At 38.3% G+C, this 72,089-nt stretch overlaps 1 protein-coding gene across 4 annotated transcripts; it reads right to left on the reverse strand.

Moving 5' to 3' along the window:
- MGST1 (microsomal glutathione S-transferase 1) lies at positions 19,768-44,025 on the reverse strand. 4 transcript variants are annotated; one of them, NM_214300.1, is given in 4 exon segments: positions 19,768-20,372; positions 33,579-33,673; positions 36,108-36,255; positions 43,928-43,958. In NM_214300.1, coding segments are annotated over 3 exon segments (468 nt in total). In that variant the 5' UTR covers positions 36,234-36,255; positions 43,928-43,958; the 3' UTR covers positions 19,768-20,125.

The raw sequence follows: 72,089 nt of genomic DNA on the forward strand, positions 1-72,089 counted from the left end.
AACGAAGGCAGACTCTTTCAGAATATTCTCTAGTGGTATAAGAGCTTGATCCTGGGTAGAGTACAAGGAAGTGAGGGAACTGAGCTTGGTTCCTGGCACCATGTGTTGAAAAGTGATGTTTGATCAGAGAGTAACGAAGGTTACAAGCCCAGCCCAGATATAAGCAGTTATATCTGCTAATTCAACAAAAATCCAAGTATTAGCCCTTCCTTATTTGTAATCTTTCTTACTTCACCTTCAGGCATTTTTTCCTTCATTTAGATCTTGTTCTAATTCCCAGAAGTGGCATAGTATGCTGCAAAGAACATGTACCTTGGAACTAAACCATTACTGAGTCTACTATTTAAAAACTGTGTCCTTGGACATAGCATTTAAAATAGCTGCATTTAGTTGACAGTGAAATGAAGACAAAAATCCTTATGACATTAGGTTGTTTTAATGATTAAATGATTCAACCTGTATAAAACTCAGGGCCCGTTGATGACAAAAATTGCAATTTCCCTTTGCCCTACTGTGGCAGGTTTATTTTCCTGATGAAGGGATGCAAATGCAATCAGCCACCAAGTCCTAAAAGTCACTATGGCAAGGAGCAAAGCAGAGCCGCTCAAGCTGGAAATGGAAGATTTCCCATCTCCCATGAGCAGAATCGCTTTAACTGAGTCATTAAGACAGGACCTCAATTACATTTAAATACTCTTCTTGATACTTTAAATACTTGCTTTAGTGCTTTTGTATTTTAAAACCAATACCTTTGATGTTTTAGTACTTGTCTTTGGGGATGTTTCTTAGCTTTAGAATTTGATCCCTATTGCAGGGACTTTAGGGCCCACTACCTCAGATTCTGCAGATTTTTTCTTCTTAAAGAAAGTATTTTATTGAAGTATCATTTATTTACAGTGTTGTGTTAATTTCTTATTGTACAGCAAAGTGACTCAGTTATACACACACATGTATGTATATGTATATATATTCTTTTCCATTGTAGTATATCACAGGATACTGAATATACTTCCCTATGCTATACATAGGACTTGCTGTTTATCCATTCAATGAATAATAGTTTGCATTTGCTAATCCATAGGCTTGTACTTAATAGTTCCAAAATACCTACGACCTTCATAGCCTACCATGAGTTACAGGTATGGATTTGCTCAATCAGTGTGGAGTATTTTCTGCTTTTGGTATTTGTCAAACTTTTTGGGGGAGGCTGTGCCCACGGCATGTGAAAGTTCTGGGGTCTAGACTGTACCACAGCAGCAACCCGGGCCACAGCAATGAAAATGCCAGATCCTTAACCCACTGAGCCACCAGGGAACTCCAGAACTTTAAACTTCAGAGCAAAGCGGCCTTGTAGCAAAAGCACTAAACCAGAAATCCTAACACCTGGATTCTCATCCTGGCTCTGTTCCTCTCCATCAGCAAGATGGCTTTGGACAAAGAGTTCTCTGAGCTCCTCCAGGAGAGCACCATTTCTTATTCATTCTTATACAAGTCCAGCAGAGTACATAGAACAAAGTATAAACTACAAATAAAGGTTTGTTGAATTAAGAAATAATGTAGTCAATCAGACAATCAACATAGGAACTGTAGGCTAAAGAACTTGGTGCATTTTCAGCTGGTTATCTTGTGGTCATGCTTTGGATCTGGACAGATTGTAACAGATGAACTGATGAATGCAGATGTAAAAAATTCATTTTGTAAGGCTATAGTTGCCATAGATAGTGATTCCTTTGTGGGATCTGGGCCAAGTCAATAGAAAATCTTCTGGAAAGGATTCTCCATTCTAGATGACATTAAGAACACTGATGATTCATGGGAAGAGGTCAATATTTACAGGAGCTAGAAGAAGTCATGGATGACTCTGAGGAATTCAAGATTTCAGAAGAGGAAGTAACTGAAGATGTGGTGGAAATAGCCAGAAAAATGGAACTAGAAGTGGAGCCTGAAGGTAGATTGAATTACTGCAATCTCATAATGAAATCTGAACTGATGAGGAATTGCTTCTTATGGATGGGAAAATGGTTTCTTGATATGGAATCTACTCTTGGTGAAGATACAGTGGATATTGTTGAAATGGCAGAAAAGCATCTAGAATATGACATACCCTTAGCTGATAAAGCAGTACCAGGGTTTGAAAGAGTGACTCCATTTTTGAAAGAAGTTCTGCTGTGGGTAAAATACTATCAAATATTATTGCATGCTTCCAAGAAATTGTTCATGAAAGGAAAAGTCAACCAATTCAGTAAACTTTGTTGATGTCTTACTGTAAGAAGTTGCCACAGCCAACCCAACCTTCAGCAACCCTAACTGATCAGTCAGCAGCCATCAACATCAAGGTAAGACCTTCCACCAGCAAAATGATTATGACTCGCTGAAAGTATAGTTAGCACCTTCTTTAGCAATAGAAAGTATAGTTAGCACCTTCTTTAGCAATAGAACAGTTTTTAATTGAGGTATGTAAATTTTTAGACATAACGTTGTGTGGCACATTTCACAGACTACAGTACAGTGTACAGTGTAAACATAATTTTTGTATGCCCTAGGAACTCAAAATCCATATGACTCACTTTATGGTGAGATACACTTTATTGTAGTGGTCTGGAACTAAACCCCCAATATCTCCAAGTCATACTTGTATTCATTAGCTTTGTGTAATGGATGTTTTGTGTTTATTTATTTTCTTATCTAAATAAATATTTTTTTCATACCCAATTTTATATTTTTAAGTTTGATTTTTTTTCTAAAGTATCCACCAATTGCATAAACTTCAGGCTCCATGAAACCTGGATCTGTCTCTGTCTCTATCACGTTTCCCATAAGAAACCCTAAATGTCAGCCCATACTAGAGTCATTGCTCTGATAGGTCATGTTTAGGGTCTCTCCTTCAGAGCCTCTGCCCCATTAATGTGAAATGAAAATGAGGCTTGCCCAGTGGAATATCAGTCCCTTGCTAATATAGCTACATTTATTGTCCTTTAACTCTCTTCTCATGTGAGCTCTTCTTGCCTCCTCCTTTTTCACTTCTGTGCTTCATCCAAGTCTTCTACTTGGTAGCTTTTTTTTAAATTGATCCTCATCTGACTATTTATTTATTTATTTTTAAATTTTTAATTTTTTTATGGCTGCACTTGCGGCATATGGAAGAGACAAAGCTGGGCCCTCAACCCACAAGCCACGATAGAAACTCCTCATGTTGTCATTTATTATTCAGGCCCTCTTTTCCTTGCTTCTCTTCTTTTTTCTTTTTTTCCTTTTTTTTTTTTTTTTTTTTTTTTTGTCTTTTTAGGGCTGTACTCATGGCATATGGAAGTTTCCAGGCAGGCTAGGGGTCAAATCGGAGCTGTAGCTGCTGGTCTACACCACAACCACAGCAATGCCAGATCCTAGCCAAGTCTGTGACCTACACCACAGCTCACGGCAATGCCGGATCCTTAACCTAGTGAGTGAGGCCAGGGATTAAACCTGCATCCTCGTGGATACTAGTCAGATTCGTTTTTGCTAGGCCACAATGGGAACTCCACTTCTTTTCTTTTTATTGTGGGTTTGATTTGCTGCATGATAGAAATACTCAAATCTCTTGTTTTTTATTATGTTTTTGTCATGTCTTCCTTAGATTCCAACAATTTTTACTTTATACATGTTGATGCCATGTTATTTGATACATAAAAGATAACAGCTACTAAATATCAATTATAAATTTTGTGCCTTTTCCCAATTTTACTTTTTATCTTGAATTTTACTTTATTTTTAAATTTAATTTTATTGGAGTATAGTTTAATGGACATATAAATATATCCATTCTTTTTTCCTATGTAGGTTATTACAAACTATTGAGTAGATTTTCCTGTGCTATGTAGGTTCTTGTTAATCATTTCTTTTATACAGTAGTAAGTCAGACAGAGAAAGACAAATATATGATATCACTTATATGTGGAATCTGATAAAAATGATATAAAAAAAACAGAAAGAAACCCACAGATTTCAAAACCAATCTTAAGGTCACCATAGGTGAAACTGAAGTGTGGGAGGGAATTGGGAGGGTGGGAATAACATATCCACTCAGTAATTCTTGACCCAGTGTTTCTGCCTCTCACCACTCAACTTTTCCTTCTCTAAGAGATCTCATGCCTCACCCCCAGCCACTCCTGGGAGCTTTGACCACAAAGGTCCCAACAGTGCTCATCAAACATAGTTTTATACCTCAAACCCTAAAGAAACAGCTAATGGAAACCCTTAACTGGAATCCTGCCTCTCTGCTGGTTACTACTGCAAGGGACTTGGGTCGTCTCATTCATTGTCCCTGCCAGAGCAAGGACGTCCTGAGAAATCCCCCTTCTCCACGGAGCATCCTGAAAAGGAGAGGGGAAACCATTTCTATCAAAATTAGGAAATGGGATCTCAAGAGTTCACATTAGAGAAGCAGTGTTCTCTGCTGCTTGGCCTGACTGAGCCATGGGATCATAAAAAAAAAAAAAAAAAGTGAGAGAGAGAGAAATGGTGTTTATTTTAATTCAATTACAGCCTGGCTGAAATGGTTTTCTGTGAGTGAACAGGAAAATTAGCCGTCATTCTCAACATTGTTTTTAAGGCAAATTGTGCTCTTACATTACAAATAACTAGCTTAATAAATGATTATTGGGACACAGACTGTTGGTGCACTGAGTAAACAAACTATTTCTTTTCAGTTTGTGAGGCTAAAACTCTTTTCTGCTATTTCTCTAATTGGAGCTTGTCGCAGCATAAGCCGTCACATGATTGATCACCCAGGTGTCACTATGGCTAATTATTAAAATGAATCCAAGCACATGGTATTTGCCATCCTCTGCCACCCTTATTTCTCTTCTAAAGTACAGAATGGACCTTTATAAGATTCACTTAATTTCTGTAAGAAGGTTTGCAAGAGGGAAGGACCTTTGTACTCTGTTACAGATTGATCACCGAAGGGATGTTGCCTATAAGCTTAAATTATGCACAGTGGTCCATCCCTGGGAACCCTGCCTTCCAGGTAAGGCACATTAAGCAAAAATACCTTTTGTGCACAGGAAATGTCCTGATGAGGCCTACCTGTCAATGACTGCAGGAAGGAAGAAATAAACGCATCCCCTCCTAAGGCTGACCAGGGCCCTGAAATGTCTTACTTTACTCCCTCCCCTTTTAGTATGCAAGAAGCTGAATTCTAACTCAGGAAAGATGGTTCTTTGGGACATGAGTCCACCATCTCCTTGGGCTTTCTGAATAAAGTTGTGATTTCTTGCCCTAGTAATGCTTCTCTTGATGTATTGGGCTTGCTATGCAGAAAACAGAAGCTTCAAGAACTTTCATTCCCTCTCCACTGCTGTGCTTCCAGGGAATTGCCCACTGTTTTCTATTTAAAGTTGCTTTATTATGAGATTCAGAGCAGTGGCTCAGTTGAAGATCCAGGCTTGACCTGGGGCAGAAGGACAGAGACTTTCTGGAAGGACAGAGACCATAGCCCTCTGCACATTCATGAGTCTCCAGTCAAGTGTCTAAAGCTGCCTTGAGCCACTCCAGTTCCCCATGGTCCATTAGTTTTAATTCAGGGATATAGAAATATGCCTTATGATGATGTCCAAGTGCCACCCAAAGCATGGTCCTGGCCCACAAGCTGTTGCCAGGCCAGTGCTGGTCCACAAGCTGTTGCCAGGCATGGACAAAGGCAATAGGGAAATTGAGTGAACACTTTAAAAAACTTTCTAGTCAGCTGACACCATCATATCCAAGTATATAATCAGGCATTTCATTAACCAGGGAACACCCAGTTTATTTGTTATAAAACTCAGAATGTGAGTTACCTGTGATATCATGTACAGTAAGACCATGAGAGCAGAAGAGAAAAAAAAAAAAAGAGAGAGAGCAGAAGTGAAAAAAAAAATTTTTTTTTTAAACTAGTTCTCCATGATAGTTTTAAAAACTTTGATCTCAGGTACCAACAGGGGGCTGGGAGGCAGGGAAAGTTTAATGAATTCAAGTTGGAAAGAACACTGGGACCTCTGTAGAGATAGCTCTGATTTCTGCACAGTCTCAGGGTATTCTCCAGTTTCGCCATGCCCTTAGATCTGAAATTGGTGTACTAGGGCTAAAGTGTGTCAGGTTCCAGCTTGGATGATATTCCACTGTAAACAGCCTCTTCAGAGACTGCAATGCACTTCCCTCCCATCCAGCAGAGCAGAAATAACTTGTGCACATACAGCACTGGTGTCCAAAAGAAAAGCCACACAGGGACATCTAGTGGCAAAGGGAAATCGCCAATCTGCTCCAAAGGAGTCCAAGAATTTCCAACCACAAGCTGCTTGGAGGCTTTTAATTCATTTCTTGAACTTCACCTCACACCCTAGCAAATTAGTCACTGCATTTGAAGGTAAGCAGAGCTCAGAGTGGTGTGGGGTCCCTGAAATGGAGCTGAACACCCACCTCCAACAAGTCACAGTACAGCTGGATTGAAGCAAAGGATGAAGGCAATAGACATTCTTAAGGCAAGTGTGCTGAAGGGAGAACCCGGAGAAGAGACCCTCATTTGATGGGCAATTATTTCAACAGTCTCTAGTTGGCTGTAAAACTGACCTGACGCTGGAGAAGGAAAAAAGACATGAAGCTCCAAAATAAACTGGGTATGTTAAAAACAGTCCTCCAAACTTGCTCATCTGTAAGTTAGCATCAGCAGAACTCTTAATGGGAGTTACTTGTGAGCTTCCCAACAAGACGACAAAGCCAAATCAAAGTTTACCACCCAGACTGATAAAATAAAGCCCTTAGAAAGAGCAGGTTTCTCCTGACCTTTGATGGAAAGACTGAAGCTAAAATAGATACAGTTGCATCAGATTTTTGTTGTCAAAAGCCAACTCACAAGCTGATGGATGTGCAAATAAATTAAATTTTGTCTAAATTAGCTGATAAAAATCATTGTAGATTTTACTATGAGAAACACATCTAAGTCTATAATCACTGATTTTTCCTCCTCTGTGTGTAACAAGGTCAGATTTTACGTACTACACCTCACGCATACTAATTAGCTTTAAAAGAGTATCTAATTGATGTAATCTCAAAGTCCTACCTTCAACCCACTTACTCCCAGTCATCTAGTGACAAGAAAACTCCCGAACTTGTCTGTTCATGCTCACTAAGCCCCTTGTTGATTACAATCTTCCATTGCAGTTGAACTTGTATTATAGTTCAACTATTAATTCTAACAACTCAAGTTTCTTCCCCTTTCCCAAGTGAAATTTGGGCATAAGAAAATTAAATTGGGGTGGTGGTCTTTAGTCCATGTGTTATATTTCCTTCCTGGCTCCTGCTTCTCTGAGCAGTAACTGGTTTTCCCGGCTCTCTGACCTCAGACTGTGCTTTCTAAATCCACTCTAAGTCCACACTGGTGAAATCCACAATCTGTTCTCTCAGCCCACTTGGTGTCTTGTCTATCTCACCCTTCCCAACCAACCTCTTCTTAGATCCCTACCTCATCTATCTCCACCTACCACCCCTGCTGCAGCCCTCACAACAGGGATCTCTCTCTCTCTCTTTTTTTTTTTTTCCTTTTTATGGCCACGCCCATGGCTTATGGAAGTTCCTGGGCCAGAGGTGGAATTGGTGCTGCAGCTGCGACCTACACCACAGCTTTCAGAAACACTGGATACCTAACCCACTGAGCTAGGCCAGGGATCAAACCCACATCCTCACGGACACTGTATTGATCCTTAACCCACTGAGCTACAACAGGAACTCCAACAACAGGGATCTCTTGATGGGTCCACTGGTTCCTCAGCTTTTCCACCATGAACATGTCAGAACTCCAGGAAACAATCTGTGAAAGTGAGGCAACAGAGACTCAGAGCTCTTATTTCTGGACCTCTCTCTTCCAAAACACATAACACTGATATTTCTACTCTTCCAGCCTGTCATGTTGCATGGGAGCATCCTGTAAGATGCCCTCTTCCCACAGTTTCCTGTGAGAAGCAGGGTGTGTTTTTTTCCTAGGGCTGCAGAAGTAAATGATCATGAATTTGGTGGCTTAAAGCAACAGAGGATTGATCGTCTTCCAGCTCTGGAGGCCAGACTCTAAAATCAAGTGGTCCACAGGGAAAAGCTGGCCTATGCCCTTCTCATGGCTTCTGACAGCTGTGAGCAAGCCTGGGAATTCCTAGGCATGGGCATGGGGCTTCAGCACTCCATGTCCACCTCTGTTTTTTCATTACCTTCTTCTCTGTCTGTGTCTGTTTTCCCTTCTCATCTCTTATAAGGATTTGTCATTGGATTTCGAGACCATCCTAATCCAGCATAATCTCATCTAGAGATCTTTAGTTACCTCTGCAAAAACTCTTTGTCAACATTAGGTCACATTTATTGGTTCCAGGAGTTAGAACTTGCACACATCTTTTTTGGGGGGTGGGAGAGAAGCACTAATAAATCAACTCCATAGAGTGTAGGCTTCACTGGAGCTTCTAGCCTTTCATGATGGGCCCCACAGGGCATCACAGTATCATCCCAATCCTAGATCCATTCTCTCTGAAACCTTTTGCTTTTGTACCAGAAGCATTTCTGCTTCCTGTCCTTCTTCAGTGAGGAATTCGCCTGGCATACCTGCCCTTTTCCTACTTCTAAGTCTTTATTTTTCTAGAAAGCGCTTACTGTCCCTTTCCCTGGCATGATAAATTCTCAAAGCATGCACTAATGGCAAAAAGTGTGGTTTAAGGGAGATATTGTATTATTTGTGAACATATTTCAAAAACATTATCTCCATTATATATGTACAGACAAACACAGAGTCTGTTATATTAAGACATTGGCCCCATATGACTATGTTTTAACAAAAACTTTAAAGGAGAAATCCAGACTTGGAAAATCATCTAAAGTTTTACTATGTATATATAAAAAAAGCTAATCACAAGCATCCACTGATAGAACTCAGCTTATATTTAATCTTCCTCTATAGAGGACAAAATATTGTTGAAGTATTAGTTCAACAGGCAACAGTAATTCATGTAGGTACTGATAAGCAAGAGTTCTTTGTTTTGTTTTAGATAAAACACATCATAACTTCAAACTAATACCTCCAATTCAAATTCAGGAGTACAGGGTTTTTAATGTAACCTAGTGGATTTCATATCTGTTTCTCTTTTCTTCCATGCCCCAAACCCCTGTTTCAATGATACCAATATTATTATTCATTTGCTTTATCCATGCTACATCACAATGGTCTAAGAATAATATAAACACTCGACCAATTAAACAATTATATCATTACCAAAAAGAGGTTTTATTCTTTCTTTTTTTAAACCTATCTTGTCCCATTAAAGATGTACGATAAAAACAGCTATGCTTTATAACCACTTGGGATAATTTCTCTTGAGAAACTGGGCAAGCCTGGTATACATCAACAGGATACTTTGAGGTTTTTTTTTTTTAATTTCAATATTTAGGAATTGCATTTTGTGTTTAATTTTCTTTTTTATTATGTAAAATGTTTATATTTCCAAAGTTGCATCTTGAAATAAGCTATCTAAAGAGACAAAAAAGAATGATTTTCCAGTCTATTGCTACCTTCCCATATAGTTAACTGTGCTTTTAAATTTTATGGTTGTCTTTTAATGAATTTTAAAAATATAATCACACACACACACACACACCTTCTTATATCCTGGAGATATTTCATAGTAACTTAGAAATTTTTCTCATTCTTTTTTATACCTGCAAAATAATCCATTGTGCAAATACATCACAGTTTATTCAACCATTCCATTTTGGTGAGTATTTGAATTATTTGCAATATTTTGCTACTGCAAATGGAGCTTCAATTAACAGCTTTGTTCACAAGTACCTTTATATTTTTGACTGGTATACCTTTGGAATAGACTCCTAAAAATGGAAATCTAGGTAGTTTTTCTATTTCATCTTTTGAAATATATTTTAAAATGCTAATTCAGAATTCTAAACATAATGGTTATTGGTTTTTGTTCTGGTAAAGGGTTTGGGGAGATTTTTGAATTAGTAAAATTAAAATTCATTTGCGAGGCAGAGCAATGAGAAGTCACAATTTTCCTAGTGGAACAGTATACTATTTCTCCATAAAAGGTAATAAATTTAAATCCATCAAAGAAACTAAGAGCAATTCTAAAGCAATAGCTGTGACTCTATCATATATATGCGATATAAAATCACTACCATGAGCATAAATATTCCAGGAAAAAACAAAGATGTTAAATTAGATCTCATCGGATGTTTCTGAGTTTTCCATTCAGTCTCATTTGGCTCCTTGTTAGTGTAAACTTCTTGGCATTTGCTATGAAGTGATTAAACATTAACGGTTTTAACTACCATTTCTGAGAAGTGAGTGATGTAATAGCATTACATTGGAAGTGTCATGATTTCTATATGTCTACTCGAAGCAAAAAGAGACTTTTTCCAGCCAAAAGAGCTTTCAAACTTCAATATCTATTACAGTAAGATCAAGAGGACTGATCTGAGGGAGAAAATTCAGCTACCAGGGAGAAGACACACAGATTCAAAACATGCTGGTAAGAAGTGTGTTTTCATAGAGGTCAAATTAACAATATCTTGGGAGTTCTCCTGTGGCACAATGGGTTAAGGATCTGGTGTTGTCACTGCAGTGGCTCTGGTCACTGCTGTTGTGCAAGTTTGATCCCTGGCCCAGGAAGTTCCATATGCTGTGGGCGTAGCAAAAATGAAACAAAAATGAACAAAAACCCCCTAATATCTCAATCATTTAACAATTGAGCAAATGCTTAAAAGATTATCACATATTCTAGCATATACCATACCACATAAGACATAATATTTTAGAACAAAAAATAGACAATAATTTAAATATAAGAGAATCCATGTTGAAATAAAGTTGTTTTCTCAGTCACTTTGATTAAATTCTGGCACCAGTTATTTAGTGAAAAAGAACTAGAAATATTTCTGTATTCATTCATGTTCTTTGTATTCAATTGTAGAGATCAAGCTTTGGCAAACTTTTTCTGTAAAAAGCCAGACAGTAAATATCGGACTTTGTGAGCTAAGAGGCAAAATTAGGTATGTTATGTGGGAACCTATACAGCAAATGAGAAAACAAATTTCCACGTTTTTAATTTTTTAATTTTTTTTTTAAGGCCACGCATGTGGATATGGAAGTTTCCAGGCTTAGAGCCTATGCCACAGCCAAAGCGACATGAGATCCCAGTGTCATCTGCAACCTATGCTGCAGCTTGTGGCAACTCTGGATTCTTAAGCCACTGAGTGAAGCCAGGGATCGAATACACGGATCGAACCTGCATCCTCACAGACACTATGTTGGGTTTCTAACCTGCTAAGCCACAACAGGAATTCCTCCACATTTTTTTATTGATGAAATTCAAAAAATAATAATGGAGAACAATTTTGTTTTTGTAATTCAGGTATACTAGTGAGAAGAATGGAATTTTATTCAAAGCATAGTGTTTTGCTTAAATGGAGTTAAGACATCAAATTTATTGCAAATGTCCATTAGAAAGAAAACATTTTTTAGCTCGTAGGCCAAACTAAAACAAGTAGGAGGCCAAATTTGGCCCACAGGCAGTAGTGGACTGGCCACTGACATAGAAAATTCTCATGATAGTATAGGTTCAACCAGTTCAACAATTCCTTTTGCTTTCTTTACAACTGCTAAACTAAAGAATCCCCTTTGGGGAAGTTCCCTTTGCAGCTCAGTGGGTTAAGAACATGACTAGTATCCATGAAGATGTGTGTTCGATCCCTGGACTTGCCCAGTGGGTTAAGGATCCAGTGTTGCCCTGAGCTGTGGTGTAGGCTACAGACACAGTTCAGATCCTGCATTGCTGTGGCTGTGGCATAGGCCAGCAGGTGCAGCTCTGATTCAACCCCTAGCCTGGGTACTTCCATATGCCGCAGGTACGGCCCTAAAAAAAAGAGAGAGAGAGAAAAAAAAGGAGGAATCCCCATTGGAAGGCAAAGTCCCCATTTGTCTACTCATTGAAGTATAACCTGGCACATAGGAGGCCCACAGTAAATAGTTCTTTCATGAAACAATAAGTTAAATACACAAGATATCTATCTTAAGTGTAGACATATGGACTAAGTAGAATATAACTAACTCTGAGACTCAAGATTCTGGGTACTCAGGATGAAAAAGACCAAGAAACCCTATTTTACTTGCTCTGGGCATCCTATTTGCTTGTTGCACAATTGCTGCTGCTAGTGACTGATCTTCTGAAGTGATAGCATGCTCAATGTCAAAAGAAAATTTCATAGAAGGAAATCTTAGAGTGGGGATAACTCAATGCATTTGTTTATTTCTGAAAATTAACAAATGATCATTTGGTTTTGATGGCATTACATTGGTGATTCAGAGAAAATTAAAGATTATTATCCTCAGACATGAAATCACAAAATGCTACTTAACATGCACATTTAACTTTGATTTCTTCAATAGAGGCTACAAGTTTTCTACTGTAATTATTTCCACATCTTGCTCTTCATATTTTATCACCAGAAAAAGGAGGAGCCTACAACACCTGCCTCCAAAACAAATAAAATTTTTGGAGTCCGAGAATATTTCAAATATTTTTCTAATTTAACTTTTTAATTTGAAATGTGAAGAGGAGGTGAATTGCCTGTGTGTTTGAGTTAGTGGAAAGCTATCCTTAGGGCCAATTCTTGGTTCTCGACCTTCTATTGTCATGAAAGATGAGTTGTAAAGAAAAAGTAAAGTGCACTCCATTAGCTATCAAATTATAGATGCAGTGGATCAGACAAGGATTTAGCACAGCTCTTATTTTCATGACTAATTCAACCCATAGAAAGATAATATGCAATTATTTTGGCAAATACTAACACAAAAATTTTCCAGTCATACTGTCTGCTCTACCTTCAATACAGTAATAATCAGAACTTGATTAATTTTGGTGAAACACTTGGTTGGGAGCAGGGCGCAGATGAAAATTTCAAGAGAACAGACTGGGCACAATTTGGGAATCAACTTGATTAGAGAGGCGATAAGGCTATCCAAATATTTGTTCCTTGTCCCATCTGTCTCCCTAAAGCAGCACACTGCAAATGAGAGGGAGAAGGCCAAGTTCACATACCCAGTATGGCCTTTTTTATGTAGTTATAACTATTCCCATCATACTGAGTATATAACAGATTACCACTAATCTGATAAAATTATGACATGTCGGAATGAATGCTGTTTTCATTTCATAATGTCTTAGAATTTATAAGATGCTTCATATGTGTCTGAATTGAACCTTATAACAATATCATAAAGTGGGCAGGCGTGGGAGATTGGTTGCAAAAATAGCCTAAATGCTTCCTCTCTTAGGGCATCCAGGCCCCTGCGCCACATGACTTTGCAATTCTTCTTACTAATAAGGTTGAATCCATATCCTAGCACTTGAATTCTGCAGTCATACATATGACTCCCTTTGGCCAGTAGCATGTTAGCCAATGTGATATGTGCAGAATCTTGAAAAGATGCTTATACATTTCTACTTCGTCTATTGCTCTTTCCTATGGCCATGATGACACATCTAGGCTAGCCTACTGGAGAAAGAGTCAGCATACTTTTTCTGTAAAAGACCAGATAGCAAATCTTCTTGGCTTTGTAGGCCATGTGGTCACTATTGCAACTATTCAAATACTCGCCGTGGTCATTGTGACATGGAAGCAGCCATAGAAAATATGAAAATGAATGAACACAATTGTGTCCCAATAAAGCATTATTTCTAGAAACAACACATGAGCTGGATTTGGCCAATGAGCCTTAGTTTGCTGATCCTCATCCTACGGGATAAGACACATGGAACAGAACCGAGTTGCCCCAGTAATCCTAGTTGAGATCTTTTGGAATCAGCCACACTCCAGCCAATTCCCAAGTATATGAGACAGTCAAACACAGATCCAGCTAACCTCCTTTGCCAACCTGTGGTTCACAGCAGACACATGGGCAAACCCAGCCAACTTCAGCCCAACCCTGCAGAATCATTTGCAAAACCTCTGAGTCATGGATGATTTGTTAAAGAGATATTGAGGCAAAAGATTATTCACACAGTAGGTGAAGTTTTCATTTTGCCATTTCAGAATTAAAGATGGGGCTTAAGAAATTTAAATACCTTGGTCATTATCGCAGGTAGCCAGAAAGTGTCAAAACCAAGACTCAGATATAGGTGTACTCGAATCTAATGTTCTAGTCATTGTATAACACTGTTTCCAACCTTTACTTTTCCTCTTTACTTTAGGTGGTTTTGTTTATATAGAGATATAGACATAGATACATGTAACTTAAGGTAAAAGATGAAGAATTTTAGGCAGCTTCTAACCCCCCACTGATGCCTCTCTTAGCCTTTAGCTATTAAAAAAATCACATCACCCAGCCTTCAAATTTGGGTTATTTCCTTTACATTGCTAACACAGATCTCCTCGTGGTGTGTCACAGTCTGTACTGTCCTGGTTCTTATTTTCCAAATCTCCAGTAAGATGAGATAACTTAAACGGCCTACTCTTGCACACAGCTCCGATCGCTCCATTTTACGACTCCCGTTTTATGCGGTGCTGTCAGGGCTTTCTGAATTAAATGTGACTTAGGACCCACACTTGCTGACTGAAGAGGCTCAGAGGTCCTATAGCTCATCCACAATCTTGTACTTGAGCTGTCAAGTATGAGAGATTGGTGCCAAATTCAACCCAACACAGCCCCTTCCCAGTAGTCTGCCTTTGACAACCCCTCCTTGTCAAATCCAACAGTTTACATAGGATATATAGTGAATAAAATACTCTGAAAGATCTGAATGTAGAGGTGCTGCTTCTGCTGATAGCAGGAACACCTATCAGCTTCCCACAGGGCTGACATTTCAGGCTGGCAGGGGGGAGATGATCATAGGATTTTTGTGCTGCTGTTTCTAAATGGATTGTAGACACTTTCAAGGCAAATTGTCTCACTTCTCATCATCTGCCTCCAAGAAGAGTCATTGTGATGCAACTATGCAACTCAAAAAATTAAAAAACGCACCTTTTTTGGGCATTTATAAAGTAGAACCTTCAGGTGAATGGTTTACAGAACTTATATGGGATTCCCTAGGCTTGAGTTAAATGCTACATTAAAGTTCAATGCTTTGGGCACCAGAACCTCCATGCCCTTCTTCTCAATGCTTGGAGAAATGTCCAGCCTTAGAATCACTGAATGATAGAGTGGGAGGATAGCTATTGGCAGTGCTTAGGTGTTTCTCATGGCTCCCCTAATAAATAGGAACCAAAAACTGTAAATTTAGCCTTTGATAATTAACCTCCTAGCTGAACACAGCACAGCATGTTGTTTGCCTCCAGGTCAAGAAGATCCAAGAGGTAGACTCTGTCCTTTAATTTGGTGTAAAGAAGAATGTTTCATTCAGAAAAGGGATTAGAGAGCCAAGGAGTCACAGAGAAAAGGAAGAATACAAAGGTTAGCATGGACTGCACCTATCTAAGCAACCACAATGGGAGGGGTTGTGTCACTAGACTTGGTCTTTCCAGTTCCACATGCAAGGCTGTTCCATATGTGGAGATGAATGTGGGGTACTGCAGCCAATGGACCAGAAGTATTTTTGGTCCCTTTCATGAGATCATCTCTATCTGGAAATGGATGTATCAGATTACCTTCATCATATGCCATTTAACATTTGACTTATCTGACTGTCTTTGGTCTAAACCTTTACTCACCAAGTATGGTTTTTTGGGTTTTTTTTTTTGTTTGTTTGTTTTTGGCCACACAAGCTTTCCTATAGTGTATAGAACACTGGGTCACAGAGGAGTAATTTTGGTACCTTTTGCACTGCTCCCCCAGAGAAAATCAACAGAGGACTTGTGACAATGATTTAGTTTCCAAGGCAGCTTGAACTTGGGTGCAGAATGTTCTGATCCCTGGGATTCAGACCACTAGACTCTGAGACAGTTGCAAGACTGAGTCTCAGTGAATTCCTTGCTATTGTATTTTACACTCAAGTCTCATTTATGAATCTAATTCTTGGTACCCAATCACATCAATATCCTAAAAGAGTACATGTCTGAGCTTTTCAAACAGAGGGACTCATCCATTTGGCATTGATGAGATAAGATCTTCTCAACCCTTTTAAACCACAGAGTCCTTTAATATACATGAAATTCTGATGTCTCACCACCATCTTTCAATATGCCAAACCAAATAAGTACATCTTAGAAAGAGATGTCCCTATCCACTAAGAAGATTCTACTTGGCATATTATTACATGAAATAACAAGAGGGTCTGTCTTAAATAATATAGATTCAGTACATGTGTGTGTATGTGTGTGTAGATTCTTGTCGTAGAGATTTTCATAAAATCTGCCCACCCTCCAACCTCATTTGGGAGTTATGGCACCTTCCCCTCAAAAAACTCCCATCACAGCCCTAGGTGATGCTTCTATAAGAATGACAGATAAATTTCTTCTCATTTCTTCAGAAGGATATTGACATATTTATGGTAGAGTTGGTTTAGGGTGGATAAAGAGAGAACAAGGCATGAGTAAAGGGACTGATGAGGTTTGAAGAAGTAACTTTTTACCTAATTACTAAGTGTATCCATAATGGCTAGTACTGGTGATGGTGGTAGTATACTGACTCTTGTGTGTGTGTGTGTGTGTGTGTGTGCGTGGTGAGTGTGGAGTGTGAGAATAGGGTGTGTGAATGCAGATGTGCAGTTCTGTGTACATGAATGAGAATGCATACACAAAAATAAAGAAAACATAATCCTTGCATTCAAAGAGTTCTAATTAAGTGGTAGAAACATGAACACATCCATCACATCCCTCATAGGTAACATAGGTTGATACAAACTGCAATCTCTTCTCCACCTCTTTGTCCCATCACAGGTCAAAGCCACTTACTGCACAGACTTCCCTCAAAAGCCCAGTGTGTCATGTGCTCAGGTCAGGATTCCTTGATGCAGGAGACACTGGACCAGTAAATATTCTTCCCCTTTATTCACCCTCTTCCATTCAAACAGTTTCATCAACAAATCCCCCAACATCCACAGCTTCTCTTCTGAGTGAAAATATAGGCAGAAATCATTTTAAATTGTCTTTACAACTACTCTTCCAACTCGGAATCAAAGTAGGTAATCCTTAATTTCTTTACGTCTTCTTAAGCATGTTCTCCACATATGCTTAGTTTTTACATTTCTAAGAACATGAAATTTATATTCCTTTCTATTTCCTAATAGTTGTTGAGTAATGGATTTCAAATATTAGTGGCTGAGTGGGTAACCACTACGATAACCACAATGCGTTTTGCTATAACTCTGGGAAGCATTACCAGGGAAGTTAAAATTTTAAGAAAACAATTATAGAAGTGATGATGGTTACACAAGTATCTCCCACAAAGCTAGGAAAAACTCAGCTGCCAGAATCTTTATAATTGATAGATATAATATGTATGATGGATAGATAGATTGATAGATACTCAAATAATTTATGTATGGAAGACACTTTACTTCTACAACATCCTTTTTCATATGCCTTACATACATGGATCATTTGACTTTGAAAAAAACTCACAAAAGTTTAAGGAAACTATGGAGCAGACAGTGTAAATAGGTTACCCACATCCAGAGGGTAGGGGTGTGTGTGTGTGTGTGTGTGTGTGTGTGTGTGTGTGTGTGTGTGTGTGTGTGTGTGTGTGTGTGTGTGTGTTTATGCAGGCAGATCTAATTCTTAAATTTTGGACTTTTAACTTCTGAACTGATGATCTTTCCCTTTAACTATGCTACAAATCTTTCCTCATATGCAAAGCTGCCTTTAACATTAGGAAAATAAGTGAAAAGAAACTTGTATATAATTCCCATAGTCTACTGTCTGGTAGGTTTTGTGTACAGATTTAAGATTTGCTCAATTTATGAAACTTAAAATATGACACAGTGACTTTTGTGTAGTAAACCTAAGCAAACAATTATGAGAGCCATTAAAAGCCCTATTTAAGAAATATGGGAGGAGGAGTTCCCGTTGTGGCTCAGTGGTTAACGAATCCGACTGGGAACCATGAGGTTGCAGGTTCGGTCCCTGGCCTTGCTCAGTGGGTTGAGGATCCAGCCTTGCTGTGAGCTGTGGTGTAGGTTGGCTCGGATCCTGCGTTGCTGTGGCTCTGGAGTAGGCTGGTGGCTACAGCTCAGATTCAACCCCCTAGCCTGGGAACCTCCATATGCCGCGGGAGCAGCCCTAGAAAAGGCGAAAAGACAAAAAAAAAAGAAAGAAATATGGGAGTATGGGAATTCCTATTGCAGCTTAGCAGGTTAAGAACCCGACATACTCTCCGTGAGGATATGGATATGATCCAGGGCCTCACTCAGTGGGTTAAGGATTCAGAGTTGCCATGAGATGTGATGTAGGTCACAGATGTGGCTCAGATCCGGTTTTGCTGTGGCTGTGGTGTAGGCTGGAAGCTGCAGCTCTGATTGGACCCCTAGCCTGGGAAATTCCATATGTTACAGGTATAGCAGAAAGGAAAGGAAAGGAAAGGAAGAAAGAAAGAAAGAAAAGAAGAGAAAGAAAAGAAAAAGAAATATGTATATAAAATTAAGCCTAAAGAGATAGAAAGGAAAACTAGTAAGATAAATGGATGGCAAGTATAAAGAATATTGATATTTTAAAACTTCATCCTTGGAGTTTCCATTATGGCTCAGAGGTCAACAAATCTGACGAGCATCCATGAGGATGCAGCTTCCATCTCTGGCCTTGCTGTGAGCTGTGGTGTAGGCCATAGACATGGCTCGGATCCTGTACTGCTGTGGCTGTGGTGTAGGCCAGCGGCTACAGCTCTGATTCGACCCCTAGCCTGGGAATCTCCATATGCCATGGGTGTGGCCCTAAAAAAAAGACCAAAAAAAAGTTCATCCTTTATTATAAAGGTTAAGTACACATAATTCTGTTTAAGACAAGAAATCTGAATGGTATGGATTTATATAGTGTTTGTAGGTTTGTAAACATATGCACTTTGTGAATTTTTATATTTATATATTCATATTTTTATACAGAAACAAAACAGTATTATTTGATGCTAAATCCATTGGCTGATTGATACTAGCTTACTAAATTGATCAATTACCAATAATGGGACAAACTTACATCATATGTCTATTAATGTGTTGCATGTGAAGAACACATCACTGAAAATGTTGAAACTGAATCTAAGAACGGGAAAAATAATAGACAAAACAAAATCAGATTAAGGGTCATGCTGTAAACAACCAGCCTAAACGCCTTTAAAAAAAAAAAGCCATCACAAAAGACTAAAAAAAAAGAGAGAGAGAAAGAGCTCAACCATTTTACTGAAAACTAGATAGAATTGGTAACAAAAGGCAGTGTGTGATCCTTGTTTGATTTCTGGGTCAAAAATAAAGCAGTTTTAAAGGACATTATTGGGAAAAGAGGGGAAACTTTAAATATGAACTATATATATATTAAATAATATTGCTGTATTAGAATTAATTTTTTGTGTGAAATGATGGTGTGCTTATTTGGAGATTCATATGAGATACATGCTGAAGTATTTAGGAGTGAAGTGTCTTAAATGCATGATATCTGCAACTTTCAAATTGTTCAAAAAAAGCATTGAGTGATAGAATTGAAGCAAATATGGTGAAATGTTAAGAACTGGTAAAAATCTGGGTGAAAAATATAAAAAGGTTCATTATATTACTTTTTTGCTTTTCCGTAGGTTTGAAACTTTTGAAACTACTTTGGAAAAAATAACACCAAAGGAAATTCTTCTTTAAATTCTTTATTTCATGTGCCCATTTCGAAAATACTGAAATACAGGTTTAACATACACGTACTTACTATTTTTAAAGATTTAAAAATAGAACATGTTGAATGAATGTTACAAATTATAATCAAAATTTACCACAAAGTACTTTGATAATAAGACAAAATAGTCAAAAATTATGTTAAATTTCTAGTGCACATTTTAAAACAAGAATAAAGGATATGAGTGACATTATTATTCAGATGAGGCTTTCTCTATCTTAATTCCTCGGCTCCCTTCCCACTTAAAATCTTAAAAAATATTCATTATAAATTGGAAGTATAGATTTCTTAGAAAATCACTGGATGATAAGTTGTATGGTTCTCCTTACAGGTACAACCTACTCTTCAGTAACCTGTAAGCCATTGAAAGTGTAACTCCATATCCAAGGAAAAAAGCCAAACCACGATTTGGCTGGGGAAGGGGTGTCAAATACGCAATCGTGTGGTAGATTCGCGCGCCAACAAAGAGTCTGAAGTGCAGGATGGCCGTAGAGAGATCTGGACCACTCAAGGAATACAGAAGGCCAATGCCAAGGAATGGCACAATATTTTCAAGGTCATTCAGGTGGGCTCTGTGGAAAAGATGACTTATAAAACACTAATTTCAAAATAACAGAAATACATCCCTTTCCCCCTCTCTTCTGAAACTAAATATGTGTTAAGGAATCATAAACATGTCAAGTAAGATTGATTTAGGGAGTTCCTGTCGTGACTCAGTGGAAACGAATCCTACTAGTGACCATGAGGATGCGGGTTTGATCCCTGGCCTTGCTCAGTGGGTTGAGGACCCTGCATTGCCATGGGCTATGGTATAGGTTGCAGATGTGGTTTGGATCCAGTGTTGCTGTGGCTGTGGTATAGATGGACCACTGTAGCTCTGATTGGACCCCCAGCCTGAGAACTTCCATATGCCGCAGGTGCAGCTCTTAAAAAAAAAAAAAAAAATTCATTTTCATTCTCTTAAATTCCCTTGCTTCCTTACCCACCTGGCTTTTATTTAAAATGTCTCATTATTTTTGTTTCTTTTATTGTTAGTATAACTTAACATAGAGAAGGCATCTTGCACTTTTAAGAATATCCAGACTGCATCTATCGAACAAAACTCACTTCATTTTTTTTTTTTTTTTTTTTTTGTCTTTTCTGGAGCCACTCCCACTGCATATGGAGGTTCCCAGGCTAGGAGTTGAATCAGAGCTGTAGCCACTGGCCTACACCAGAGCCACAGCAATGCGGGATCTGAGCCTCGTCTGCGACCTACACCACAGCTCATGGCAACGCCGGATCCTTAACCCACTGAGCAAGGCCAGGGATCAAACCCACAACCTCATGGTTCTTAGTCGGATTCTCTGACCACTGCGCCACGGCGGGAACTCCCAAAACTCACTTCATTTTTATAGACATAAAATACCTTTTCTTCTCAGGTTCATACAACAGCAATTCATGATTCTACTTATAAAATCTCTTCTTCCCAAAAGCAGAAAATCCTTTGGTTACAGTCTTTCTTAAGGCTCCACCCTCACTTCTGCTAGTCTGCAAAACGATTACTGACAACAGCCTTGTCCACTCACCCAAACCACTAGGCTGCCAAGAATCAATTTATCAATTTAATATCAAGAATTTCATGCTCTCCACATCCAAATAACAGGATACATAACCAGTCTTTCAAAAAATGAGAAAAATCTGAGCCAACCTATCCTAAAATTACAAAAATGATTAAGTAATAGCTATGGAACACTGTACAGAGTACACACAAAAATGATAGATAATAAGGAGAAAGCCATATTTCCTGCATTTGAATTTTATACCACAGCTAGAAGAAAACAGAAAGCGTGGTTTAGACATGAGTTTTCCTCCAATTCATGGCACCTCTGGCCAGGATCATGACTAGAAGGCACATCTATTCTTGATAGATATCTATGTCAAAAATTTCTTGATATAGACATCTTGATAGATGCCTATATCAAGAATATCAATAATCTAGATCTCTATTCTTGATATATAGACTTGAGTTTTTTTAGAACTTAATTTTCAAATTTGGTATCTTGGTTTAAGTCTCCAATTTGTTTAAGACTCTGGACTAAAAATTGAGATTCTGAAACATATTTCAAAGTGAAAAAATATTTACGTTACTCTCTTTTCTCTTAGCAAAAAAATGTTAATTATTACATATTGCCTGCTCAATGACCACAATTCTCCTCCCCTCCTTTCCTTTCTCCTCTTTTCTATAGATTATCTTGAAAGCTCCTGAAAAATATAACAAAAGCTATGAAGAAGGTAATGGTAACCTAGATAAGCAACAGTTTTGAAAGATTTAAATAAGCAACTATCTGTTCCTGAATAAAAGCCAAGACAAAAAGGTATGAGATTTTTTTGTCCCTTCTCTTTCATGGGACAATCCAAGGGTTACTAAGAGTGAGGTGAGCAAGAATGGACAGGAATATTATTTTCTGCTAAAGAAGAGCCTGCTTCACAAATTGCACAAAGGGTATTTGGTTTATTTGAATTCTCTGCTGGAGTGCAGATAAATCTTCATCTACCACATTGGCCATGTTAGTTTTCGCCTTCAGAACATTTAGAAGGACAGACATTTTAAAGTTGGGAAAGAACCTATAACAGGGAGACCCTTGGAAAACAATGTTTATTTCTAAGCCTACATTAAGCAACTGGCAAATAGAATGTGGTGTTAGGAGTTCCTGTCTGACTAGCATCCATGAGGACGCAGGTTCCATCCCTGGCCTCTCTCAGTGTTGCTGCGGGATGTGGTATAGGTTACAGACGCGGCTCAGATCCCTTGTTGCTATGGCTATGGTGCAGGCCAGTTGGCTACAGTTCCGACTGAACCCCTAGCTTGGGAACTTCCATATGCTGTGGATGCAGCCCTAAAAAGATGGAAAAAAAAAAAAAAGAATGCAGTGTTAAAACAGAGGAGAAAGTCAAGGACAATAAGGAGTAAAGAGCTTCAGGGGAGGTGGGGAGATAGAGGGAAGGAAGTTCAAAGGCAGGGCTTCCTTGTACCTTACTGGCCTCTCTATTTTTTCTGGTTTCCTTCTTTATTTCTTTTTTTCAATTCTCTTTCCTTGTTCTCAGCTCTCAAAATGGTCTCACAAATAACATTCTTCATTGTCCTGGTAAGGCCTGTTTTCAACAGAGCTTTATACACTACATTAATTTATGACACTTTATCTACTTTTCTCTTTTATATTCCACCCCAGGCACATGCTTACCCAGCTCTCCAGTGGGCAGCATCCTTCCACTCCAGCCCTTTCTCTGCTTGAATAATAGGAACTCTTCCTAGAGGGGCTGCTTCCTTCATTTTTGTGTCGCTTCCCACATTGAAAAGCCAGAGTCTGATCACCAGGGGGCATTGTACACACAGTTGCTGCACCTCCTCAAGGATCCTGACTCCTTTCTGAACAAAGGTCAATTGCTCTTCCCAAATTTTATTTGTTGTTCACAACCTTTTGAGATTGCCTTACATGATGGCTTTCTCCTCTAGAAGTACAATCTTGTGGGCATGGAGAGGTAAAAGTGGGGCTTGGAAGGGAGAGTGGGAAGGAATATAAAAGCTTCAAATAAAATACCTTTTCTAAGTTTTCATACATGAGACTTAACTTTGATTTTCCTTTCACACTTACTAATGCTGCCAAAGGTTTAACTGTTGTTCCTCTCAAGTTCTGGGCCATTTTATGACTGTAGGGTCATGATTAGCATCATGTATGCAATTACCTTCCCTAAAAGGGATGCATGAATAGGATGAGACAAAGCTTTAAACTGCTTACTGTCTCTTTAGTAGTTTTGATAATGCCACAAAGCTTTATTCATCTTTTCTAATTTTTATTCTTTTTCATCACGACACTTACAATTTTCCTCTGATACTGTCTGAAATTTTCACATTGATTCTTTGTCCTGAGACTATTTTAGATCCACATTCTCAGCACAATTCATTTTCATATCTGGCCAGTTTGCATAGTAGGGTGGCTGAATTAACAAATATATAACTAAATGAAATCAAAGATAAAATTTTGCACTATATGGCAGAGACTTCCTCTTAGGAAAAAACCATTCTTGCTCGATAAAGAACTTGAGGTTAAACTTCTTTTCATAAACAAAAAATTTAATTTAATTTTAGTATCGGAAGAGCAGAAAAGCATATAGGGCAAAAGAAGAGCCTGCACAATGGCATAATGCTGGCATTTTGTGAGGTGCAGAGGAGACAGTGTAACTTCCCCAAGGAGAGGATGCTGAAGGACACAGTCAAGGCACTAACACATGACCTGAAGTACTTGTGTGCCATAGTGTAAACTCTGCACCTCAGTTTAGTTAAGTCTATTTTTTTGGCCATGTCCACAGCAAATTAAAAATCCAGAAAATAAAAAGTGATCATGCAAGTATGGTTTAGATTCTAAAAGGATTAGATGCTGCAGCTAATACCTGAAGTAAATTTTTTTTCTTTCAGTCTCATTTTTGCTATCTATCTACACCTACCAAATTGAATAAGTGTAGTCAAAAATACTCATGATGTTTCTTAACTATTCATCACAACACTAAGTATCTGTATGTCTAAGTTTGGTTATGAAAACTCTCCACTGATTCTTTAATTTTATATAATTTTACTTATTCCATGAAATGTATCTGGAATTGTACTACAGTTTGGATGTAGCATTAGAAAGTACTACATGAGAAGACAGTACATAAATTTAATGTTCTACGTGTTAGAAAAAGGTAACTAATGGATTGGCAGTGGAATCTCAATATAAAAAATTTTGCAGTGGGGAGATAATTGACCAAGATGGGTTACATAGAAAGCTCCTGAACTCCCCTCTTCTCACAGATACACCAAATGTACAGTTACACATGGAGCAATTATCTATGAAAGAAATCCAGAAACTAGATGAGCAACTTCTATACACTGAGAGAATAAGAAAATATCCACATCGAGATGGGGAGGAAAGGCTGAAACATAATCTTGCCATAAATCCCACCCCCAGCACAGCACCATACAACTGGAAGGGAACTTCTAACTCCCAGGTTATCCTGAGGAGAAAAGGGTTTGGACTCCACATTTAGTGGTCCAACCTTTAGAACATTCACGAAGAAACAACCCTCAACAAAGCACTTAGCTCTGTAAGTGAATGAGGATTGTATCCTGGAGGTCCACAAGACTAAAGTAAACAAAAGAGAGGTTGTTAACAGGTGCATGAGACTTGCTGTAGTTCTCCCCCCAGGGCTCAGCACTGAGGGAGCAGACAAAATGTCAATCTCCCAGTCTTTCCCTAAAAGGAGTTCATCTGTGTCTGTTAATATATATATATATATATATATTTTTTTTTTTTGGCCACACCTATGGCATATGGAAGTTCTTGGACAGGGATTGAATCTAAGCCATAGCTGCAACCTCTGCCACAGCTGCAGTAATACCAGATCCTTAACCTACTGTGCTAGGCTGGGAATCAAACCCACATCTCTCATCAGTGACCTAAGCCACTGCAGAGACAATGCCAGATCCTTAACCCACTGTGCTACAACAGGAACTCCCATCTTTTTATTTAAAGGCTGTTGCAAGGAGCAGGCTTCTAATTCAGTATGCATCTGGAGGCTGGCTACAATTCTCATCAGAGACTAAAGAAGCCAGAAGACATCACCCTGACCTCTTCCTTCTAGCCCACTCAAAGTTGCCAGCATCTCCTCAGAAGGAGCTTGTACACACTTCTGGCATGCCAACCTTTGCAGATACTACTGAAGGGACAGGCTCCTGGACTGCCTGGCTTGGGATAGCCAGTGGGGCTTACATTCATGAGCTCCACAGGACTATAGCAAACAAAGAAGCAGTTTCTTAATGGGTACAGAAGAGCCCTCTCTCCCAACAGCTATACATCTGGACCCAGCAAAAAGAGATCAGACAAAAATGTCCAAATCCAAGTTTCTCTCTGGAAGAGGCTTAACTACATATTTTCCTAAACAGAAGGTCTGGCTTCCAGTGAGCCTGAATCTAGGTGCTGACTCCCCTTTAGGACACTTGAAAAGTCTTGGCATACCCTCAACAATGTGGAGCCAGTAAAAAATAAAGAAGGTAGTTTGGATAATCATGAAGGTTGGAGAGACAACCAGGAGCTCAGGCAGGCTAACTGACATGGTTCATCTCCCACGTGAGACCACTCTACTAAGACTGGGAGAGAAGGTTGTTTTATCTAATGCACTAAAACTAACACAGAGAATAAAGAAAAAGAAACAGGGAAATATGTTCCAAACAAAGAACAAGATAAATCTACAGAAAGAGATCTTCATGAACTAGAGAACTAGAGATAAGTGATTCACTTGATGGAGAGTTCAAAAAAATGGTCAAAAGATGCTCACCAAGGTCAGAACAGTAGTACATGAGCAAAGTGAGAATTTTGATAGAAATGGAAAATATTTTAAAAGTACCAAACAGAAATCACGGAGCTGAAAAATACAATGACTGAATTTAAAAATTCAATAGAGGAGGTCAATGACAGATTAGATAAAACAGAAGAAAGGATCAGCAAACTTGAAGACAGTGCAGTAGAATTCATGCAGTCAGGAAAAAAAAAGAAAAAAAGTAATGAAAAAGAGTGAAAATAGCTTAAGGGACTTACAGAAAACCCACAAAAAAATATCAACATATACACTGTAGAGGAACCAGAATTATGAGCATGAAAAGGGGGCTGAAAGCTTATCCAAAGAAATAATGGCCAAAAATGTTCCTGAGACACATTATTAAATTATTAAAATTAAAGTCAAGTAGAGAATATTAAAAAGAGCAAGAGAAAAATAACTTGTTTTATGCAAGGGAACCCCCATAAAATTATCAATAAAATTATCAGTAGATTTTTTTTATCAGAAACTTTGCAAGTCAGAATGGAGTGGGATAATATATTCAAAGTGCTATAAGTAAAAAGTACTAACCAAGAATACTCTACTCAGAAAAGTTTTCCTTCAGAATTGAAAGAGAGATAAAGTTTCTAGACAAACAAAAACAAATAGAGTTAATCACAGCTAGACTAGCCCTAAAAAAAGTTCAAAGTAGTTTTTCAAGCTGAAACTGAAGGATACTAATTATAAGAAAAAAAGTATGAAAGTATAAAACTCACTTGTAAAAGTAAATATACAGTTAAAGTCAAAATACTCTAATGTAAGAGTGGTGGGTAAATCTCTTAAAACTCTAGTATAAAGATTAAAAGACAAAAGTATTAAAGCAACTGTAAATACAATAATTTGTTGATGGATACATAATGTAACAAGATAGACAATGTGACATTAAAAAACATAAAATGTGGGGGGAAGAATATAAAAATGTAGAGCATTTGAATGCATTCAAAGTTAAGTTGCTATCAGCGTAAAATAGAATGTTATAAATATAAGATGTTTTATGTAAGACTTAGGGTAACCACAAAGTAAAAATTTATAGTAGATACACAATAGATAAAAGAAGAAGCAATCAAAGCTCACCATTAGAGAAAATTGTCAAATCACAAAGGAAGAAAGAAAAAAAGGGAAAAAGGAATTCCAAAACAACCAGGGGAAAAGATTAACAAAAGCAATAAGTACTTACTTGTCAGTAATCACTTTGAATGAAAATGGGCTTAAACCATCCAATCAAAAGATACAGAATGATAAAATAAATTAAGACCTAGCAATATGCTGCCTATAAAGAGATTAACTTCAGCTTTAAGGACACACATGGACTCAAAGTAAAGGGATGGAAAAAAGATATTTCATGCCTGTGGAAGCCAAAAGAAAGCTGTAGAAACTATACTTATATTGGGCAAAAGATATCTTCAGTATAAAACTGTAACAAGAGACAAATAAGGTATTACATAATGATAAGGGGATCAATTCATCAAGAGGACACAACATTGGTAAATATTTATGCACCCAGCATAGGACACCTAAATATATAAAGCAAATATCTGATCTAAAGGAGAATAACAATACATAATTGTAGGGGATTTCAATATCCCACTTTCAGCAATGGAGAGGTCATCCAGAAAGGAAATCAATAAGGAAACATTGGACCTAATCTATATGTTAGATCAGATGGACCTAAAAGACTTTTACATAATTTTTCATCCAACAGCGACAGAATACAATTCTTCCCAAGTTCACACGGAACATTTTACAGGAGAGATCATATATTAGGCCAAAAAGCAAGCCTTAATAAATTTAACAGGTGTGAAATCATCTATTCCAACCACAACAGTATGAAACTAGATATCAATTACAAAAAGAAAACTGGAAAATTCACAAATTTGTGGAGATTACACAATATCTTACTAAATAACCAATGGGTCAAACTAAAAATCAAGAGGAATTTAAAAAAAAGAAATCTTTAGACAAAGATAGAAATAGAACATACCAAAACTCATGGGATTCAGAAAAGGCAGTTCCAAGGGGAAGCTTATAATGATAAATGCCTACATTAATAAAATGAAAGCTCTCAAGTAAACAACCTAACTTTACACTCCAAGAAACTAAAAAACAAATAAAAGCAAATTAAGCCCAAAATTAGTAAAAGGAGGGAAATAACAAAGATCAGTATAGAAATAAATGAAATAGAGATTAAAAAGAGAATAGAAAAGATGAATGAAGCTTAGTTGAATTTTTAAATGATAAAATAGGCAAACCTCTAGCAAGGCTTATCAAGATAAAAAGAAAGAAGACTCATATAAATAAAATTAGAATTAATGAAACATTCCAATTGATACCATAAAAATATGAAAGATCAAGAGAGACTACTATAAACAATTACACACCTAGAAGAAATTATTAAATCCTTAGTAAAATACAACCTACCAAGGCTGAATCATGAAGAAACAGAAAATCTAGACAGACTAATTACTACTAAGATGACTGAATCAGTAATCAAAAACCTCCCAACAAAGAACCAGGACCAGATAGTTTCACTGGTGAATTCTACCAAATACGTAAAGAATTAACGTCAATCCTTTTCAAACTCTTCCAAAACATAAAGGAGGAAGGCATATTTCCAAACTCATTTTACAAGGCTAGCATTACCTAGATATCAAAGAAAAATGAAAATATCCCTGAGAAACATAGAGGCAAAAATCCCCAAGAAAATATTAGCAAACCAAATTCGAGAGTTTAATTAAAAGGATCATATACCATTATCAAGTGAAATTTATTCCAGGGATGCAAGGACAGTCAACAACTGCAAATCAATCGATGTGATACTCCACATTAACAAAATGAAGGATAAAAATGATCTCAGTAGAAGTAGAAAAAGCACTGACAACTCAAAAGCCTTTAATGATAAAAACTCAAAACAGGAGTTCCCGTCGTGGCGCAGTGGTTAACGAATCTGACTAGGAACCATGAGGTTGCGGGTTCGGTCCCTGCCCTTGCTCAGTGGGTTAACGATCCGGCGTTGCCGTGAGCTGTGGTGTAGGTTGCAGATGCGGCTCAGATCCCGTGTTGCTGTGGCTCTGGCATAGGCCGGTGGCTACAGCTCTGATTCAACCCCTAGCCTGGGAACCTCCATATGCCACAGGAGCGGCCCAAGAAATAGCAACAATAACAACAACAACAACAACAAAAAAGACAAAAGACAAAAAAAAAAAAAAAAAAAACTCAAAACAAATGTTATAGAGGGGATGTACTTCAATATAATAAGGACTATTTATGACAAACCCACTGCTAACATTATACTCAATGGTCAAAAGCCAAAATTTTTCCTCTAAAATCAGGAACTAGACAAGGATGCACATTCTCACCACTTTAACTCAATATAGTACTGGAAGTTCTAGCCAGAGCAATTAATTAAGAAAAGAAAAAAGAAAAATGGGCAGAAGATCTAAACAGACAGTTCTCCAAAGAAGATATGCAGATGGCCAAAAAACACATGAAAAGATGTTCAACATCACTCATTATTAGAGAAATGCAAATCAAAACCACTATGAGGTACTACCTTATACCAGCCAGAATAGCCATCATCAAAAAGTCTACAAACAATAAGTGCTAGAGACAGTGTGGAGAAAAAGGAACCCTATCACACTGTTGGTGGGATTGTAAATTGGTACAACCACTGTGGAAAACAATATGGAGATTCCTCAGAAAACTAAAAATAGAACTACTATTCGATCCAGCTCCTGGGCATCTATCCAGAGAAAATCACAACTCGCAGACACATGTACTCCAATGTTCATTTCAGCACTATTTGCAATAGCCAAGACATAGAAACAACCTAAATGTCCATCAACAGAGAAGTGGATCAAGAAGATGTGGCACATATACACAATAGAATATTACTCAGCCATTAAAATGAACGAAATACCAACATTTTTAGCAACATGGATGGACTTAGAAATTATCATACTAAGTTAAATCAGCCATACAATGAGACACCAACATCAAATGCTTTCACTGACAGTGGAATCTGAAAAAAGGACAGACTGAACTTCTTTGCAGAACAGATGCTGACTCACAGACATTGAAGAACTTATGGTCTCTGGAGGGGACAGTTTGGGGGGTAGGGAGGTGCGCTTCGGTTATGGGATGGAAATCCTGTGAAATTGGATTGTTATGATCATTATATAACTACAGATGTAATAAATTCATTTGAGTAATAAAAAAAAACTGTAAAAAAAAAGAAAAGAAAAAAGAAAGAAGGAAGGAAGGAAGGAAGGCAGGTAGGCAGGCAGGAGGGAAGGGAGGAAAAGAGAGAAAGGGAGGAAGGGAGTCATCCCAAAAGAAAGAAGTAAAACTGTCTCTATTTGCAAATGATAATGACATTACAACAAAAACATACACCTAACTCAACAATAACAAAAAAACTGTTGGAACTAATAAATGAATTTAGTGGAGTTTCAGGATACAAAATCAATATGCAATAGCATTATTTTGGAGAGTATTAAAGCAAAATTCTTAGTCAAATTTCAATAAAACTGCTTCCTACCATGCAATGAAAAAAATCAATTGCATTTCTATACACTAACAATGAGCTATGAGAAAGAGAAAGTAAGAAGAAAAAACAATTCCATTTACAACAGCATCAAAAAGAATAAAATACTTAGGAATAAATTTAACCAAGGAGGTGAAAGATGTATACACTGCAAACTATAAGACACTGATGAAAGAGAAGAAGAAACAAATAAATGAAAAGATTTTCTCTACTCATAGACTGGAAGAGTTAATACTGTTAAGATGTCTGCACTACCCAATGCAATCTACAGATTTAATGCATGCACTCCCTCTCAACATCCCAATGGCTTTATTTATTTATGTATGTGTGTGTATGTATGTATGTATGTATGATCTTTTTAGGGCCATACCCATGGCATATGGAAGTTCCCAGGCTAGAAGTCGAATCAAAGCTGCTGTTGCCAGCCTATGCCATAACCACAGAAATGTCAGATCTAAGCTGCAACTGTGACCTACACCACAGCTCACAGCAATGCCAGATCCTTAACCCACTGAGCAAGGTTCTTATGCATACTAGTTGGGTCTGTTACCACTGAGCCACAATAGGAACTCCCTAATGGCATTTTTAGAAAAACGGAAAAACCAATTCTAAAATTTATATAAAACCACACATCCAAAGCAATCCTGAGAAATAAAAACAAAGCTGGAGGCATCATACCTCCTGATTTCAAAATACATTACAAAACTATGGTAATCAAGGTGGTATGGTATTGACCTCAAAGCTGACACAAAGATCAATGGAACAGAACAGAGAGCCCAGAAATAAACACATGCATATACAGCTAATTAAATTTTGACAAAGGAGCCAAAAATACACAATAGGGCAGGATAGTCTCTGTAATAAAATGTGTCAGTAAACCTAGATTTCCAAACACAAAAGAATGAAACTGAACCTTATCTTACATCATACACAAAAATCAAATCAAAATGGATTAAATATTGAACATAAGACCTGAAACATAAAACTCCTAGAAGGAAAACAGCAGGTTCTTTCACAATGGTCTTGGCAATGATTTTTTGGATTTGACATCAAAAACAAAAATAAACAAAATGGAACAATATCAAAACAAAAGGCTTCGGCTCAGCAAAATAAACTATCAGCAATATTAAAGACAACTTACAGAATGGGAGAAAATATCTGCAAACCACATAACTCACAAGGGGTTAGTATTTTAAAAATATAATAAACTCATACAATTCTACAGCTAAAGATAGATAAATAAATAGAAATAACCCAATTGAAAGGGGGGACCAAAATAGCCATTTTTCTAAAGAAGACATGCACATGGCCAAGAGGTACATGAAAAGGTGCTCAACATCACTAACCATCCAGGAAATGTCCGTCAAAACCAAAATAAGTTATCACTTCACGCCTGTTAGGATTATTGAAAAGACAAGCGATAGCAAATGCTTGCCAGGATGTGGAGTACAGGAAACTCTTGTACACTGTTATTGGGAATGTAAACTGGTACAGCCACTATGGAAAACAGCATGGAAGTTCCTCAAAAAAATTAGAAAATAGAACTACCACTATTTCAAAGAGATCTCTGCACTCCCACATTTATTGCCACATTATTCACAAGAGCCAAGACATGGTAACAATCTAAGTGTCCATCAACAGATGAATGGATAAAGAAAACGTGGCATATATGTATATATAATGCAGTGTTATTCAGTCCTAAAAAGAGAAGGAAATTCTGTCATTTGGATGAAATAGTACATCAACTCTGAACTATTTTAAATGAAATAATTAAGACAAAGAAAGACAAATATTCCATGGTATCACTCACGTACAGAGTCTACAAAAAGAAAAAAAGTGTTGAACTTATAAAAACGATGTAGTGGTTGCTAGGTGATGGGGTAAGGGAAATAAGGTGAGGTTGATAAAAGGTACAAACTCAGTTTTCAGATGAACAAGGTCTGAGGATCTAAAGTATAACACAGTGACTATAGTTGACCACACTTCACTGGGTTATTGCATAACTTCATTGTAACACTTTATTGTGTTATTGTATTGAAATTTGCTATGAAAGTAGAACTTAAATGTTCTCACCAAAAAGAGGGGAGAGTAGGTGAAATACGTGTGGTGACAGGTATGTTAATTAATTCAACAGAGGGAATTTGATAATGCATATATGTATGTAAAGTGACGTTGTACATTTTAAACACCTTAATTTTATTTGTCAGTTATACCTTAGTAAAGGTAAAAAAAAATGTTTGCAATTTACATCACTTTATGACAAGGACTATGAAATCTACTTCCAGAACTCAAGTTCAATGTGCTTTTAAAATAAGTATATGAATGGCATTATTAAGAATCTGTGTAGATGGTATCTGGGCTTATTGCTTTTCATTGTTCATTGAATTCTCAGTACGTTAAACATAATATCTACAAAGGAGAGAGGGGGCAGAGAGAAAGGAAAGGGAGAGATTTCTCAAGTTCATATTTTGAATCTTCTGCAAAAATATATAGCTCTTCAACCTTTGGCCCAAGCTAACAGTCTCACCTCTGGAGAAAGATGACAAAACTGCAAGAATCTACTGTCCTCACTTCACCTCCTACCTGTCATTAATTTTGATAAATCCCTACACAGAACAAAGTCGTTAACCCCAGCAAAGTGCATAGAAACGCTAAATTAGAAATATGTGCAATCACAGTGATAGTTGGAGACTATTCTAGGGTGCTAATTTTCTCTAATTACATGGCCTAGGTAAAATGATTGACTTTTCTTCCTTCTTCTTCAAGACCTAACATCCTCAACTTAACTTTGTGACCAAAATTCTTGGGTCAAGTAAGTAATTTCAGGAGACAGTGGGTTCACCTTCGTACACGTTCCACTCTTTCATCTGTCCGAAGATACTTCTTGGCATTTTCTCCCTTGCCAAAGCTTGAGCAGTCTTCTGGGTTGGCAAAAACCTATTCCAAATACCAAGGAGAAAAACTATTTCAAATACAAAATTACATGTGGGTATTCTACCTGAAAAATTATTTGCATTATAATGGAAGAAATACAGGCATTTTATTATGAAAAAAAAAAAAAGGAAGCAACAGATCAAACCCAAGGGTAAGAAAAGGCCTCTATTCTTAAAATCTGAATTTTTATTAACAGTGTAAAAATATTTTTAAAGGGAAGCATAAATAAGAACTTAAATAAAAAAGCACTGTATAGGGAGTTCCCATCGTGGCACAGTGGTTAACGAATCCAACTAGGAACCATGAGGTTGTGGGTTTCGATCCCTGGCCTTGCTCAGTGGGTTAAGGATCCGGCATTGCCGTGAGCAGTGGTGTAGGTTGCAGACAAGGCTCAGATCCCATGTTGTTGTGGCTCTGGTGTAGGCCAGCAGCTACAGCTCCAATTCGACCCCTAGCCTGGGAACCTCCATATGCCACAGGAGTGGTCCAAGAAATTGCAAAAAGACAAAAAAAAAAAAAAAAAAGCACTGTATAAAAATAGTGAAAAGGAAGCAAAAATGGAAAAAAAGAGCACAATTCTAAGTCCTCATTGACTACTATGATGGTGAACTGGCATTTTTATAGTGATGTTGATACATCTTCTCTCAAGAATATTAATATTTCCAACTGAATGGCTCCTGTGAAAGTCGTAAGTTTACTTGCCAGTGATATTAAGAGAACGGATACGAAGCATAAAAAAGTGAGGGGCAGGAAAAGCATGTTGTCCTTTGTTAGGATAAGTGTGCCTCTTTTCTCTTCCCGGATTAACTAAAACTTTGGGTTGAAAAATCCTGTGACATAAAAGAAGTTGAATTGCTTTACTATAAATGCCAACTATATGTTCTAGGGGATAAGTTCATATTTCCTTCCTGCGATTATTATTCTGTTTGAAATGATTTCCCCATTTCCTGAAACTTGAAATATGCATTTAAAAATATTTAAGTATGTTCTACTATTTAATAATTTATAATAAAGAAAAACATGAACTATAAAATTAGCCTTAATTTAAGCTGAGATACCTCATAAGTATTATAATATTTTTCTTTATATGACATGAGTATTTATTTCAGATAAAGATGTTCAGGAGAACAGAGAGACAGGGATGTGATACTGTATCAACTCTTAAGGTCAGATCTGTCTGTCTGGTTCCTAACTAAATGCCTGGCACACACTGGATGGTCAATAAATATATTTTAAATAAGTAAACACATGCATTACAATGGAAAGTGCATGAGATTTGATTTTAAACCAATCCGAATTTGAATCTCATCCTTGCCCTTTGTTGGTGTGTAACCTTGGGAAAGCTACTGAACCTATCTTTTATTTTCTCACCTATAAAACGGGAAGAGTAATGCTCATCTCACTTGATAATGCTAACAGCTAAAATGCTGCCATGATCTGGCATAAAGGAGACTGAGGTGGCTCCTAGCATATATCACTGGCACACCCTATAGTTGAATTCCCCTCTCTTTTTCTTTTAAAATCAGGTACATTTCTGCTATCTTTAGTGCCGCTACACTTCCAGAGGAGAGTGTGGACCTGGTGGTAACAGATATTTAAACACGTGTGTATGTGTCCCCACTACAATGCAAACATCCTTGGGAAAGAACGATGCCTCAAGACAATAACAAGGAAATACCTTAGGGAGGACAGTGACTTCTAGATAAAAGCAAGTCTCTGGAAGACAAAAACTCAGGATAGGCACTAAGAGAGAAATCATGGTTTCCAGGAAGAAGTTTCTGAATAGTCGATGGGACCACACCAATGAAAATTGTTTAACTTTGCCAAGGTAGCCCTGCTGAACCCCTATCACTGTCATCATAAACCCTGCTTGAATACAAGTTATATGTTTCAAAATCATTTTCCACCTTTCCCAAGCCTCTAGTTAAAAAAATATATATATTATTAGCATACTGGGTAGAAATACTATGCACTTAAGAAGTCAGCCACACAAAATCCAAATGCTTTGTCCCAATCATAAGAGACTCCGCTGATAATAGTCACTTTAATTCTAACCCCAAAAGCATTTCCTTGACCTGTAATAGAGCTGAAAACACCAGTTAACTGTCTAGAAATTAATTATTTTTTAAACTCTGGCAAAATTAACATCAAAATCACAAAAAGTTTCCTTGAAAATGTTGATATTCCAGAAATCTCATATGCTCGACAGCATGACAAAAGGTAAAAGCTACAGTGGAAAAAAAAAAAAAACAAAAAACATTTACTAGTTTCTGGGAGAAAGCACCTATTCTATACATGAGATCCAACTATACCAAATGATTGCATATTTCATTTACAGTATTAAACAATACCCATTGGGCTTTATAAAAAATAAATTAAGAAAATTGCTTTCCAGAATCTCAACTCTTAAAAGAAAATATTGCCTCCAAGGTCTTACCTTTCTTGTCAACCTATAGAATGCAGTTGCAGTACTCATAAACATCATTTTTGAAAGAACGATTGTTGCATAGGAGGCAAAGGCCATGAATACTTCATTTTTCATTAGCTCCGTGAGGTCAGCCATTTTTTCAGTTTTGGTCTGGAATCTTAAAAAGATTTTAGGCAAGACAGGAAAAAGCAGACATAAATACCCTCAAAGAACTCAATGGTCTTTTGGAGTGCTTGCATATATTAACCCTACTGTTCTCAAAAATCTCTTGAGTTATTTTCAGGAGAAGGAGATTTCATTTTTCTTCATTTCAAAATGAATAGCACTATGGTTTTTTTGCCTAGTTCTATATCATTAAGCTCAAAGACATCAAATAAGTACCGATTAGAAAGGAAAATGTAGGGGCTATGCCAAGCAAAAATAAATAGGCAAACTCCTCTAAAGAGAGAATAAAATCATATTTTTGCATTGAATTGAGCCACAAATTGGACACACAAAAAAGAGACTTCATGAGTCTCTTCAGAAACATCAAATTAGGTACATAGTAGTACCATTAATATTTTATTAGAAATGCCTAAATTCTAGACTTGTGGTTGCCAAGGGAGAGAGTGTATGAGGCAGGGATGGATTGGAAGTTTGGGACTAGCAGATGCAAACTATCATACATAGAATGGATAAACAACAAGGTCCTACTCTGTAGCACAGGCAACTGTATTCAATATCCTGTGATAAACCATAATGGAAAAGAATAAGAAAAAAATGTTATATATACATATAATTGAATCACTCTGCTGTACAGCAAAAATTAACACATTATAAATCAACTATACTTGAATAAAATAAAATTTTAAAAAGGAAATGCCTAAATTCTAATATATGTTCTCCTTTGCAAACCCAACTTTCAGCCTTTTGTCATGTCAGTATTCAAGATCTCAGCTTCCAGGATTTGGCTACTAACCTTAATTGAGAGATTTAGCCTCTGTGAGACTAAATTTCTTCATTTATAAGACCAGGAGTAATAATACCTCCTAATACAGTGGGTTGTGGCCAGGATTTAACTGAGATAACATTTGGAATATACAGTGTCTGGCCCATGAAAACCCTCAATAAAGTTTATCATCACTGTCACCACAACCCACTCATCATTTACACCAACACAGGCACAGAGGGTGGAGTAGGATAATGGAAACGTACAGGAACAGGCTTACAAATGCAAGGTAAGAAATTGGCACTTAGAATATTTTCATAGAAGGGACAGGGGAGGAGGATTAGCTTTACAGAAATCATTTGGTTATTTCACATTCCGTATTTACTTCCTTCTAAAAGCTTCCTTCTTCCTTCTGTCAAGAGTAAACTGAATGTAACTCTCTGAGTCCAGAGTTGGAAATATAACTGGAAAAGTGCTCAGAAGAAAGCAGAGGCACCCTGGTGATCCTGAAGTCCAACTGGATAGGAATCTAGGGTAAAGCTGAAACTTCACACTATCGGACAAGCATTCTTTTAAACCTCCTCTGTTCTATTCTCAGCCCCATTATCAGCTTCTTCTATCTCTTCCACATAAGTATGCATTTTTTTCTCATACCCCAGCTTAACAGCAATTTTATCAGCTTAGCATAGAGTGCCATCTCTTATAGACATATCTGTTCCTGCCCTTAGAACACGACCCCCGCAGGCGACCTAGAGTGACATCTATCAAATTCTAATCATTCTATCCATCTACCAATAATCTACAAACCTATATATCTTTCTACACTCTGTACTGGCCATGTAATTACCTCTATGTTACTGTTCAATGTGACATAAATCACATATATAATACATATATATTTCATTTTATAAGATTTGACTATATATCCAATTATACCACATACTTTGTAGGCATTACCTTACATAATTTTTGTAACTATAATATTATAGTCCTCATAAGTTTATCTATTCTACAGATGATGAAAATGGAAATGAGAGATATTAAGCTGCCCTCCTGGGACACAAACCCAGGTCTCTGATCTCACATCTCATACAGTAAGCATACTGCACTGTTTCCTTCAAGAGACTATAAACTGCTTGGTTCTGATTCAGTTAACATTGACTGAATGGCCACCCTGCGGCTGGCAGTGCTGGCACCCTTCCCATCTGTTATCGTCATTCTTCTTATGCTACAAGATAGGTATTACTCCCATTTTGCAGATAAAAAAAAACCCAAGGCTTCCTATGCAACCTCTATTTTAAAATGGGGGTTAGGAGTTCCTGTTCTGGCTCAGGGGAAACAAATCTGACTAGCATCCACGAGGACCCAGGTTTGATATCTGGCCTTGCTCAGTGGGTTAAGGATCTGGTGTGGGTCACAGACATGGATCGGATCCCACATTGCTGTGGCTGCAGCATAGGCCAATGGCTACAGCTCTGATTTGACCCCTGGTCTGGGAACCTCCATATGGCGTGGGAGTCTCCCTAAAAAGACAAAAAGTAAAAAAATTTTAAAAATAAAATAGGAGTTCCCGTCGTGGCTCAGTGGTTAACAAATCTGACTAGGAACCATGAGGTTATGGGTTCAATCCTTGGCCTCACTCAGTGGGTTAAGGATCTGGCATTGCCATGAGGAGTGGTGTAAGTTGAAGACGTGGCTCAGATCTGATGTTGCTGTGGCTGTGGTGTAGGCTAGTGGCTACAGCTCCAATTAGACCCTAGTCTGGGAACCTCCATGTGCCGTGGGTACAGCCCTAGAAAAGACAAAAAAAAAAAAAAAAAAAAAAAAAAAAAAGAAAGAAAGAAAATAAAGATAAAATTGAGGCTAAAAATATATTCCTTGGATTTTGGCAAATTGAAATATACAGTTGGAGAATCGTATGGAGGTACCTTAGAAAACTATACATAGAACTACCATATGACCCAGCAATCCCACTCTTGAGCATATATCCAGACAAAACTTTCCTTAAAAAAGACACATGCACCCGCATGTTCATGTAGCTCTATTCACAACAGCCAAGACATGGAAACAATCCAAATGTCCATCCACAGAGATTGGATTAGGAAGATGTGGTAAATACACAATGGAATACTACTCAGCTGTAAAAAATAATGAAATGCCATTTGCAGCAACATGGATGGAACTAGAGACTCTCACACTGAGTGAAGTAAGTCAGAAAGAGAAAGATAAATACCATGTGATATCACTTATATCTGGAATCTAATATACGGCACAAATGAACCTTTCCACAGAAAAGAAAATCATGGACTTGGAGAACAGACTTGTGGTTGCCAAGGGGGAGGGGGAGGGAGTGGTATGGGTTGGGAGCTTGGGGTTAATAGGTGCAAACTATTGCCTTTGGAATGGATAAGCAATGAGATCCTGCTGTGTAGCACTGGGAACTATGTCTAGTCACTAATGATGGAGCGTGATAATGTGAGAAAATAGAATGTGTACCTATATGTATAACTGGGTCACCATGCTATACAGTAGAAAAAAAACTGTATTGGGAAATAACAATTTTTAAAAAAGAAAAAATATACAGTTGATCCTTGAACAACACAGATTTGGACTGTGTGGGTCCACTTATATTTGGATTTTTTTCCACACTAAATCCCAAAATACTAGACAGTCAACAGTTGAGTGAATCTGTAGAGGCAGAACCACAGATACAGAGGAACTGTGTATAAGGAGGGGTGATTATAAGTTATAAGTGGACTTTGGACTGTGCAGAGAGCTGGCCTTTCAACCCCTTAATTGGTCAAGGGTCAACTACATTTTGGTTTAAACACACACGCAAAGAGTAGGAAATTAACCCACCTCCACAAGTCAGTAAACTTGAAAGCAACTATGTTAGATAGATCTACCAACTAAAGAAGGTCAGTCACTGTCTGATTATATAAGAGTGTAGTTGCTAACCAAGGCAGCTGCTGACTTCTAATACACCCTGACAGGAGTTCAGGGTGGATCAGAACGAGGCACTCTGTGTTTGGGGGACAACTGCCAGGTCTGCAGACAGTTGGGTATTTTCAAGGGAAAGTTTTATGAGTCCAATTTCTTGCGTCTCCTCATAATTAGAGAAGCACTAAAATGATTAAAGAAGACATCTGTTCCTTGTAACCAGCAGCAACCTTCTACCAAGATGTGTTTACCAAAATCATACATATACTGACCTCCCCCACTATCTCTGCAGAGAAGTTCCTCGGGGCTACTGAGAGGCTGTCTCCTGGGCTACAGTCCTTAGAAAGCCCCCAATAATACTGAACTCATCATGAGTCCTTTTCCAGTCAACAATTCTCACTGCAAGATAAAACTTTTAGCAACACTTAATGTGCCTGCTCTTCTTTTAGTATTAGGGCTGGGAGGAGTCAGAAATAAACTGTACTCTCCTCCAGAGTGCATGTAGAATCATTAGCTTAAAAAGGAATCCCTAAGTCCTGTGCCTCTGGACAAGGATCTGAAGAAATGCAGTAGGGATGCTAATTTTTAAAAAAATTAAGAAAAGTTTATCAAGAAGGAAGTGCCGCCATTTCACAATAATTTTAAAGGTAAAACAGTTTCCTGCAGGTCCCCGCTAGTGTCCTCAGAATGAAACGTATTCTGCCATGGAATAAAAGTCCAGAGAATGATTTCCTTTCAGTGAAAATGGGTACTGAAAGAATAGAGAAAAAGTGGAAGACTTCCAGAACTGTTGGTGGGAAAGGAACACAAAGGCATGAGCAGTCGGAGGCAAAGGGCAACAGGAAACTTTTTCTTTGAAGGCGAACAATACACTGAGCGTGCACTTCACACAAAGAGGGTTTCTCAATCACCAAGAATGTGCCTTAGCCCCTCAAGCCTGTAGTTCTGGGAGACAGACCAACACTGGGCTTTTGTTATCACACACCCGATGGGCCAAAGAACTGCCCCTAGGGATCAACATGGTCTATTCCCAGCATCTGAGGGCAAAGTCAAGAAAGTGAAAGGTAAGGCATTAAGAAATAGGAGTCATTTGCAGCACAAAATTAGGCAATACTGATCTAGACTTTCTTTTTCAAGGCTGATTAGTAGATAAGTTACCCTGAACCTGCAACATGGCAGGGCACTGTACTCCAAAAAACATTACTGGAAGCTTTGTACCAGGAAAGGTCTCCAGGAGAGAGGAGAGCAGTATAGGAGTAATAATAGTTCAGAGGGTAACGTGTTTAGTGATTTGAGGAGTCTAGGAAGGCAGTAGAAACAATCTAAGAAAAGTAGGCAGAGCAAAACATGAAACAGTGATGAGTTATAGAAAATGAATTATTTCAATGATGAATTCTATTTTTATGGTGTGTTGTTTCCTTTCTTGCCCATCATGGGTTGGCCCAGTAGACAATTTCTCTAACTATCTCACCAGAGAGTGGGGCTCAGTTCCCTAATGTGGAAGTGAAGTCTTTACAAAGGACAAAGAGTGGCGTGTCAGGCTCACAAAGACTCTGGAATAGCCTACAGTACAAGTAGAACCAACTCTGCCATTTACAGCCATGATTAACTTATCTTACTTTAAAATCAGGTTACTAATACTTCTTGCCTCACAGGAATCCTATGAGCATTAAAAGAATAAAGTATTAAGTGCTTAGAAAAGCACTGAGACCCAGCAAATGCTATGTAAGTATGTGGTAAATAAATAAGCTCTTACCTTGGTACCATTCTAGGCGCCAAGGATACACTTTGAGTTTTCAAGGTTATCCCATTATCTCACTTGAGGATTGGAGAACTCTAAGGTAGTCAGTGCAAATAATATCTGCCACTACCTTTAACATATAAGGAGGGAGTTCCCATTGTGGCTCAGGAGATTATGAACCCGAATTGTAACCATGAGGACGTGGGTTCGATCCCTGGCCTTGCTCGATGGGTTAAGGATTGGGCATTGCCATGAGCTACAGTGTGGGCTGCAAACACCGCTCGGATCTGGCATTGCTATGTGAATAACCCCAATTCAACCCCTAGCCTGGGAACTTCCATATGTTTTGGGTGCAGGCCTAAAAATACAAAAAAACAGCAATCGAAACAAAACAAACAACACATATAAGGAAACTGAGGCCCAGAGAAATAAAAAGAGTAATTTGACCCAACTTCACAGTGGAGGCAGACTGGAACCCAGTTTTCTCAAGTGTTTTACTTGTGGGCTATCTACCATCAAGGCTAAGAGTTCTAGATTGACCTGGCCTTCTAGGAGCCTCTTTCTTCTAAATCCCTTTCCTGTCTTGTCACCTCATCCTCTGGAATCCCACCCCATCCCTATAGTATCCTTCACCATTGAGTAATAGATTCTATTAATTAAGAAATATTCCTCTTCTCTTTACAGGCTCTTGGCCAAAGAGAGCAAAGTTCCCTTGTCTGTAGTGGCCTTTCCACATCAACACTGCAAAACACAGAAAATGTGAGCACGCACTCTCACGGTCATGACTCTGCAATTTTCTTCCCTCTTAAAGCAAAAGAACACTACCCACGAGATAAAGAAGAAAAAATAAGTCAGTGGTCTTGTTGCTGTGTGTGAGCTCTAGAATTTACTGAACAGATGGAGGTGACTGCAGACATGGCTTCAGAGCCCAGGTGCTGGGAGGAAAATGCTGCTTGGTCTGGGGAGAGATGGGGTGAGGCTGTGCTCAGGTGACGGTGCTGACCTCCATTTCTAGTCTCAGCAACTGAGAAACAGCACTCAGAAACAAACAGAAAAACTGTACTTGTCTGCCACAGAGAGTAAGACTCAAATTTGGACTGATTTGCCATTTCTAAAGATGACCAGAGATGGTCAGCACACAGAGGCCTCTTATTTTGGAAACAGCAGAAAAAATCAGAAAAACTCAACACCCAGGGAATGCAAAGGGTGGGTCTAGTTTGGTATTCACAGCAGACTAGGGCTCTGAGAACACCAGGCTAGACTGGCTGAAAGGCTGTTAGCTAGGGGGCCTGGAGAAGTTTCCAGAGCCGTTCAACATGTTTGATTTCAGCCCACTTGGCACTTTCTTGGAGAGAAAACAGGCAGAAGGAAAAAGAGGAGGGGAAAAAAGTGGTGCCCAGATTACCAAGAGGCCTTGGGACAATTTCAAAGGATGCAGGGAGATGGAGGATCTGCATGTACCCTTGTTCCCACCATCCCAGTCCAGCAATAGCAGTAATAACTGAGGCCTTAATTCTCAAGGGAGGTTTCTTTCTCCTTTACTCCTTCCACATGGCTCTCCCCCTCCACACTGCGGGGTGGGGACTAAGAACCCTCCCGGGGAGTTTTATCCTTTGCTTTCCAGTCAGCTGACTCTAACAATGTCTAATTCATCTAACAGGGTCTAATTCATGTCCTCCTGCACTATTATTATTATTACTAATTTAACTTCCCGATGTTTCTCTTGCCTGTGGTTTTGAACCAAGAAGAGCAAGTCCTATTCTTCAGGAGGTACAAAAGCCAGCCTGCCCTGGAACTTAGAGCTGAGGCAGGATTTTATACCCTGAGGATAAACACAAGTTGCTTAAACTGCAGCCACTTCCTCTATCACTGTTACTAGCACTTACTATTTATTCCCCCAATGCTTGGGGGGTTGGGGGCAGGCTTTCAAACCGGATGCTACCTCGGTTTGAGAAAAAAAAAAGTGAGTAAAATCATCACTTAAACATGAAAAGACTCGTTCTCTCAAGTTTTATTCCTGGAGTTTGACGACTTACCTACAAGGGGACAGGAATGAGAAACTCCCTTTTAAAAAGTGATGGACCGAAAAGCAAACGCTTAGCAACAAAGAAGTAGCAGGTCCGCAGAGGCCCTCAAGCCTACACCTGCCACCCAGGTCCCCTTCCCGCCGCCGCCACCCTTCCCTTACCCTCTGCTTACACACCCCTCCCGCGCACGTACTGTGGATCTGAGCAGGAGGAAGACCGCAAAGCTGTCCCAGAGACGAGTAGCAAGGGCGTTGGGTGACTTTCACCCCTCGGGCTTGGGGGCGGGACGCCAGCGCCACGCCCCCTCTGGTTATTTTCCTATGAATTTGCTCTCCGGTGCAGAAAGCAAGACTCCCACCCTCGCCAAGCCCCTCCCATGAGTCGCCTGATTCTTGTGGGAGTAACTACTGCCCATCTGTTTCCTTGTTTGAGCCCTTCTTTTTAGCTGGCGGAAGCGTAGGTCAATGAGAGGACAATTCCTCGCGTTAGCAGCTCCAGGACGGTAGCGATTGTATAGGAACATTTCGAGGGGAAAAGCAGGTCAACTTTTATTTAGCGGGAAACAAAGGTTTAGAGCATATTTAAATCTCAGGGAGGGGGCAGAAGCAGGGTGGGGAAAGGGGAGCCTGATTAGAAATCATTGCTAAAATTACCATGTTTTGAACTTCACTTTCCCTGCCAGGGGACAAGTCTTCCCAGAAAGGCTGGCACTGACACAGTATAACGTTTGGTGAACATCACCTACAGTCTTCCAAATCTGTGATCCCAGACAATTTGCTTCCTCATGCTGACCTGTCCTGTTCAGGGTACAAAATGGAACTGGAAGAGATTAAACTGGGTCAGTTCATTATACAATCGGTTTAGTATAGTTTTTGTTTTGTTTTGTTTGTTTGTTTGTTTTTTGCAGGGATATTTAGGGGAGTGTCTTAGAAAGGCATAGTCATTCTAACACCAGTATCTAGGTTAGGGGTATTTCCAAGCTTCTTAGTGAAACCTGACATGGCCCTGTAGGGCTCCTGGGAGCAAGAGCCTTTCTGTGTCCCCCATTTCTTGTTCCTAGGAAATGAGCCTCACTCAGCCATCATGACCTTCCCTGAGTTTCTAGGGACAGGTTCAGACAGTTGCTGATTAGGGAATGGAGGTACAGTCAAGCAGCAATAGTACATCCTTGGGGCAGGATCCTGGTTCCCTCTCAAGGAGTACACATAATAATACAGGCATCTTATACATGTAAGAGAAAAATTATATTCCTTATGCTTCTTTTAGGAATGAATACTTTAAAATTAAACAGCTTAGAGTTTTTCCTTGTCCTTCTCCCTGACTTAATTGCACCTGAAACACAATCACCCATAAGCTAAAGATTAGGCACCCTGAGCATAATTGCCTGTGGGTTAAAGATTATTAGGACATGAGGTTTTTCAGGAACTTTCCTAGTTTGTTCTCATCTCTGATCAATATGCTCTTTGCACAAGCACAGTCATTCTAAGCAATAACCCAGGAGACCACTATCATGAACAGCTCCTGACTTCAGCTTTGATGACTAAGATCCCCCCAAAGAAAGAAGACTGCATGTTTGTCCCAATCCTGATTCCTATCTGAAAACCTGTTTTTCTCCCTTTACTATAAAACTCCTTGCAATTCTTTCTAAGGAGGGAGGGCGCACAGTCTTAAAGGCACTAGCCTGCTGTGACGCTCCTTTACCTGGCAAAGCAATAAAGATATTTTTTCCTCCTTTACGCAAAACTCTGTCTCTGCGTTTCAATTCAGCACCTGCAGACAGAGGCCGAATTCTGGCAACACTAGTCCCCTCAGTAGTATTTATGAATCTAGCTTCCACGACTTTATCTAAAAATGTGTAAGGATTTATGGTTTCCATCTTTGTTACTTCTCACGCGGTCATCATTCTCACACATTTACCACCTGCTATGTGTAGACTACTTCCTCTTCTTTATTACCTCCTTTAGGCTTTAAGGGGTGCATCCGGGACTAGCTATCTAAGATGTGATAGGCAAATTCTTACTCTACCAAAAAAAGGAAGTGAGACTTATCAGTTTGCTCTCATAAAGACAAATTAATCACAGGCCTGAGAACAATTTCTACATAAGCCTTGCAATAGAAGTATTAGAAAACCCAGCATCAGCAGACATTAGTGCTTCATTTTCTTTGTGTCTGTTGGCAACTATATATATATGTATATACGTATCTTGGTAAAGTACGCTGGAACCTGGCTGTGACACTAACTGGAATGAATAAGACAAAATTTGAGATAATTCTGAGTTTTTGCCAAGGGATTTTAGTACTACAAGTATTTAAAAGACTCTTTTCATTTATTATGAGGTAATACAGCTCTAATCTTATGGATAACATTACAGAAGAGGGTATAGAGACCTATTATTTAAATAATTCAATATGTAGAATTCCAGTTGAGCAGTTCTAATAAGTTTTTGAAAAGAGCAGCTGACTCATCTGAAGCTCTAATTATGAAATGAATTCAAACTATTAATCAATTAATGAATAAATACTGTGCTCCTGCTATCAATAAACTATGTATAATTATTGTCTGTCTGTTACATATGTGGCACTGGCTTTGGCACTATCATCAGGACTAAACTGTATTGAATTTAGTTCTATAGACAGTTATGAAGTGAATACAAGGCATTAGGCTTGATGCTAAAATCTAAAACTGAGATAAATAACATTAAGTAATTGTGCTCAAGGAGTTTACAATCGCATAAACACAAAAGCCAAAAAAAGTAAGAAGCTGCCACTAAATTTAAGGAAGAAAAGATTTAGAAATGAGGATGATTATTGAGGTAAGATCTAGGGCAGTAACAGGAAAAAGATTGTGAAAGCATTTATACTTTCTGTTCATCTTTGTTATGTGCTTCGGGATGAAGTGAGGAAGAGAGTTATTATTCAGCTTGTTTTAGTTTGGGTAAAGGGAAGACTTCACACTTCGAACTCTTCTGCCCGCTGCCACTTTAAGCCAATAATGGAAACCTAATCCAAGGTTTGGCATAAGTAATTCCACAGTAAATATTAAAACAAGTTTAAAAGGTCATCAATTTGGGGTAAAGTGAGCAAAGGTCATTTAGCAAAGAGTAGCTGCTACAACAAAGAAAAAGGAGATCGAATCAGAAAGATCTGGAAGAATAAAGCATTAGAAATCAAAGAGCTAGAAATCTAGCAGTTCTTGCCTTTAAAAAACAGACAAACAAAAAAATATCGGAAAGGATTGCTACTACCACTAGTCTAGGCTTCCTGCAATTCAGAAGGAATCAGGTCCCCATCACTCCTTTTAATTGTCTTAGATCTTTGTTTTTTCTGTAAATCCATAGGATAGGTGCACCCACAATCTGAACCTAAGGCTACATACTCTTCTTGGAGATTTCAGTAAACATATGTGAGAACATGTCTTAAGATTAACACACAATTATAGGAAGGGGTTAGCATACTTAAAAAACAGGGCAACCACAAGCCAAAACCAAACATTGCATTCGCAAAAAATGGAAAAAAAAAACACTCAAGTAGATAATAACCGGAGACCATCTAACCAAAAAAAGAAGGGAAGAATGGAGAACCATAGAATCAACTGGAACATAAGGTTCAAAATGGCAATAAATAGTCATCTATCAATTATCACCTTAAATGTCAATGGACTGAATGCTCCAATCAAAAGATTAAGAAAGCAAAAGATTAAATAAAAATAAGTAACATTCCAAAAACACAAATATTATTTTATAATTATAATGTACTTTTTTTGGCCACACCCATGGCATGTGGAAGTTCCCAGGCCAGGGATCAAACCCAAGGTACAGCAGTGAATCAAGCCACAGCAGTGACAATGTCAGATCCTTAACCACAAGGCTACAAGGGAACTCCTAGAATTATAATACACTTTTAAAAGGTATACTTGATTGTTTATCTCTCCCAAAAACCCTATAAGGGAGTTCTTTTTTTTTTTTCTATGTTATAGACAGTGAGATTCAGAGGAGTTTGGAAGTGACACTAGCTTCTGAAATAAACTGAACCTAATCCATGCTGGAGTTAAAAGTATCCACAATGAGAGAGACTGGAATAAAAAAATGATAAAACTAATGAGACTAATCAAGAGAATATTGTAAAGGTTTAGGATAAACAAATAGGTCAAAGAACAGAATAGAATACAGAAATAGAATCACACATAATTGATTAATTAATTTTCAACAAAGGATCCAAAGAAATTCAGTAGAGAAAGTTTTCAATGAATGGAGCTGGAACAACTGGATAGCCATATGGAAAAAAGAACTTCAACCCCCAGTTCACATAGTACACAAAACATAATTTTAGATGGATCATAGACCTAAAGTTTAACAATATAAAACTTCTAGAATAAAACATAGGTATATGTCTTCATGGCCTTGGAACAGGCAAAGATTTCTTAGAACAGACACAGAAAACATTATCAGTAAGAAGAAAAAAATTGATAAATTGGACTTTATCAAAATTCAGACCTTCTATTCATCAAAAGACATCATTAAGAAAATTTGAGTTCCCTGGTAGCTCAGCAGGTTAAGAATCCATTGTTGTCACTGCTGTGGTTCTGGTTACAGCTGTGGAGCAGTTTTGATCCCAGGCCTGGGAATTTCCACCTGCCATGGGTGTGGCAGAAGAAAGAAAAGAAAAGAAAAGAAAAGAAAAGAAAGAAAGAAAGAAAAAAGAAAGAAAAGAAAGAAAAAAGAAAAAAAGAAAGAAAAAGAAAAGAAAGAAAGAAAGAAAAGAAAGAAAGAAAGAAAGAAAAAAGAAAGAAAGAAAGAAAGAAAAAAGAAAAAAAGAAAGAAAAAGAAAAGAAAAAAGAAAGGAAGGAAGAAAATTAACAGATAAGTCATAGGGAGAAAATATTCTCAATACATTTACCTAAAAAAGAACTTGTATGCAAAAGTTATAAAGAATTATATACATACATATGCAAAGAACTTGTATGCAGATATATAAAAATATATAACAGTAATTAAGAGACAAAATATGCAATTAAAAATAGAAAAATATGCAAAATATTTGGAGAAACAGTCCACAAAAGAAGATATTTGAATAATTAAAAAGCATACACAAAGGTGTCCATTGGCATTAGAGATATGTAGTCAAACCACAATGAGATATTTCTTTCTGAATATTAGAATGACATGAATTGAAAAAGACGAGAGTGTGAAGCAAATAGGATTCTCTCATGTTGCCTGTGAGAGTAAAAATGGAATACCCACACTAGGAAAACTGTCTTGTAGTTTCTTATAAACATAGACCTAGGCTATAAACCAACATTTCCACTCTGAGGCATCACTCAAGAGAAATGAGGACATATGGACACAAAAATGATTGTTTAAAAAATTCTTCACTACTTTATTCATAATTGGCAAAAACTACGAAAAACCAAATCTCCACCAACAGAAAAATGGAAAAATAAATTGTGGTATATTCATATAAAAACACTACATACATCATAATTTAAAAAAAATAATAGACTACTGATACACACAATAACAAGACTGAATGTCAATACTATGAAAGAAATGAAACACAAAAAACTATACACACTATGATTTCACGTCTATGGAGTTCAAAACCAGGCAAACTAATCTATGATAATAGCAATGAGAAACATGGTTGTTTCTTGTGAGATAGGGGTGGTGATTAGCTGAAAAGGAGCAGAAGAAAACTTTCTGGAGTGATAAAGATGTTCAGGATATTTGAACATGAGACTATATATTGGTCAAACCATTGAACTATATACTTAAAATCTATGCATTTCACTGTATACAAATTAAACCTCAATAACAAATTATTTTTTAAAAACTCATGAACTCTGTGAAAGGTGGCAGTGAGCTAAACCTGAAATAATTACATATCCGCCTCTGTCAATTCCATTTTAATACTGGATTGAAAGTGTTGAAGGAAAATGTAGGTAAATATATTATTATAGAGGAGTATGTGAAATCCTGTTTTGTTTCTGTGTTTCTCCCTCTTCTAAGGAAACAATAGATATGTCTATTGTTATTCCCAGAAGTGGGATATTCTTCAGTGCAACTGTTTGCCAAGGGTTAAGAAGGACATCATTGTTTTCACTCAAGCAGTTGAGCGGTAACACCGCATCTTGCCAAGATTCTCTGGCAAATATTTCAGGCAACTTGGAGAGATAACTCTTCACTTCTGAGATTAATGTTGACTTTTCCTGTGTGTACCACTACACTGACCCATGCCTACAATAGGTCTGGGGGAGGCACCCCACCCAACACTCCGGTCACAAAAACTTTGTTATATATACTCTTATGTTAATTTAATCAGTCTCTTCAGTGTAGATTTTATATACATACATATAATTTAGTATGTATTATATATTATATATATATATATTATATATATACATTTAAAACATTGAATTCACAGAAGCAAAACTGAAAACATTAAGTTTAAAAACAAGCTATAGGCACCATGTGCTATCTCCATAATTGCTTTTGTCTCTTTGGCATCATATAAGCTTACTGACAACAATTGACAGGACATACTAATAAAAGGGACTATCGTTCCTATCATGGAGGCTCTTTTAGAACTACCAGAGCCTTCCACATGCTGAGAGAAATCACTTGACAAATCTTGTAGAACCTATTTTTGTTTCCGCCAAGGCTGTTTAAAATTCTTCTTTTTCTCAGTTTTGATTTAGTAACTTTAGATCTCTGCATTATGTTGTGTTTTGCACGGAGCTATTGACTTCAGCTAAGGAACCGTGAACAATAATTATTTTGCATGACTAAGCTCTGGTACACCATTGTCAGACAGGCACTTTACAGTACCACTAGTTTCAAATTTTAGAACAGAACTGTCAAACAAGCAAATGCCTACACCAAAGAATTCTATTTTCAAGCTACAGGCATGAGTTCTATGATGTGCAATAATAGGGTGAATCTTTGTGTTCTCGTGAAAGCTCCTGATTTGACAGTCTTGGAAATGAAAGCCTGTTTCTTTCTAGAAAAGATATATCAGTGGAGCAACAGTACAAATTTTCAAGAAGGGCTTAAGTATGGCATTAGGGCTAGAAAAGGGAGCCTCAGGCACTGAGATTATTAAATGTTATTAAGAAAAACTGGTTTTATGGTGAGCAAAGAACCACTTACCCCAAACTGCTCATCTCGGGTGGACATGTTTCTGATCATTCCAGAAAATTTTTATGGAGTTACTAACTTATACAACTAAAATTAGTCCTAGAAATAATATAAATCTAACAGAAATATTTCTGGACATTTAACAAAGCCCAAGAATGGAGCATATTACAGTAAGCATTCATAGGGCAAAAAATTTATATAAATTAAATGTCTTCTACCCTTTCGGTACAGCCAGATATTGCATGTTAGGAGCATAGGGCCAAACAATTTCTGTTCATAAAGTTAAACTTTAATTCCTTTAAATTTTTATAACACTCAAAATCATTTTTCCCTAGTGTCTCTTCTTCTACTAAAATTTTATTCTTTTTCTTTTTCTTTTTTCTTTTTAAGGTTATACCTGTGGCATATGGAAGTTCCCAGACTAGAGATCAAATCGGAGCTGCACCTGCAGGCCTACGGCACAGCCACAGCAACACCAGATCTGAACCACATCCATGACCTATGCCACAGCTCACAGCAATGCCAGATCCTTAACCCACTGAGTGAGGCCAGGGTTCGAAGCCAAATCCTCATGGATACTAGTCGGGTTCTTAACCTGCTGAGCCACAACAGGAACTTTGATAATTTGATTCTTCCTTGCATAGATTAGAAAACCAAAGAACAGAAATTAATGACCTTGAAATGGCATATGGCAATTAAAAAAATAAAGGGGAGGGTGGGGACATGGCTGAATAAAATGTCACACAGATGCCTCTGTCTTTAACAATTTTACATTTATGTATTTCATTGACTATTATAACATTTTAAATATTTCCTTTTTATTGGACTATGCGAATATTTGGTCTCTCCAAAATGAATTCATACTAGTAGATTTATTATTGCTAATTTATAAATCAGAATTCTAATGTATTAGGTGAAAAAGGAGAGATAGGCCTTTCCCCTTATCAGATTACACAAATCTTCTCTACAAAGTGTTCCTTTCCTAGGTGGAAAACAAATAGGAAATAAATTGTCCAGAACAAAAGAAATAACTTGTCCAGTCTGTCTGACTTATTTCACTTAGCATAGTACCCTCAAATCCATTCATTTAATTGCAAATAGCATTACTTCATTCTTTTTTATGGCTGAGTATTACTCCAAGGTGTGTATGTGTATGTGAGTGTGTGTGTGTGTGTGTATACCACATCTTCCTTATCCATTCATCTGTTGATGGACATTTGGGTTGCTTCCATATCTTGGCAATTGTAAATAATGCTGCTATCTTAACTGTACAGGCATACTCTGGAGATATTGCAAGTTCAGCTTCAGCCTACCATGATAAAGTCAATATCACAGTGAAGCAAGTCACAGGAATTTTTTGGTTTCCCAGTGCATATAAAAGTTATGTTTGCACAATACAGTAGTCCATTAAATGTGCAATAAGTTATGCCTAAAAAAAGTACATACCTTAAGTAAAAAAAAATAGTTTGTTGCTAAAAAAATGCTTACCATGATAGGAGACTTCAGTGAGTTGTAACCTTTTTGCTGGCAGAGGCTTTAAAATATTGTGAGAATTATCAAAATGTGACACGGAGACATGAGGTGAGCAAATGCTGTTGGGAAAATGGTGCTGAGAGGCTTGCTTGATGCCAGGAGGCCACACATCTTCCATTTTTAAAAAGTGCAGTGTCTGTGAAGCGCAATAAAACAAGGTATGCCCGTACAGGAAATCCCAAGCCAGGCAGAGAAAGCAGAGACTAGAGGGAGTGTCCAGATGTACTGTTTACTCTGGGGTTGGTCAACTGGCAATGTTTCCCTGTTTCCCTTGCTGTACCCTCTCCTCTGCTGTCTTAGCTGAGAATAGCTTCTCTCTCTTACCAGTCTATCTAAAATCCATAGAGCCTCTTTTTCCTTAATTCTGAAGCTTTTACCCAGTTAAAAGTGGTTTCATTCCCTGCTGAACTTTTGTAGCAGATTATATCTACCTCCTTTATGGCATATTTACATTATCTTGCAATTTGATTACTTTTGTAATTTTTAAACATTGTTCCTAGACTATTCTCACTCATCTTTAAATGTATAATATATAAAGATAGGATGCACACAAACACAAAAAGACTAGAAGAAAATAAACAAAATGGTGAGAATTATTTTCTCTGGCTTAAAGCCCTCCAAGTGATTTCCATTTTCTTCCTTCTAATTCCTTATACTTTACTGTTGAAAGTGTTCATCATAACATGGTTTACTCTTTAATGTAAAAGACAGTAGTAAATATATTTGATCAGAAATCCAAATATTTGATCATGGCCTTTGCCAAAAGTGCTTTAGGCCATTTTTTTTCCATAAGACACTCTTAAGTGATGTCAATAAAACACAAATCATGATCATTTAGGCTTATTTGTCAGAAGGATAATCTTAGTTCATAATATGAAAAAAGACCCTAGCAGCATCTGATCAAGTGGTTTGAAAATGATTTTTTTCCAGTAGAATTCTATTTTCTCTTTTTATTATTATTATTTTTAGGGCTGCATCTGAGATATGTGGAGGTTCCCAGCTAGGGGTCATATTGGCACTGCAGCTGCAGACCTACACCACAGCCACAGCAATGTGGGATCCAAGTTGCATCTGTGACCTATGCCACAGCTTGTGGCAATGCTGGCTTAACCCACTCGGCAAGGCCAAGGGTCAAACCCACACCCTCGTGGATACTAGCTGGGTTCTTAACCAGCTGAACCACAACTCAAAATTCTATTTTCAAATGAAATCTTATACAAAATTTTAATATTAAGAAAATTCACAGCAAGGTTCAGATTTCTCAGATGGTCTAAAGTCTGACTGGAGCAAATATGCACTTCCTTGGTTAGAAAAATCCCCAATTCACCCCCCTTGGAACCTCATGTAGTCCAGCCCTCTTATTTTACCAGAGAGGAAATTGAGGCACAGAGAGGTTATAATGCCTGTCCAAGATCACTCAGCTAGTAGCTAGAACATACATTTTATAAGTCTAAGGTTCTGGTTATTATATCATACTGTCCTGCTTCTTATTTGGATTATTTTAGAGCATTACATTTCTCTGGCTTAACTCTAGATTGTGATGTACATCCAATTTGAATAGGAGAATATTTATCCTCTGCTTACACCCCAGTCTCAGTGTCTGAAGTCCTGATTTCATTTCAGACCCCAGGAAAGGCTTCCCTGCCAAGAACTTCTGTCACCCCATGGCTATTCCCTGACTTCCCAGGGCTTGTTCTCAATGCTTGATCTGTTATCAGACCTTGTGCTCATCACTACATCGCTGATAGACAGTGCAAATGAGTTGGAACTTGAGGTATTGACATTTTTTCTAATAGTCACATGGGCTGACTTTGCAGTTGAAAACATTCCAGTCTCTGAGTATCTGTCTCTAAATTTACCACCCCAGGCTGAGCAACATATCTAGATCTTCCCCATTCTGTTTTTCCTTTCTTGCCCAATCTTTAGTATGAATCTTTGAGTATGTTCTATCTTGGTCTTCTAAGAATCAACTGGAGTGGTACGTTTCTCTCTCTTTTCCTTTCATGGACACGAGTCTACAAGGTAGTGATGTAAAACAACAAATGACTAAGTGCTTGGATGAGCAGAACAGGAAATAGCATCTTTGATGGTTTAAAAAAGGGAAGATTGATATGGATGAAAATAAACGGGAAAATGCTTTTGAAGAAGATAGCACCTTCCGGTACCATGAGATAGACAGTTGGGGAGCGGGGGACAAAGTGAGAAAAAGAATAATCTGAAATACAGTGAGATTGACTAGGACTGAGAAAAAAAAAAAAGGAAAAATGATTGTAGAGGGTATTGTGAAAGGTTATTTTTGCTGGCGCTTAAGATGAATTATTTTATAGAGTATATTAAAAATAATTTTAGTCACAAATCCTCCAAAATTTCTGGTTTTAATGTGACTGATGTATGGCCACATCCTTCTCCTTATTTAAGTTAGTCTTTAAGAGGGCCTGAGGTGAAACTATGAAGTAGGCAGTAGTTGATCTGGCAGAAAAGATCAGCCAGGCTTTTCTTTGAATGTAGAAATACATGAAAATGTTTTCAGTTCTTTCCTGGATCTGTCTATATAACAGTCAGAGGCCACAGTGTTTTTGTGAAAAATCATGGGTAACTGCCTACAACATGAGGTTGATCTCAGAAAGTTTGGGCTCCTTCCCTCCCTAACTTTTCTTGATATATTTGTTAGAACTTTTTACATTGCATGAGTCAGAATACCCAACTCAAGTTCAATTAAAAGGGATTTATTAACTCACATAGTTGGGGAGTCCACAGGTATATCTAGTTTTCTATAAGGGCTTGGGTCAAGTTTTGTGACATAAAATTTGCTGTCTCTTTATCACTCTGCTCTGCTTTCTTGGTGTTGGCTGCATTCCAGGCAATCTTTCACCTCATTTTTGAAAGGTAGTCCTGTCTCTGGAAACACACTATGTCACAGAGTAAGCTTTCTTCTCTCTAGTTGGTTCTAATCAGGTCAAGTATCCATCTTGGAAATAATGCAGATGAAGTACTTAGTAGCTTACACTGATGTGGTGGTTATGTCAATTTTGAAAATGTTTTAAATTGGTGAATCCTGAATAAGTAGATTGTCCTCCATGTGGGTGGGCCTCATCCAATCAGTTGAAGACCTGAATAGAACAAAAAAACTGGCTTCCCAGACAAAACAAGGACTCCTTCAGCCAACTGCCTTTGGTCTTTATCTGTACCATCAGTTTCCTGGGTCTCCAAGCTGCCAGCCCACACTGAAAATTTTGGACTTCCCAGCCTGTATCATCATATGAGCAGTTCCTTATAATTATCTATCTATCATCTATCTACCTAATTATCTACCTATCTATTTATCTATCTGACTGTATCTCCAGAGAACACTAACTAATACAACTTCTGAGTGGCTCATAATAAGACAATAAACAAATATCCACTAGGGCAGCAATTTTCTACGACTTTTGGACTTATTTCTGATACTATGTGACCGGCTTTGACTCTCAGTTATCTTTTATTAGATATACTATCAGTAAGTTACTTGACTTCTCTGCCCTCACTTCATCCTTCTCTTTTTCTCATTTAAAGATAATAATAAGTCCTACTTTATAGGGTTGTTGTGGTAATTTTAAAAAGTAAAGAAACACAGGTAAAATGATTTAAACAGGACCGAGAACATAGAAAATATTCTATTGTGTTGTTGTTGTTATTATTATTATTATTATTATTATTATTATTATTATTATTATTTATCACCTTCCTCCTCCTTCTCATCATCATATCCTTTGACCCCTACTTCTTCCTCTCCATTTATTGACTTCCCAGTTTCTTCACATAATATTGCCCAGGGTTCTCAACTGAACTTTACTGAACTAGTTTCTTTAGGTTCCTTCTGGCTCTTCTATCATAATTTACTCTCACCAAGATTTTTACCAATGCATTCTTTCTGTAATTTACAAAGCTGAACAGGGAGCCAAGAATCATAGTTTTTGAACTTGTAGAGATCACCTAGTCCCATAGTTTACAAAGTGGGGTGCACAGAAATCTTGATATTTTGATTCGGTCCTGAGGGGAAAATATCAGTATTTCTATTTTTATGTAAAACTTAAGAAAGAAAAAAGATTATTATTTAATAAATGTATTCATAGTGTATATATATATATATATATATATACACACACACACACACATAATAAATATGTATTATAGGGTAATTGATCAATTTTTTTTTTACTAATAGAATAGTATAATCAAAAAAGTTGATAGACCAGTAATCTTGTTTATTCTTCTTACTTCACACAGGAGGTAAGTGAAACCAAAGAAGGGATAACTTACCCAAGATCTTAAATGGGAGTAGAGGAATCTGATTATCAATGGGAAAGAGTGTGGAATGCCCAGAGTTAAGTTATTTAAGCCCATTGGTTCTCAGTTTTCTCATCTTTGAAGGGGGAATCATGAGCCCCATCAAAGAAAATTTTTATGCATATTAAGTTAAATGATCCTCTTACATTGCTGGTGGAAATGTAAATTTTGCATACAGCGTCCTCAGAAAACAAAAAATTGAACTACCATATGATCCAACAATCCCACTCCTGAGCATCTCTCCAGAGAAAACTATAATTCAAAAAGATGCATGCACCCCAATGTTCATTATAGCACTATTTACAGTAGCTAAGACATGGAAGCAGTCTAAATGTCCACTGACTGAGGAATTGATTAAAAAAAAAAAAGATGTGGTACGTATACACAATGGAATATTATTCAGCCATAAAAAGAACAAAATAATGCCATTTGGCAGCAGCATAGGTGGACCTAGAGATTATCATACTAAGTGAAGTAAGTCAGACAGAGAAAGAAAAACATCATATGATATTACTTACATGTGGAATCTAAAAAAGGATACAAATGAACTTATTTGCAGAACAGAAACAGTCACAGACTTTGAAAAGAAACTTATGGTTACCAAAGAGGACTGGTAGTGGGGAGGGATGGACAGTGGTTTGGGATTGACACATGCACACTGTGGTACGTGAAATGACTGGCCAGTGCGAACTTGCTGTATAGCACAAGGAACTCTACCCAACAGACTGTGATGATCTATATGGGAAAAGAATCTGAAAAAGAATGTATGTGTGTATACATACAAATGAATCACTTTGTCGTACAGCAGAAATTATCACAATGTTGTAAATCAACTATATGTCAACAAAACTTTTTAAAATACACAAAAAAATAAAGTGATAAATGATAGCATACTTAAAGAGGGTAACACAGTGCAATTCAAGGGCTCGATTAACTTTAGTTCTCTGCCTTTAGTGTCTCAGAGAGGGAGGTCTTTCTATTGAACAATAGTGCCTTCCAAAAACTGGAATAAAAGCAGTGCATAATTTGGTCCTAATAAAGATGCACGTCACTAAGACAGATCATTCCAATTCAAAATACTTTTAAAGGATGTGAAGACAGTAATAATAATAAGCCCAAGTACCACAGTAGACAGGTAGCTCAGGAATGTAGGGGTAACAGGCTCCTTTGCTACCCTCCTTGCAAATTGACCATATGGGTCAACATTGTTGTTAGTACCAGGACTCTCTATTGAGTTTTGGAGCAATAATCTGTTTGGAAAGGGAAACCAGGGACTTGTCTTAAAGCTGGTTATATGGAAAGCGCACTGTTTACCTAATGAGTATTTATTTGATGTAGTATTAGTAAGGGGGTTGTTCTATTGCTTCCCCCTCACCCCAACTATCGCTGGTTGTTGTCACTTGTTGTCACACACGCCTGTATTCTTAGCCTAGCCGTCCTTCCACCTCTTCTCAAAATCCTATGCAAACAACAGTAAATCTCCTTCATATTCCTATGAGCTCTAAATAGCTGCTATACTATGCGGACTATCCACTTTCCACTTAATAAGTCTTCCCATCCCTAAATCAAAACTAATTAGCTTTGTTTTTCAAATTGCTGACACTGGGGGTCTTCGCTATAACTAACCTGTGTGTGATTAGTGATATAACCGCTGGTGCTGAGCTTGGGCAAATATTTATAGAGTAATCATATTGGATAGGGTTGAATAACCTCTCGGATTAAGTGTGAGCTTCTGCCAGGCGGTGCTGCAAAATTGTGCTAATTTAATGGTACAGTCCATTGTTCTGTCTGCTGATACAACCTCAACGACACGGATCCAAATATAATCAGGGATATCAGGGCACAGTATGATGCCTTTATTGGCACTCTTGGCAATAATGTGCCAGAAGAATCCAAATACCACTCTGCAAATATAAATTGTGTGGTAGGTCAGTGGAAGCTCATCAGGGAAAAGATTAAGTATCTACCCACCTAGCACGGTGATGAGTCTCAGGTAACTAGTCACTGGATAAAGAGGTATTATATTATTAGTATATTAGATACCAGAGGAACAATTTTGCTTTTATTTACTTTTAGGAAGAGTAAGCAGATCCTAATTAAGCAAGACACCTTTAGTACTAAAGCAGGATTTCTTCTATAACAACCTGTATTGATATTAACTCCAGTGCCTCACAGAGACACAGCAAATAAATCTGAAAATATACGGTTAATTCTTAATATGTAGTCCTTAACCTGAAGTCTAAAAGGAGACACAGATCTTGGAAAGGAAGAGATGAAGGACGTAGTTTCTTAAAGGTCATGCAGTTAAGCAGTGGCGAAACAGAAACTGAAATCCTGTCTTCACGCACCCTAACCAATGCTTTCCCAATGTGGGCATAGGCACCTAGTAAAACAAAATACTGTGGATATTGACATACAGATGACTTTAGGAAACTGGGTCATTGTCTTACACTTATCCCTTACTCATATTGTTATATAATTTTTAGTTTAATAAAGATTTTATATTTGCCATGTATAGGCAATAAGACATTGAGCTTTTTACTTGTATAGATTAATTGCAATTGCACCATTTTTAAGACATAGCTCTGCACTATCTGCCTTAGACACTCAAACCAGTTGGCTATATTTAGATGTGAGGAGGAGGCAGAGTAATTCTTAAAGAGTTCTATGTTTCTTACAACTGACTTGACTGACAGTCCTTAAGTGCTATTTCTTTCAAAGCAAATATGATTCACAGCCCTTAGGTAGAGTGTGTGCACAGGCTGGAAATATTGATCTGTCCACATCCCAGAAACATTAAGACACAATAAAAAAGAATTTTTAACTTAATTCTGAATAATGCAATAGGAAAAACATAGGAACAGTACAGAATCGACAATGGTAATGTATCTGTAATGCTTTATATCATGTCAAGGATTTAATTTAAACTTGAGAAACAGAAGCTGTCTTTCCAGCCTGAACTCACCCCCTTCAGCTTAACTGTGACAGTTCTTAGAACAGTGGGTGCCTAAAGAAACTTATTTAAAGATATAAATAATTATGCATTATTTAAGTCATTGAGGACAAGGTACCCACCTTGTAAGTCACTCTAGTCATCAGCTCAAAATTTAGAAATGAGAGCAACCAAGAGGCGGTTTGGTAAGCCTTCTCTTTAGAGTTTGCTAATAATGCAAGAAAAAAATGTTCCCAATTGCACCATGCCAACACTGGCCAGAGGTAAACATAGGGAGGAAGAGGCAGTTGCTTGCAAAAGGCAACCAGGGGTTGCGAGGTCTCTGTGGGTAGGTGCTCCCCTTCCTGGTGCTTCCTGAACTACTTGGAAACTCCTTTTTCTATTTGCCCCTGGCCAGCCTCCTTGCTACAATCATTTCTGGTCCCCACAGAAGGCAGCAGAAAATAATCAATACTGCTGTGGGTTGTGAAACATGAGGTTTTCTCAATTTTGGCTCCAGTAGCTCTCCCAGCCCCACGGAAGTGCCAACAGCTGGGTTCTTCCTTCCAGCAGCAGTTCAATGACAGGGTTGTAGGCAACACTGCTGTCACTGCCTGAAGAGTACTATTTTCAATGTATTTTTAAAAGTTAAGTTTTCTTCAAATAGCTTTGTTTCCATTTAATAAATGTATTTAATACTTTCCCAGGGCAATGGAGATAGGCTTCCATGATTATATTATTTGGGGAGCAAATGTCAATGGATGAGAGAAAAATGAGCTAAAGACAAAGAGCTGGTGAGTGTGGGAGGAAGAAGACAGACAGGTCTCTGAAGGACATTTTCCTAACCTGCTGAGTTCTCCTCTTTCCTTGGCCCGCCCCTCTGCAAAGCATTGCCATTGTTTCTCACCCACTCCTTTCCCAGTATCACTCTGGAGTTTGTAATAATGTGCTATATCTCTTGATGTGTGGGTCAGAGTGTTGCTTGAAAAATTGGCTGCTGAGCCTTCATCTGCAGGCTAAGACTTGTCCCATCCAGTGAAATCAGCCCAGTCCTTAGGCATAAGGGTTCATATTTAAGAAGTTTTATCTTCAGGAGTTCCTGTCATGGCTCAGTGGTTAACAAATCCAACTAGGAACCAGGAGGTTGCAGGTTCGATCCCTGGCCTTGCTCAGTGGGTTAAGGATCCAGTGTTGCCGTGAGCTGTGGTGTGGGTTGCAGACGTGGCTCAGATCCTGCGTTGCTGTGGCTCTGGCATAGGTCAGCAGCTACAGCTCCGATTAGACCCCTAGCCTGGGACCTTCCATATGCCATAGGAGTGGCCCTAGAAAAGGCAGAAAGACAAAAAAAAAAAAAAAAAAGAAGATGAAGTTTTATCTTCATATTAAATCCACTTGCTTGCTACACTGATCCTGTGACTAGTGCAACCAAATCTCCCCAAAGCTGGGTTCCAGTCCTTGAGCCATCTTTATCACCTAGTCTTTCACCTAATTTTCTCCCTACAAGTAGGTTCTTGACATCTACTGCTGAATATCTGAATACCTGTCTCTTTAGATTTTTTTGCCAGCTCTCTCTACAGGGATGGAGTCTCTGTAGACCCCACAACCATCTGCTCTGTTTCTGCTTAAGATGACACATGAGATTTCCTCTAACTTTGGTTCATATCCACGCCATTTTCCCCTCTTGGAGTCATCTCCCCATTTCAGATTTCTTTTATATATTCACATCCTTGCCCTCCTAAGGCTAGATTAATAATATGGTTATAACACTATCCTAGAAGCCCTAGGAGTGTCTATGGACTCTTTGTCATGACCTTCCCTGGTCTGGCTTGGCCCACAAGTATAATACATGCAATACATAATAAAAAGCATGAATGATAATAGTAACTTCTATTTGTTGAAGAGTTACAAAGTCCTAGGTACTGTGATGTTAAGCATTATTTTCTTTTTTTACTGTTTTATTTTATTTATTTATTTTTGTCTGTTTAGGGCCACACCCACAGCCTATGGAGGTTCCCAGGCTAGGGGTCGAATGCGAGCAGTAGCTGCCAGACTATACCACAGCCACAGCAATGTGGGATCCGAGCTGCATCTGCAACCCACGCCATGGCTCACGGCAATGCCAGATCCTTAACCCACTGAGCAAGGCCTGGGATTGAACCTGAGTCCTCATGGATGCTAGTTGGGTTCATTAACTGCTGAGTCATGACAGGAACTCCCACAACCATCTTTCAAGTTATATAGAGCTGCTGGCCTGCTGATAGCACAAGGACATCACCTTCCCAATTATGGAAGTACTGTCATATTTTCTCACGGGTTAGTAAACAGTCACTGCCTCAGTCTTCCAAGTGCCCCCTACCTAACTCCTCAGCTACCCAGGCGCTCTTGCCATCAATTGCCCTCCCATGAATGGGAATTTAAAAGTTGATGCCTGCTACAATGCTCTGGCCAGTGTTGATTCTGATTGGTGGTCTCCATGCAATTCTGGTTTTCAAATATCTTTAATCAGCCTCTATTAATATTATCTTTGATATACAGTTAGAAAAGCAAGGCTCAGAAGAGTTTACTTGCCAAGGCCACAGAGCTAGGAAATGACAAAGCAGAGACTCAAACTCATGTCTGGCCTATTTTCATAGACATTTTCTCCCCTCTATACCAGTAGCTCATAGACACAGACAGATGTTTCTCAAACCTGTCTAAATAGCAAAAGTAAGCTTTTGTTAAAATTACAAATTCTTGGAACTCTCTTGTGGCGCAGTGGGTTAAGGATCCGGCATTGTCACTGCCGAGGCTCAGGTGCTTGTTGTAGCGCCAGTTCTATCTCTAGCCCAGGAACTTTCTCATGATGCAGGCAGAACCAAAAAAAAAAAAAAAAAAAAAAAAAGGATTTACAAACTCCTGGGCTTCTCCCCCTGGAGATTCTGATCCACATTAATCTAGTTTCAGTTCTAGAATCTACATTTTCAAGAAGGTGATTCTTTTTTTTTTTTTTTTTTTTTGTCTTTTCTGTCTTTAGTTGTTGTTGTTGTTCTTGTTGTTGCTATTTCTTGGGCCGCTCTCGCGGCATATGGAGGTTCCCAGGCTAGGGGTTGAATCGGAGCTGTAGCCACCGGCCTACGCCAGAGCCACAGCAACGCGGGATCCGAGCCGCGTCTGCAACCTACACCACAGCTCAGGGCAACGCCGGATCGTTAACCCGCTGAGCAAGGGCAGGGACCGAACCCGCAACCTCATGGTTCCTAGTCGGATTCGTTAACCACTGCGCCACGACGGGAACTCCTCCTCAAGAAGGTGATTCTTATGGTAATTCAAGACTTGGTAACCATGTCCTAGGGCATTTTTTCCAGAACACAATTTGAGACTGACTAAAATTACTGTGAAATCTGCATGTGTTAAATGAGCACATAAAGACTTTAATACAATACAATTCCTGAGTCATATAAAATGTTTTTGAACAGAACAGCATACATGTTTCAGGCAGTGGGCTAGTCGCTCCTTGTTTTAGGTGAGATGGTATAATTCAAAAGCAGAGTCATTCTTTGTCATCTTTGGATATCATTAGAGATAGTCAATAATTAGAATAAAGAAAGATTACAGTTTACAAACAGGCTCCAAGGACACAGAAGAAGAGTTAAAACAAAAATTCCATGTAACCTAGACAAGGGATACTGAGTTTACTAAGAAAAACATGCTGGCTCTAAAAACTATCAATTTATCCAAATAGCATTCCAGAATCTGCTCTGCAGAACCATCACCTGTGGATAAAATTTAAAGGAACTTAAATGCATGTTATCTGTGGTGGCCACTGTTGGTCCCCACCCCGCAACCTCTTCCCCTTGCCCCTCCCAACACACGCCAGGTTTTGTCACCATTCTGCAGCCATGTTTTTTTCTGGAAATGTTTGACAATATGGTTTGTTACATAAATCCTTTCCAGTAGCTTCTCCCTCCTGACATCCTGGCTCCCATTTCTGCCATTAGCAAAAGCTAATCATGAAACATAAAAAGATGTTCACAAAAAAGGCAAGGATCATATATTAATTGTGCACAACAAATATATGATGCAATTCTCTTTCTCAGGAAAAGGTCTGAAAGAAACAAGAAAAAAAAAAGAGCAAAATAGATGAGCAACTGCCTACAGTCTACTCTTACAATGGGAACAGATTCATTAAATATTTCTGAGGACAGCAGAGTCATCTAACTCAATAGAACTCCTAGATATTCTTCCTGACATGTAAATCATCGATGAGCAGGAGAAACCTACCGTGGAGCTGAAATTTACTACCACAGGACATGGCCCAAGCTGGGCTGGTTCTCTTCCAAGTGACAAACCCTGCCAAGCGCTTAAACACCTGCCGCAGTTATCAGTACACATATTCCCTTAGACAACTGAGAAACAGCTCATTGGATAAACCAATAAGTAAAATAAAGTGCCAAATATACCCTCCGCAGAGGCTGATAAAATAAAACATTTAAATAAATTTAACCGAATACTTCCAAATGGCACACCTGACAACAAGGAGAACGCGCAGTGGTGGAAACCATGGAGAGAAAAACAATATTGGGCAATTTTTCTATAATTCTGGAAAGCCAAATCCATATCTAACTGCACCCTCATCATTTACAAAGAGCGCAACTTTCTACCCCAGAGTGAAGAAAAATGAAATAAAATAAAACGATAGCAACAACAGCAATAACAAACCTTAGAATTACATGGTGCCAAGGAATTGGAATAAGGAATGCTGTCTTCCCTTATGTATTTGGGTGAAGAATAAAGCTTTTCTTCGTTTACTTGTTAAGGTTTTTTTTTCTCCTCCAGTACTTAACACCTGTATGAAAGTCTCTGACTTAAGAGGTAGGGCTTAGCTAATGAGGTGTGTCAACACGATTGGAAGCCCATTTCCAAATGAAAATTGCACTGTGCTGTGAGCACAATTTCTTCAGGTTGAAGAGAGCATTTATAAAGCAGCAGGGGCAGTAGCCGGGGCTTTCTCTGTAAGAAGGGGCCTGGAGGGTTACCCCAGCTGGGGGAGAGAGGGGCTGAACTAGAGCTATGGGCTAAGGTGATAATTCTCCTCCAAATTAGTCGCATTTCTCCAGGTTACTTTCGTAGATAGTGAGCAAAGGCAGATATAATCCCTCTCCTAATTGTAAACCAGCACCAGCCTAATTATATTCCCATTTACCCCAGATACTCTAAAATCATAGGCTTTCTGTTTGCTAATTCCTCTTATTCATGGTTTTATGGCTCCAGAGGAGGCTTTGGGGAGTACGAATTGAAAAACAGTGCAGCAAGTTAGTTCCACATAGACATTAACTATGAAAAAGTAATGGAATGAAGGAGAAAAGAGGGAGGGGAAAAAAGCCTTGTATTTAGTTTAGACTGATTTGAATCAGGACTGGAGAAGGATTGAGGCCTTGCCACATATGCATGGGGGTCAAGGTCATAGCTGCAAGAGTACAAAGTATGTTACAGCCATCAGCCTGTGTTTCTTATGCACTCAACACAGCCCTTCTGTGATAAGTTCCACTCCTTTTGTCTTAGAATGTGTTTTATCTGTATCCTAGTTTATATTTAAGATCTTTGTAATTATGAGTATTTTTTTGTCAACTCCTTAACATTAGTCTCGGGAGGGATCTATGCACCAAAGCTCTTGGGATGATGCTGAAAATCATACAGTGTTGGAAGCTGACAAGTAGGACAAAAGGTGAAGGTCACCGTGGTAAACAAATTCATTTAAGTCTTTCAATAATGTTACCCCATGCTCCTTTCCCCAGTTCTCATCCCATATGACACATGTGGTTCTCATGATAACATTGGAAGATTATGTAATTGCATGTTGGGGGAAGGCAATGTGTGTGTGCATGTGTGTTTGCATGTGTGTGGGCACATGCATGTTTGTCTGAGTATGTATGAGAGAGAGAGAGATACATAATTTCTGACTGAAAACAATCTTAAACCAGGCTTAAATGCTTTATTCATCTATAGGTTTCTGATGGCAATAAACAATAAAAATCTTTCCAACTACAGCCATGATCACACAACCTTTGTCTCTCAAGTTTTCTCCCGGCCACAACCAAGATGAGGATCGTGGCACTAATATAGTGGTGTCACTCTCATGGAAGGGTCAAACATTATCTTGGACATTAGTTGGAGAAATGTTCATTGCTGGTTCACCAGGTCAGTACCAGTTCCCAGGGTAGAGGAGGAGGAGGAATTAAGGTTGAACAGGTCCAAGTGAACGAACTCTCTAATAGGGAAAGCTTATGCCCTCCCTTGAAACAGGGGCATTTAAGATGGGGACATATTAATTACTCCAAGGCAGTTTGGGGCCAATATTTGATCCTCCATGATTACAGGCCAAAGAATTTAATGGTCAGCTCCTCTAGATGCTAAGACCCACATTTATACCAAAAATGAACACCCTCAACAAGTGTTTAAGTTATCTGAGAACAAACTGTTCTAGGCATCTTCATACCACACCCACAGCCTAGAAGAGTTCCTTGCAAAGGTGAAATGCTCAAGCAACATTGTTTGAACTGGTAATCAAGAGAACAATTAATAACTTTCCCTGAAATGCTTTGCTTTAAAGCAGACAGATCCTTTGTGTTTTTGGTTTCTCATACCTTTCTTATCCAGATCAGGAATCACTGAGAAACTGAATTTAAATTTGAAGTTTGCTTGGTAAATACAGTTGGCTCTCCATACCCCCAGGCTCCACATCCGCAGATTCAACCAACTACAGATTAAAAATATTCGGGGAAAAAAGAGTCCAGGAAGTTCCCAAATGCAAAACTTAAATTGGCTGCACCCTGGCAACTATTCACATGGCATTTACATTGTATTTACTACTATTTACACAGCATTTACATTGTATTAGGTTTGGTAAGTAATCTAGAGATGATTTAAAGTATATAGGAGGATGTACATGGGTGATGTGCTAATATTATGCTATTACATATAAGGGACTTGAGCACCTGGGAATTTCTGGTATTGTGGGCAGGAGGCGGGCAGCTGAGGGTATCTGGAACTAATCTCCTGTAGATGCCAAGGAATGACTGTAGAGAATCAGAGAAATGGAAACTGTGTAGCCTCAAGAGATGATATTTTCATCAAGCTATTAAGCCTCGTGGGTCATTCCTCTCCACTGAAGGGTTATGTTTGCCAATTTTATCATATGTTTGTGGTCCCTTATCAAGTTATCCTCTTTCCTTTGAATGTTGTTCTTTTCCTGGAAATACATTCATTCTTATCCTTTTTTTTTTCCGGATTCTATAAAAATCTTATTGTTTGTATTTATTATCATTTTCCTCATTTTTATTTAATTGTCATTTTTTTCCTGCCAATTTCTAGAACATTCTCCCAATGAACTTCTTGATTTTAAGGTTTAAGATCTGTATTTCCTTGCCTACCCTGCTGATATTCTGATTCAATTTGATGCATGGCCAGGAATTAACTGCAGAGTGGATATGACCATCCACGGTCCCTGCTTTTATCCTATAGTGTCAGTGCTACGTTGATGAGCTTTAGAGAGTCACAGTGTGAGATGGCCATGTGCACTAGACTTCTTGGATTCACATCCTGCCCTGACTTTTGCTAACTATGTGATCTTGAGCATCAATTTTCTAAATCCCTTTGTGACTGTTTCCTCATCCATAAAATACAAATGTTAATAACAGCTTCTACTTGGTGGGATTATAGTGAGAGTTAAATGAATCAATATGCTTAAATTTCTTAGAATAGTCCCTGACAAACAAAACACACAAACAAAAACAATGTGTTTGCAATGATTATGCACTATTTTCTCAACCAGTAAAACCTTCATATTTATTTCTTTTCAACTACCTGTAGGCACAGACACATCTTCTATGTTATCATCATGTGGGTAGTCTTCATTGTCACCTCATTTTCTGACTCTGTTAGTCATGGAGATGTGGATGAACAATAATACTTCCTCATGTTCATTTGCTCATTCATTTGCTCACTAAACAGATATTTACTGAGTACATACTCTAAGCCAGGCTTTAAGGTTGGAGATACAACAATAAACAAGATATGGGAATAAGGCATCTGACCTCATAAAGCTCTTATAGAAGAGAGAGGCTTATACAAATGAAGTAATAAAGAAACAAGATAATTACAAGAAATTGTGATACAAGAGCTATAAAGAAAACGAAGGAGATGATCATTTGTGAACACAAATTTGTGACTCATCACGAGCAGGGAGACAGCATTTCAGGCTAATGAGGCCAGTGAAAAGATCCAAAAAGAAAACAACCAAGAAAGAAGCCAAAAGGGCTTGATGGTTTGAGAAATAGAATAAAACCCTATGGCTGTTATTTTATGAGATGCGGGAATGTGCTAGAAATCTACTAATGGAAGACGATGGAAGCCATGCTTAGGAGTTTGGATTTTACCGTAATCAAAGCAGGCATCAACTGAAGGGTTCTCAATATGATCTCTATGTTGAGGGGAGAACAGGTTTTAGGGGAAAAAAGCAAATATTGGAGTCTCATCAGGAGGTTATTACCATAGTCAAGGCATATAGATGATGAGAGACGGACAATTTAAAGCATATTTTGGATGTGAAGCAGACCATCCACCTTCCAAGGAAATGGGTGTGCACCTTAACACTGAGAAGCCACTTTCTCTGGACTCCAAACAGCAAGGCAGGTAGATGACATGTCCACTGGTGTGGGGGCAGGAGTCACTTAGAATCATTCTGTTTATTTAAATTATAAAGTATATGAATTAAGAGAGAAAAAAAACTGGATCCCAAATCTAAATTTACTAACAAATGATTATATGTGATCCAAAAGTCCTTTTCCAGCCAGAATTATAAAGTAGGTAATGTTTGTCTTTGGCTTCACAATGCATACTTTTAAAATATTATTAATAATTTTTGAGCATTTACTATAAACAAAGTGCCCTTCACTCTTTTTTCCATTTAATTCACCACAGATCTTTAGGCATTTACTCTTGCTTATGCCCAATTTTATAGATGTGGTGAAACTGAATCTTAGTGAGGTAACTTTTCTAAGATGACGAACCCGGAGACAACACAGCTAGGATTGAATCCTGGTGACTGACACAGGAGTCTTAATAGAACCACTATTTTATACCATTGATAGCACTCCCTAACTCACTTTCTCTCTCTCTCCCTCTCCATCTCTCTTACACACACATACACACACACAAGATTGCCTCAAAGAGAATCTATTACTCTCAGTCTCTCCAAATCTACTAAAGACCTATCGAGTTTTGATAAATTACATCTTTCATCCCAATAGTAGGAGCACTAATTGTGAAAATCAAGCTTGAACAAGGCAGTAGAATAGATACTTCCTGAAACAGAGCAGCCTTACTGGTACCTCTGAAAGCACATCATAGCCAGCCCTGTGGATAAATGTGGCCTGAGCCAGGAAAGGATAAATGATAGATGATTTGGAAGAAATAAATGACAGGAGCGTTAAAATGTTTTAGGGCAGGGGACATTCAAATAAATGCTATTGGATGATTTATTTTCCAATAGGTGTTATATTCACTGCTGAAACACACCTCCATGTCTGCCAGAAATGTGGCCATAAAAAAATCTATGTGTATAAAAAATTTACACTGTGGCGAGCCAACCTCAACCTTTCATTTACTAAAGCCACCACCTTCATTCCAAAAACACATTTCCAACTTTCTCCTAGACTTCAGCACCTGGATATCCACAGCCACTACCTCAAGCAGGATTTAATTCAAATTCAGCTCATTATCTTCTCTCCAAACATTTAATATTTGAAATCTGAGTTAATGCCTCATTTTGGCAGTTGCCAATGTTATAAACTTCAAAGGTTTCATGACTGCCTCCCTGACCCTCACTCAGCTCTCCAATTCTAACCCAACACCATAGCAAATAGGGAGAATTCTCCTCTCCAATTATCTCACACATCTACCCCTCTTTACCATCTGTACTGTGACTCATGTAGTTCAAACTTCAATATGCCTCAAAGACAATATCTCAGGCCAGGTTGTCTAAAAATCAAAGGCAAAGCCAAAATACTAATGCTTTATTGAGAGGAAAAGTGAAGGGAAAGGGAAAGGAAAAGTGAGGCAGGGAAGAAGGAAAAAGAAACACAAGATGATCTATTTCTGAACTGGCACAACTTCTCAAGGAAATCCAGGCCCTTCCTCATTTCCACAAGACAGGATGAAAACACTGCTAGGAAGAGCCTATGGGAGAGGAAGGGTAAGCAGATTTGCTGCTAACCCTGTCTTCCATCTCTCATGGGTCAAAGTCCACTCCTTTGGGCTTTAACTTTCTCACATACCCATCTTGGACAGCCACTGAGTAGAACCTCCAAGGACCCACTCAAGTAGGAGCTAAGCATCAGGGCCACCACGGCTGCCCAATTGCAGTGGGCATGAAGGCTGTGCTGAAGCCCAGCCCTCCACTCCTGGGTAAGGTGTAACAACTGGAGGTTTGGGGCAATAATGTGACTCAGATCACATGACAGAACAGTGTGAGCAGTTGCTGGGACCAATCTGGACAGAACATAAAGCAAATTGTTGAGATCAGGGTAGGGAGCAAGATGATTTGGGATGACACAAATGGAATCTGATGAAGTTTACTCAGTGATATTCAGTTCTGCTCACATCCTCTGATACATTATGGATCTTAGATGTATAGAAGATACTCTCACTTCTTCCCCAAATCCAGTCATCCAAGGTTGTGCCTGTTGCCATCTCCTAAAACAGCTCAAAAAGCATAATAAGCCCAAGTTACATTCTCAGCTGCTATTCTGACATTTATCATATCTCTCTTCTACCCATTTTAGATTTTCCTTATCCTTGGCCAGAACACCAGCTAGTCTGTATTTCTTATCTGGGGAGTGACCTCGACCTCCATTCTGGAAGAGTGTGAGCTATAGTTTCCTTGTCCTTGTCAGGATGTAGTTGCTACAACAGCCTGTTTAAAATTAACAGAGGCACAGAGGCAGCAAGGGAAGACCCCGTGGACCTCCTCCATTCCAGATCTGTTCCTTCCTGCCCTCCTTTTACAGTAGAAGCTGTACGATCTGAGAGTAGTCAGATCAGTTACCTTGGCCTGTAGAGTTCCTTCTTTTCACCTGCTGATTTATTGGCACAGAAACCCCACAGGGACCAAGCAGTATTTACAGCTTTCAGTTCTAACCCTATAGAGCCTAAATTTTCTAGGATAAGAGGTAAATGAAAGAAAGAAATGTAGTGAAAATAGACAAACTCAACTTCTGTCCTTTCATTCTTCATCCTAAATAGTTTTGCTGTAAGGGACATGGCTCCATATCCTGGTAGTCGTTATATCAAATACACTGCCCTAACCCCTCAAAAAAAAAAAAAAAAGATTCCTCTAAGCTGATGCCTTAACTGACCCTTCAACAGGTTATTCCACATTTTATCAAGCTGCCTACTTATGAGTTATTGGGAACATACATGTATTTCATGGGAATGAGCCCAGTGTTAGACCTCCTTTGTCAAACAACGGCTCATTTAGCCTAGGGCAATAATGCATGAGCTATTATGTCAATGGATCAGGCTTTCCAGAGAGGACTGAAATGTATGCTGGCATGGGAACTGCAGGCAGGGAAAATAAACCTATAATACAGTTGACCCTTGAACAACACAGGTTTGAATTGCATAGGTCTACTTACATGCAGATATTTTTCAATATATTCATACTACAGTACTACATAATCTGAGGTTGGTTAAATTCATGGATGTAGAACCACTGATCCAAGTGGCTGGCTATTAAGTTACATGTGTACTTTTGACTGCACAGAGGTGAGCACCCCTAAGGTCCATGTTGTTCAAGGGCCAACACTATGAGTCTTCTATTTCAGCCATAGCAAATCATCACAATTAGCCACTTAAAACAACACAAATGAACTGTCTGTCAGTTCTGTAAATCAGAAGTCTGCCCTGGATCTCACTGGGCTAAGGTCAAGGGTACATTCCTTTCTGGAGATTCTAGGGGACAGATTTGGTTTCCTTGTATTTTTCGCTTTCTAGAAGCTGCCCACATTCCTTGGTTCATGGCTGCCTCCCTCCTTCTTCCAAGACATCAATGTTGCACTGAGTCCTTACACTGCCATCTACCTGGTTCTCCCTTCCAATTCTCTCTTCTACTTATAAGCATCCTCAGAATTAACGTTGGGCCCATGTAGAAAATCTAGGAAAACATTTCTTAAGGTCAGCTGATTAGCAATATTAATTCCATTTGCAACTTAATTCCCATTTTCCATATAACCTAACATACTCATGGGCATCAGGGATGTAGACATGTTTGCAGAAAGGGGTAATATTGTTCTTCCTGCCATATCTACATCCACAATAATGTACTTGGTTGAACCACATAAAACTGTCACTTATGTAGGTAGAACAGAAGTGGTCAAATATTGACAAATTCATAC

The sequence above is a fragment of the Sus scrofa genome, chromosome 5 (assembly GCF_000003025.6).
Source record: "Sus scrofa isolate TJ Tabasco breed Duroc chromosome 5, Sscrofa11.1, whole genome shotgun sequence".
Taxonomy (NCBI): Eukaryota; Metazoa; Chordata; class Mammalia; order Artiodactyla; family Suidae; genus Sus; species Sus scrofa.

Coding starts and splice junctions, on each gene's coding strand:
- MGST1 (XM_021091169.1), bottom strand. CDS start 36,233: ATGGCTGACCTCACGGAGCTAATGAAAAATGAAGTATTCATGGCCTTT. Junction 33,674..36,107: donor TCTATAGGTTGACAAGAAAG/GTAAGACCTTGG, acceptor TATTTGGAATAG/GTTTTTGCCAACCCAGAAGA. Junction 20,373..33,578: donor AGAGTGGAACGTGTACGAAG/GTGAACCCACTG, acceptor TCTTTTCCACAG/AGCCCACCTGAATGACCTTG.